This window comes from Dromiciops gliroides, chromosome 1 (assembly GCF_019393635.1).
Source record: "Dromiciops gliroides isolate mDroGli1 chromosome 1, mDroGli1.pri, whole genome shotgun sequence".
NCBI lineage: Eukaryota > Metazoa > Chordata > Mammalia > Microbiotheria > Microbiotheriidae > Dromiciops > Dromiciops gliroides.
The window spans coordinates 52088907-52159973 of NC_057861.1; the positions used below are offsets into that span (position 1 = coordinate 52088907).

Consider the following 71067-nt stretch of genomic DNA (forward strand, 5'->3'; position numbering starts at 1 on the left):
CACTTACTAGCTGTGTGACCCTGGGCAAGTCACTTAACCCCAATTGCCTCACTAAAAAAAACCCAAAAAACCAAAAACAAACATTAAGTGGATATCTCTGGACCTGTTTTCTCATATATAATAATAATTTGCAATTACATGTAGTTTCATTTGAGCTTCACAATAACCAGGTGAAGTGAGGAATACCAGGTATAACTGCCCTCATTTATGGATGAGGAAACTGAGGTTCAGAGAGGTTAAGTGAGCTGCTCAAAGTCACACAACTAGTAAATGTCAGAGGCATTCTAACCCCAGGCCTTCTAACTTCAGGTCCAACTCCCTATGCTTATCCATCACATTCTGCTACATCCGTGGAGGATGGGATCCATAACCCTGCCTGCTCCCTCTCACTCCCTGGTCCCCCATGAACTATTGTAAGGAAAACATTTTGTAAATTCTAAGGCAGCCGAATCATAAAAGCTGAGGGAATGATTATGGGCAAATTGGTGAGGGGGCAGAGAGCAGCAGAAGGCTATGCACAGCAAGGGGCTGAAACTCTAAGGGGAAGGAACAAACACCACAGGCTGAAAAAAGCAATGGATACTGACACCTAGTGGCCAGATCTGGGAATTCAGTGTCCTCTTCAACTTTGGGGGATTAGGGAAAAGAACCATAAGATTTAGAGCTGTCCTAAAGAAGGAAACACCCCAAAGGGTGAAGTCACCTACCCAAGTCACTCAGGTAAGATGTATCTGATCAGGAATTTGAACCCGGGTTCTCTGATTCCAAATACCGGAGCTCCTACACCCACATGGATCTCATCCAATCCAATCCAATCTGACATATTCATTCTAAGTACCTACTTTAAAAAAAAAATAAAGCAAGGGATTATTCTAGGAGGCGAGGGTGCAAAGATTAAACTAACAAACAAATCCAGTCCTTAAGGATCTTACATTATACTGGGGTTAGGGGGTAGAGATATAAACTCTAAAAGGGGAAGTAGATAATAGGACAATGTTACCAAGATCAAGACAACACTAAATGGGTAATAGGTAGATAAAGTATTTTCAAAGCATTCACTATGTGAAGTGAACAGGGAAGAAAGTCTCTGCTCTCAAGGAACTTTCATTTCAATGGGGGAAGCCAACGCATAAAGGGAAACAGGAAAGAATGACAGAGGCCTTGATCCTCACCAATGTGAGCCCAGGTTGGTTCTAGGGTCACGTTCAGTTCTACAGGGGAGGACTTGGAGATGATGATCTGTATGAAGAGGAATGCCAGGGAGGTTCAGAAATTTACTGTAGCAAAGAAAGGGACCTCAGAAGACAACTAGTTCAATGGTCTCATTTTACAAATGAGTAAACTGAGGCCCAGGGAGATTAAGTGACTTGCCCGAGATTACACAGGGAGTGACAGGATTTGAACCCAGGCAGTCTGACTCCAGATCCAGTTCTCTTTCTGTATCATACTAGAATGCCTTCCCATGGGAGGTAAGCTGGGAATTCTCAGAGATAGCAATGGGGAGAGAGTGCATTTTAGGGGAACAACCTGTACAAAGGTATGGAGGTAGGAGATGTAATATTGAATTTAGGGAACTGCAAGTAGACCAGTTTGGCTGGAATACAAGTGAAAGGCACAAATGCAGGAAAGGTAGCCTGAACATTCCCCAATAAACAAGTTGTCAAAAGATGTGAATAGGCAGTTTCCAAAAGAAGAAATGCAAGCTATTCACAACCATGTAACTAATAATAAAGGATGTGCAAATTAAATCAACCCTGAGGTTTTATTTCAGGCCTATTAGTTTGGTGAAGATGACAAAGGGTAAAAATAGTAAAGAATGAAGGAGCTATGGGAATATAGGCACACTAATACATTGTTGGTGGAGTTGTGAATTGCTACAACTGTTCTGGAAAACTATCTGGAATTATCCTCAAAAAGTTACTAAACTTTTGACCCAGTACTACCGACACTTAGCATACAACTCAAGGAGGTCAGGGACAGGGGGAAGGACTCATAGATACAAAAATATTCATAGCAACGCTTTTCGTATTAGTAAAGAGTTGGAAGGAAAGTGGGTGTCTATAATGGAATACTATTGTGCTATAAGAAATGATGAGCAAGCAGATTTCAGAAAAACCTGGAAAGACTTAAGTGGACTGATGCTGAGTAAAGTGAGCAGAATCAGGAGAACATTGTACATAGTAACAGCAACATTGTGTGATGATCAACTGTGATAGACTTAGCTCTTCTCAGCAATACAATGATCTAAGACAATCCCAAAGGACTCATGATGGAAAATGCTCTCCATATGCAGAAAAAAGAACTGTGGAGTCTGAATGCAGATTGAACCATAGTATTTCTACTTTGGGTTTTTTTTTCTTTTTTTGAGGTTTTTCCTTTTTGTTGTGATTCTTTTTTCACAATATGACTAATGAATGCAGAAATTTGTTTAATGTGATTGTACATATATATCCTCTATCAGATTGCTTTCTGTCTTCGGGAGGGGGGAAGGGAAGAGAGGGAGGGAGAAAAATTTGGAACTCAAAATCCTATAAGAACAAATGTTGAAAACTAAAAGGGGGGGCAGCTAGGTGGTGTAGTGGATAAAGCACTGCCCTTGGATTCAGGAGGACCTGAGTTCAAATACAGCCTCAGACACTTGATACTTACTAGCTGTGTGACCCTGGGCAAGTCACTTAACCCTCATTGCCCTGCAAAAAAAAAAAAAGAAAGTGGGTGTCTATTGGGGAATGGCTGATGAATGGCTTATAAATCTAATGGGATTATCAATGCACTGTAAGAAATGGGAAGACTTGTACAAATGGATAGAGAGAACAACTTATACAACCCCACAATTTTAAGGAAAACAGCAGTTGAAGGATTCAGAAGTCTGATCTTGACTGAGAGGTGATGCAACGAATGAGACATACATTTTCAGACGTGGCTAATGTGTTATTTTGTTTTATTTTATTATATTTATTGTTGCAAGGGAAAGATCCATGGTGGGGTGGTTTAGGATTATTGGACAGTGAGAGTAATATCAAAAAAGGAAAAGAACATCAATAAAACATATATATTTTTGAAAAATAAAATGGCAAAGCACTTTAAGTGTCAGGCAGAAGAGTTTGTATTTTAACCTAGGGGTAATAGGGAACCATGAAAGTTTTTTGATCAGGAGAGAGACTTGAATTTTAGGAATATTAATCTACTGGCTGTGTGGAGGATGGGTTGGAAAAGGGGAAAAATTGAGGCAGGGAGACTAATTAGGTGGGTTTTGTAATACTTTGGGTGGGAGATGATGAAGACCTCAACTAAGGTGGTAAATAGCTATGTGAGAAATATTGTGCACCAGCCCTGGAGTCAGGAGGACCTAAGTTCAAATCTGGCCTCAGACACAACCCAATTGCCTAAAAAAAAGAAAGAAAAAAGGAAAGAAATATTGAGGAAGTAGAACTGGCAAAACCTGACATCGGTTTGGGTATGGGAAGGAGAAGGAAGAGTCAATAATGACTGTTTTCCAGCTTGGGTGACTGGCAGGATGGTTGGTGCCTTCAGCAGAAATAGGGAAGTGTGAAGAATGGGTGGGCTTGGGACAGAAGATAATAAAGATATTCAGTTCTGTTTTTGACATGCTGAATTGGAGATGCCTATTCAATACCCAGAAGGAAATGTCCAATAGTCAATTGCTGATGGAACTCAGGAGAGAGATTCAGGGTTGGATATAGAGATGCAGCAGTCATCCACATAGAAACAATAATCGAATCCAGGAGGGGGTTGATGAGATCACCTAGAAAGCAGGTAGACAGGAGAAAAGGTCCCAGGTCAGAGCCTTGAGGGACCCCCCACACCTAGAGGAAGGGATCCGGATGATGATACAGAAAAAGAAGACTGGGATGGAGTGGTCCGGCAGACAGAAGAGAACCAAAAGATTATGTCTCAAGACCCCAGTAAGGGCGGAGGGTTGTTAATAGCATCAAATTCTGCAGGGAAGTAAAAGGAGAGAGAGAGAAATGAGAAACAGGTCATCAGATTCATCAGTTTTATAACCACGGAGAGAACAGTTTTGGTTGAGTGAAAAGATGGGAAGACAGACCACAAAAGGCTGAAGAGAAGATGAGGAAGTGGAAACAGCAAGCATTTATGCCTTTTTCTAGGAGTCTGGCTGTGAAAGGGAGAACAATAGCTTGAGAGAGTGGCTAGAATCAGGGGATTTTTTGTTTGTTTTGGGGGGTTTTGTGAGGCAATTAGGGTTAAGTGACTTGCCCAGGGTCACACAGCTAGTAAGTGTCAAGTGTCTGAGGCCGGATTTGAACTCAGGTCCTCATGACTCCAGGGCTGGTGCTCTATCCACTGCACCACCTAGCTGCCCCGAATCAGGGGGGTTTTAAAGATTAGGGAGATGTGGACGTGTTTATAGGTAGCAGGGAATGAGATGGTGATAGAGGGAGATTAAAGATGAAAGGGAGGGGCAGCTAGGTGGCGCAGTGGATAAAGCACCCGCCCTGGAGTCAGGAGTACCTGAGTTCAAATCCGGCCTCAGACACTTAACACTTACTAGCTGTGTGACCCTGGGCAAGTCACTTAACCCCAATTGCCTTACCGAAAAAAAACCAAAAACCAAAACAAACAAAAAAAACAAAGATGAAAAGGACAGAGGGGATAATTGAAGGGGAAAGTGTCTGGAAGAAAATGGATGGGATGGGATGGGATGGGATGGGATGGGATGGGATGGGATGGGATGGGATGGGATGGGGGATACAAACAGAAGTTGGTCTCAGTGAGGGAAAGAGCCACTTCATCAAAGCAGAGAAGAAGAAAATAAGGGATGGTGTGAAAGGGCTTTTAGATATAGAATAAGGAAGAAAAGAGAATGACTTTGATCTTCCCAGGGAAGTATGGGATAATCGTCTCTCCTGAGAGGGTGGGGGAAAGAAAGCATTGTAGGAGGCTTGAGGAAAGAAGAGAAAATTTGGAATGATTGCCGTGGGGAGTGGAGATAGGAATCAATTAGGGAGGGAGTGATGTGTGCAAAATGGAGGGCTCTGTTGAGATTAGATAAAATAATTCGTGGTTCAGTAATACAGCTTTCTTTTCAGTCACATTGAATAGTACTGGTGGAAAAGAGAAAGTGGATGGTAGGGCAACTAGGTGGTGAAGTGGATAAAGCAACAGCCCTGGATTCAGGAGGACCTGAGTTCAAATCTGGACTCAGACTTTTCACACTTACTAGCTGTGTGACCCTTGGCAAGTCACTTAACCCTCATTGCCCTGAAAAAAAAAAGTGAATGGTAAGGCTATGGGGTCTGGCAAGGCATGAGCAGGGAAGGGACAAAGAAGTTGGGGATTCAAGGCAGTGTATAGCTGAAGTGGTTAATTATAGAGTTCTTAACTTGGGGGTCTATAAACTTTTTTTAGGGAGGGGGCAGGGCAATGAGGGTTAAGTGACTTGCCCAGGATCACACAGCTAGTATGTATCAAGTGTCTGAGGTCAGATTTGAACTCGGGTCTTCCTGAATCTCAGGCTGGTGCTTTATTGCTTTATCCACTGTGCTACCTATCTGTCCCCTGGTCTATGAACTTTTTTTAAAAGTGAGGCAATTGGGGTTAAGTGACTTGCCCAGGGTCACACAGCTAGTAAGTGTTAAGTCTGAGGCCAGATTTGAACTCAGGTACTCCTGATTCCAGGGCCGGTGCTCTATCCACTGTGCCACCTAGCTGCCCCTGGCCTATGAACTTTAAAAAAAAATTTTTGATAACTGCATTTCGATATTTTCCTTTGCAATCCTATGTATTTTTTCATTATTCTGAGAAGGGGTTCACCAGACTGACTACTAAAGGACTCTAGGACACAAAAAAGACTAAGAACTATTGGTTTAGGGTCAAGTTACAGAAGGGAGGAAAATGAACCCAGAGCAATGGTGAGGGTCTGGGAAAATACTGAAGAGTGGAGGGGCTGTAGGGTACAGTGAAGATGAAGAAGGGGTTTAGGATTGAGGCACAGGAAAGGATGGAAAGATAAATTATGGTCAAGTCAAGGAATTTGAATTCTTGACCATGGAAGCAGTACACCCATGGATGGTGGAGAGATTAAGGATGTGACTTCGTGTGACTGGAGTGGAGTTGAGGTTTGGATCCAGGGAGTGGTGGAGCTAGATAAACTAGAAAACGAGGGTGCTTGAGGGGCCATCACCTCTGTATATTTAAGCCTCTAAGTAAGAGGGCAGGGATGAGGATAAAGAGGAAGACTGAGTCAGGAGGGAGAACGGAGAGAAAAGTATCTATTGGTCAGCAGGCAACTGACACCAGAGTAACCTTTCTGGATGGACAACCTCAATGGAGGGAAGCTTGCTGAGTGATGAAATCTAAAGGAGAGTTAGGAAGCAGTAGTGAATGACTGCTTCTCCTTTTGGTCCAGTGTGTCAGGGAGCATGAGATAAAGTGTATTTAACTGTGGAGAGGGATGCAATGTCTTCTGCTGGTGGGGAAGCCAGGCTTCTGGGGGCACAAAGAAAAGAAAGGAGGAAGAAAAGACATGTAAGGGAAGTTTGTTGTTCATAGTGGTCCCTGAGAGTGGAAGTTGCTCACTTGAACTTTGAGGTCTTTACCGTGCCCAAGCCTCTTGGGCTCTGCCCATGGGACCCATTCAGCTTCACCAAGGAACTTGACCTACATTTCATGAACCTCAGACTAAATCTATATTCCAACCTCCCCTTCTCCATGTCCCATCTCCCAGGAGTCCTTTCTCCATCCCACTCCTCATTGGAGGTGAGGTAGATCATAGGCTCACAGAGTAAGAGCTGGGAGGGACCTTGGAACCAGAATCCACCCATCCCCTGATACAAGAATGTTTTTCACTTTTCAGGGCAGCTAGGTGGCAATGATCTCCCAGTAGGTAGCATGGTGCATGGAGAGCCTGGCCTGGAGTAGGGAAGTCTCATCTTCCTTGAGTTCAAATTTAGCCTCAGATACTTACTAGCTGTGTGACCCTGGGAAAGTCATGTCTATTTGCCTCAGTTTCTTCGTCAGTAAAATGAGCTGGAAAAGAAAATGGCAAACCACTCCAGTATCTTTGCCAAGAAAACCCCAAATAGGGTCACAAAGAGTTAGACATGACTGAACAACAACCAGCCTTCTGGTTTTACAGATGAGGAAACTGAGGGTTGGGGAGATTTAAGTGATTAGCTGAGGCTCACACAGCTAGTAAGAGTCTGAGGTCAGATTTGAATTCAGGTCTTCCCAATTCCATGTCCAACACTCATCTGCTGTGCTACCTACTGGGAGATGAGATTGATGGGTTCCCCTAGTTTCTCTTTTAAGTTCAAGGTCTTGGCATTTCTCCTTGATTTCTGTTTCTGATTTAGTTTCCACCATGACAGGCAGGTGACCCAAGTTAAATGATTTGTCATGTGACTTTGGGCAATAACTTTATCTGGTCCTCATTTCTCTTATCGGTAACATGAAGGGCCTGTCCAGTGGACAAAGTCACTCATTATAGGGTCCATGAAGAAGAGCATTGTGGGATAAATTTGGAGGGGGAGGCTAGGCTCAGGCTGAGGAAAGCTTCTGATGCCAAGTTGGGGAAGTTGTTCTGTGGACAATGGGGAGCCATAGAAAGTGGGGGGAGGGAATCAATCAGGATTGGGCTTTGGGATGGTGACTCTGGAGCAGGAATTCTTTACTTCAGGTCCATGAATTTGGGATTTAAAAAAAAAATATATATATATATATTTGATAACTATTTAAATTTAACCGGTATTTAAGGTTTTGCATTTAAAAACATTATTCTTAGAAGGGATCCATAGGCTTCAGCTGAGTCCAAGACAAAAAGAAGGTTAAGAAGCCCTTTTCTAGAGAGGGATAGAGGGAGACACTGGAGATGTCTGTGAGGAAGTTGGTGCAAAAGTCTAGGTTGCTTCTTGCTCCTTGGAAGGCTCTGGCCCTGACATACCCCTTTGCCCCGGTAGAGTGTGCTGCAAAGCCTCTGAAGAGTAAGTACACCCTCTACTGGAAAAGGATGGTTAGGAGAGCACAGCTCTCTCTCTTCAACAGCTCAGCCCTCGGTCCTGCCATGCATGCTCTCTCCTGATAGTTCATGGGAGGAAACTGCTCCCCAGTACACTGACCGTCCCCAGGCTTCCTGGGACTTGGACTTTCTGCCTAGGTGCCATCTGGTATTAAGGAACAACATCTCTTCACTGAATCTCAATGTCCCTGTCTGCTCCTTATCTCAAACTGAGCCCATTGGATCCCTGGAATCCCTCTCCTCTCTCCTCCTTTTCCCTGGGTGAATGCCTGTTGTGGGTAGTAAATTTGCCCCCTGTAAAATCAGTGTCCTGGAGGAGGTTCTAGTGGTGCCACCCTTGTTCCAGCTCTGCTCACAATTTCTCCTGCATCCTTGCCCTCTTCTCTAGTCCTACTTCCACCATCCTAATACAGGGCTTCTTAAAGTGCAGCCTGGGATCATCTTTAGGACCCTGAGACCCTTTTAGAGGGTTCACAAGGTCTAAACTATGTTCGTAATAACATTGAGATATCTTCATTTCTGATACAGTAAATCTCAATTGCTATAACTCACATAAACAAAAATTCTTTGAGGGGGGCCCCTCAATAATGTTTAAGAATGTAAAGAGGGTACGTGGTAGCAAGGAATTGGAAGTTGAGGGGGTGCCCATCAATTGGGGAATGGCTGGACAAGTTGTGGTATATGAATACAATGGAATACTATTGTGCTGTAAGAAATGATGAGCAGGAAGAGTTCAGAGAAACCTGGAGGGTCTTACGTGAGCTGATGATGAGTGAGATGAGCAGAACCAGAAGAACATTGTACACAGTATCATCAACATTGAGTGTTGACCTACTGTGATGGACTAGATTCTTCTCACCAATGCAATGGTACAGAAGAGTTCCAGGGAACTCATGATAGAAGAGGATCTCCAAATCCAAGAAAAAAAAGAAAGAAAGAACTGTGGAATATAGATGCTGATTGAACCATATTATTTCTTTTGTTTTGGGTGCTGTTTTTTTTTTCTATTTTGAGGTTTTGCATCACTGCTCTGATTCTTTCTCTTGTAACAGGATTAATGCAGAAATAGGATTAATGTCATTATGTGTATATATGTGTGTGTGTATATATATATCTATATGTATATGTATAGAGATATATAGATATAACCTATATCAGATTACCTGCTGTCTAGGGGAGGGGGGAGGGAGGGGAGGGAGGGAGAAAAATCTGAAATTGTAAAGCATGTATAAACAAAAGTTGAGAACTATCTTTACATGTAACGGAAAAAATAAAATATCTCATAATAAAAAAAAATTTAAAAATTAAATTTAATTTAAAAAAAAAAGAATGTAAAGAGGGGGGCAGCTAGATGGCGCAGTGGATAGAGCACTGGCCTTGGAATCAGGAGGACCTGAGTTCAAATGTGGCCTCAGACACTTAACACTTACTAGCTGTGTGACCCTGGGCAAGTCACTTAGCCCCAATTGCCTCACTTAAAAAAAAAAAGAATGTAAAGAGGGAAAAAAAGAAAGAAAAAAATTTTTAATTAAAAATAAAAATAAAAAAGAACCAGGGGGCAGCTAGGTGGTGCAGTGGATGAAGCATGGCCTGGGATTCAGGAAGACCTGAGTTCAAATCCAGCCTCAGACACTTGACACTTACTAGCTGTGTGACCCTGGGCAAGTCACTTAACCCTCATTGCCCCACCCAAAATGAAATTAAAATTTAAAAATAAATTAAAAATTAAAAAAGAATGTAAAGTGGTCTTGAGAACAAAAAAAGTTGAGAACCATTGTCCTAATTCAAGCAAACCCTCATTAACACCCAGCTAGACTGTTCTGACATTTTCCTATTTTCTTGCCTCAATGCTCCCTCCCCCTCCCAATCCATCCTTCATGTTGTTGCCAAAATAATCTTCCTTCTGCGTAGATCTGGCCATGCTGCTACTGCTCCGGTCAAACAAATCTTCTGAGACTCTATTGCTTCGTGAGTAAAAAGTTTCAATTACTCTGTCTGGCATCCCAGGCTCTCTCCAATCAGTTGTCACTCTCTGCTTCCAGTCTTACCTCACATCACCTTCATTTTTTTTAACTCCCCAAGTGAGTGAAGCTGGATCTCTCAAATATGCCCTGCTCTTTGTGCCTCTATGTCTTTGCATATGCTGTTAAACTGCTGAATTCTTCCTATGTGTCCTTTAACATCTAGTTCAAATGCCACCTCCTCCTGGAAGCCTTCTCTGATTCTTCTCTCTTGGTAATGACTTTGTTCCTCATACAAGTACCTCTCCACTCCACTTCTCATGAAGGTTCATAGATTAGATAATTATCCATGTTATTGTCTTAACCCCTTACCAGCCTGTGAGTTTCCAGAGGCACAGGAACCCATCTTGTTTAAATGTGGAGCTTCCCTAAACTTATCTCCCAGCACTGGACCCTGCACATGGGTGGCATTTAAAGGTTTCTTGAATTGACTTGGACTTGGGGGTGAGGGTCATCCATCACTCATGGGAACAGGTCTGGGGCCTGACCTGATGTTCTGAGGGGACTGGGATAAGTGAGGATGTAGGATAAGGTGTGGGCTGCAGGGCTTGAGAAACCTAGAACATCAGAACACTTAGAAACCATCCAGTCCTTCCCCACCTACCCCACCCCAGTTTATAGAGGAGGAAATTGGGGGCCTAAAAAGTAGCTTCACCAAGGTCTTGGTTAATGGGTAGCAGAGTCAGGATTCTACCCCAGAGAGAGGAGGTTTGGGGTTTAATGGGCCCTCCACAGAGAGTAGCTCCCAGAAGTCCCTGTCCCCTGGGGGCTCTTTATTCTTTGATGCCTGAACTGGTCACCTCCAAGAGATCTGGTCTCCCAGAGGAGATTGGGGCCTGGGAGCAGGGGACTGGGAAAGTCTCTATTCCCAAGCATTTTTTTTTATTGGTTACAAGAGAGGAGCTCCATCAGCCCCAGGAAGAAATAGGGGATGGGGCACCTGCAAGTGGAAGACCAACAGAGGCCCAGTCCAAAGTGAGTATAGAGGGGACAGTTAGGGACTGCCCCTGGCAGCCCTTGAATTATGGAGGGAGGGGCAAAAGGGATGGTGCCCTGGGAAAAACTCCAATTCGGAATCCCCGTTTCCAACCAGCCCTACCCTGAACTTGGGGAGGGGGGGGAATCAATGAAATGCCAGAGGGATCCCCCAACCGGCCTTCACCGCCTGCCCTTCCCCTTCTTCCCCTCTCTCTTCTCTGTGCCTAGGACTGTGCTGGAGTGGACCGTGGCACCAGCCAAGCCCTTTCGCGTGAAGGGGAGGGGAGGGGTCCCTGAAGCAAGTTTTCTCCATCTCGCCCCTTCGGGTAGAGACAGACGCACAGAGAGGCAGGAGTGCGGAGGGTGGAGGGGCACATGGAGAGGTGGCCGGTGGGTCGCCCTAGGGCGGAGGGGCCGGCCCTTCCCCTATCTGGGCCAACTGTCAGCCACGTGGAGCCGTCGGAGGGGCTGGCCTGGCCGGGCCAGCCCCCCTGCGGGGTACTGGTAACTCTTGGTGAAGTCGTCCCGGGACGGCGGGCGTTCCGCTAGGGGCGCAGCCCCCGGGGACACGCGCTCGGACTTGATGCTGAGCGCTGTGGCTGGCGGAGAACCTCCCAGGGCCACTGGAGCCTGCTCACCCGGACCGGGGGCGGAGCCGGGGCGGACACTGCGAAGCAAGGAGAGGAAAAAGTGGGTGCGCCCTGGCCCCGGCCTGGGGGACACCTGAGCTCCTCCCAGCCCCCGGGGGTTCTCCGGAGACGAGAGCCGGGAGGCACCCTAGACTTCCCCCCCGGTCCAGCTGGCCCAGGGTCACGCAGGCAATACTCGCCAACGTCTGAAGGCCATGCTGCCCCTCCCTCCCTCTCCCAGCCCGGGGAGCTGGGCAGGGCTGAGGGCACCAGCCCCGACGTTTGGGAAGTGGCCTATTTTCATCCCCACGCAGGGCGTGGGGCAGAGGGCACCCCCCGATAGGGGTCAGCAGGCGCCCCGCAATGTGAAGTCTGTGGGTTAGGTTAGAGACAGGTGAGGCTAGGGTTACGGGAAAAAACCCTAGAGGGACAGGTAAGGCCGGGGCTGAGGATGAGGTGAGGGAGGAGTAGGAAAATGAGGTGGGTGATGGTGACAGTCATGGGGGGCTGGGATACTCACCTAAGGGGTGACTGGGAGCTGGGGGATTTGTCCCCCCTTGGGGGCTGCCAGGGAACCAGGGCCGTGGGCTGGAGGAGGCCCGGGTGAGGGGAGGGGTCTCCATGACCATACTCTGTAGGGAGTGGGGATAAAGTCAGCTGGAACTGTGTGTTCTAGGGGGAGACTCTGGACTGATGGAAGGAAGACAGGAGGAGGAAAGTAAGCCTGCGGCCAACTGGATTCCAATCCAAGCTCTAATCTTGTCACCGGGAGTCCAAGGTCATGCACAGATTCATCCCCCCTTCCCCTTGGAATCACTTAAACGCTTCCCTCCTCCTCACCCCCACCCCAGCCAGCCTTGGACTAAGCCCTCGGTGAAACCCTTTTCTGGACAAAGTTCGGTAAATAAACGGATTGATTGGGAAGTTAGGGCGATTCTGTGACCCAATCCCCAGGGCTGGAGTACAGATCAGAGAGTGTGCGTGCGTGCTTGTTTAGGGAGGGTCTTACCTGCCTGGCTAGAGGAAAGGAAGGGAAAAGCCCCTAGCCCGTGACTGGAGAGGCCACTGTTGCCATGGGCCGAGATGGGGCTGGGGCTCGGGAGGCTTCCGTAGAGAGTTCTCTGTGGGAAGGGTGGTGCTACTGTTACATACCCATGCTTCTCCCACCATGCCTACCCTCCCACCCACTCTTGCCATAGCTCCCATTCCCCACTCACGACACCCCCGGCTCTAAACACTCACCGTGGCATTCAGGCCCACCCTGGGCCCCGTCAGGTTACTAGGTAGGTCTGGCCTCCGTCCATCAGCGGCCAGATATAGAGGGGGAGGGGTCTTGTTGGCCAGTGTCCGAGGAAGGTTGCCTGGGGAGAAGAGTGGGTGCCCTAGACCTACTGAGAGGAAAGAGGAGCAGAGGGGGGAATATACAAGAGCGAGCTATATCTACCCTCTCATTCTCACACCCTGAGAATCCTGGGAACCCTAGGCCTGTCCCCACAGCCACCCCATCACCTAATCTTCTGCCCACTTCCTGCCCTGCTACTCTGCCCTCGCTAGGGGGGACCCACCCACCCATGACTCTCACCTGGGGGCAGCGGCCCTGGGGAACGGCCTGATGGGGGACCAGCCTTGGATGCAGCAGGACGGAAAGGGGATGGCCGGCCCTGGCCAGGGCTAGCCTCACCCAGTCCACATGGCTCAGGTCCAGACCCTGGGGGAGGCACCGCCCCATATGCCAGGTCAGGGCTAGGCAGAGCAGGAGTTGCTGACTGTAGGGTAAAGAGGAGGCAGGAATCACTGGTCAAGTTTAAGATTTGGTATAAAACCAAGATTTTCTTGAGTGACCTGGGAGTGCCTCTTGATTTTATTTCAGTCAGGTCGACAGTAACTATACAAATACAAGAATAAATGATGGGAGATGAGAGATAAAAACAAAAAGATTTGGTATAAGAAGTATTAGTCCTATTTTACAGATAAGGAAGTTGAGGCTCTAAGATACGAAATGACTTGGCCAAAGTCACACATCTAGTAAGGGAGTAAAGCTGATATTTGAACACAATTTTTCAGGTTCCAAGCCAGTGTTCTTTCCCTCCTTGGGCAGATGTGGGAATGAGAGAGAAGAGGAGGGTTTAGAGCTGTGGGGGGAGACACTCACATAAAACCTGGGTCGCACCAGGGCTAGATCAGCCCCATCACCCCCAAGACGCCGCAGCTTCTCCCCAGGTTCCACTAGCCCCTCATCCAGCTCCAGCTCCTGACTCTCTAGGCCAAGCCCCTTCCTCTTCAGTGTCTGGGGAGAGAAGATGTGATGTGACATGCTCCCACTGGTAGGGGAGATCCTGCCCCCATCCCAATCTAGAGTTCTCCTGGACTCAAGGTTTAATCAGATCCCATCTCTCCCTCTAGACATCGTCTCTCATTGGGAGAATGGGTTTGGGAGCCTCGGGACTGAGGGGGGAGACACAGCTCCTGCCTAGAAGGAATTCCCCAATCTGAGGAGGAGCCCAGTCTGATGGGGAGATAGGGCAAGAAAGATAGGACCTGTCTTGGGGGTAGGAGGTATAGAGAGTAAGTAGCCCCAGTGAGTTAAAAATCATAGAACCGGAGGGGGCCTTTAAACACAAAGACACAGAATGCCAGAGCTGGAAGGGACTTGAGAACAGAGAATGTGGAATGGCAGAACTGAGAGACATTTCGGACCTAAAGGGTCACTGTTAGCAGGGACTTTAGAATGGAGAATGTCAAAGCCAAATGAGATCTTAGAACATGGACTGTTAGAACTGAAAGGGAGCTTAGAATCCAGACTGTCACAGTTGGGGCTGAAGGAGACCCTATAACCCAGAATGTTAGTGCTGGGAATGACCTTAGAACAAAGAATGTCAGAGCTGAGAGAAATTTTAGAACACAACATCAGAACTGGGGAGAACCTTAGAACACAATGTCAGAGCTTAGAAGGATCTTAGAGCACGGACCATTGGGGCTTGAAGGACCATTAGAGACCTTCTTTTCCTGCCTCCCAGGTCCTATGGGGCAGGCACTGAGTCACCTCGAGGATGTCCGTGTTGGTCCGGCTCTCGTGGGGCTCACTGTACTCGGTATACTTGAGCAGTACACGGTCCATGTCCGTGCTGGCATACTGAAACAGGCGGTTGGCACTGTTGAAGATGATGAGGGCAATCTCACAGTCGCAGAGAACGCTCAGCTCATAGGCCTTCTTCATCAGCCCAAACTTCCGCTTGGTAAATGTCACCTGGGTCCCAGACACATAGATGAAAGAGGGAAGGGAGGTGGCAGGTGCCAGCCCCCACCCAGGCTCACCCCTGGATGGTTTGTTCCTCCTGCTCAATGGGGTCCCTGGTTTGGATGTCTGGGCTCCTCCTAAGAACCTCTGAGATCAGAGGGATGGGGGCCTAGTTATCTGGAAGTCTCAAGTTCCTCTTACTTTTTTGGGGGGGGCAGAGCAATGAGGGTTAAGTGACTTGCCCAGAGTCACACAGCTAGTGTGTGTCAAGCATCTGAGGCCAGATTTGAACTCAGGTCCTTCTGAATCCAGGGCTGGTGCTTTATCTACTGCGCCACCTCCTGCCCCCCCTCCCCCACTTTCTATAAGTGGTTTTACAGTACCATGGTTGAGCGGAAGGACTTGTCATAGAGGTTTTCTCTAGGGCCTTTAGGGGATCTTGGTGGGAAGAAAATTGCATCTACCTCCTACTCCCCCCAGCTCTTTAACATCTCCTTCTGTGCTCCAGAGCCCCCAAGACCACGTCCCAGGTTTTGGTCCTGGCCCTGCCACTAACTTACTCTGAAATTACGGGCAAATGGCTTGGGTTCCCTGGGTCTAAAAGCACCTAAGTGCTGTCTTTAGGTCTCCATGAGACACAGATTTCTTTGAAAGGCAGGACAAGCCCTGTCATTGCCCAGAGCATGACAGGGAGGCAGGCTGGCTCAGGTGTTAAGATCCAGGGCTCTAGTAACTTGCAGCTCGGTCTTAGGAAAATCACTTCTCTTTTCTGCTGAGCATCCCTCCCCTGTCTCCCTTCCAGGGATGCTGTACGTACAACAAGCAAACCCTCCCTGGAATGAGAAGGCTGAGAACTCCAGCCTCAGAGGAGACCAGAGGTGGCTTCCTTCCCTCCCTCCACCTCCTTACCTGACGGTTCCGTTGATCTAGAATTCTAGAGATCTGGATTTTTTTCCTTCCCATGGTGTGGACTGGGCACAGGCTGCAGGGGGGGAAAGAGACGACTGAGTGAGCTGAAGGCCTTTTAAACCATTCACTACCATATGATGTGTCTGTCTCCTGAACAAAACTGAAAGTTCTCCTCCTCTTTTTCTCTATTAAAAATGATATGAGGGGCAGTTAGATGGCGCAGTGGATAAGGCACCGGCCCTGGATTCAGGAGTACCTGAGTTCAAATCCAACCTCTGACACTTAACACTTACTAGCTGTGTGACCCTGGGCAAGTCACTTAACCCCAAGTGCCCCACCAAAAACAAACAAACAAAAAATGATATAACTTCTCATATTTAGGTTATGTGTCCATTTGGAATCTATTGGGTGGTATATAATATGAGGTGTTGGCCAAAACCTATTTCCAGGAGCAAAACTGATCTACCCAGGGTCCACCGCTGCCCAAATTCCTCCGCAGGTCCTTGTTATCTACTTAGCAAGGCCATCCAAAAAACTGCTCACACACACACAGAGACACACACACACACACCTCCCCTAAAAAAAAAAAAAAAAAAAAAGGAAGAAAGAATGTTACCCAAGAGGGCTCTTGGAACATGAAACATAAAATGTCAGAGGTAGGAAGAATTTCTAAGCTCACAGAGTCCAACCCTTTTATTTATTTCTTTTTCTTTTTCTTTCTTTCATTTTTTTTTTTGCAGAGCAATGGGGGTTAAGTGACTTGCTCAGGGTCATATAGCTAGTAAGTGTCAAGTGTCTGAGGCCATATTTGAACTCAGGTCCTCCTGAATCCAGGGCTGGTGCTTTACCCACTGCGCCATGTAGCTGCCCCCCCCAACCCTTTTATTTTAACGTTGAAGTCAGCCTATTATTGTGATAAAGGCTTGCAGGTTTTGGCAGACTGCCAGTTCAATGTGAGTCCAATGTGCACCATATCCATGAGGACAGAGGTGAGATTCCTGCTGTCCTCTACCCTGGCCAGACCTCATATGGATTATTGTGTCCAGCTCTGGGGCCTGCATTTTGGCAAGACCATTGACCACCTGGAGCATATTGGGGAAGGGGACAATGAGAAAGATGAAAGGACCTTGTTATAGGGTGATCGATCAAAGGAACTGAGGATGCTTAGCAAGAAGAGGAAACTAGGAAGGATGGGGATGATGATTGTTTTTATTTTTGTTTTTTTTAATTTTTGCAGGGCAATGAGGGTTAAGTGACTTGCTCAGGGTCACACAGCTAGTTAAGTGTCAAGTGTCTGAGGCTGGATTTGAACTCAGGTACTCCTGAATCCAAGGTCAGTGCTTTATCCACTGCACCACCTAGCTGCCCTGATGATTGTTTTTACATATTTGAAAGGCTGTTATTTGAGGGTTAGCCTTGGCCCTAGAGGACTAAACTTATAAAAACAGACAGAAGTTATATTCTATTCCCAGACAGCTAGATGGTGCAGTGTAAATAGCCCTGGGCCTGGAGTCAGGAAGACCCAAGTTCAAATTTGACCTCAGACACTAGCTGTGTGACCCTAGGCAAGTCACTTAACCCTCAGTTTGCCTCAGTTTCCTCATCTGGAAAAATGAGTTAGAGAAGGCAATAGCAAACCATTCCAGTAATCTTTGCCAAGAAAACCCCAAATGGGGTCACAAAGAGTAGGACACGACTGAACAAATATTCTGCTCAATTGTTCGATGTCAGATAAAATGGCTCTAAAATTAGGACCGCCCAAATGGGAATGGACTGCTTCTGCAGATAAACCCCACCACCACCACCACCAAGGGAAGTCTCTAAGCAAAGGCTGAATGTCTATTTGTTGGGGATTTTGAGGCATCGTCTAGATTCACTTTTCTCAGTCTGGAAGTGACTTACCCAAGATTACGTAGCCAATAAAATAGGGAAACATTCTTTAGGATGTTTGGGTTGGAGGGCTGTTATATTTTTTACTTCCCCCCTCCCCACAACTCCCACCCATGGAAGCTAAATCTATGGGCAGCCTCCGGAAACAGAACCAGGACCAGCCACCACAGGCTCTAAATGGAGTCATTTGGTAGCGTGAGAGAAGCAGTGGGGGTGGGAGGAAAGAGCATCTCCTCACCAAGCCTTAGCTAGTTTGGGAACCAGTTGACTAGGGTACGTCTGGGTATTTTGAGAAAGAAGGGCTGCCTCAGAAACTGATAGGATTTGTAGACCCTTCTGCAAAGCAGAAGGTTGGGGGTCTTGAAGAGTGGGGAAGGGCTCCTGGGGGACATAGGCCTAGGGGGCTCCTTACTCCCTAGCATGTCCCATCTACCCATTATAGAGTCACAGGATCTAAGAGTTGGGAAGAACCGTTGGGGTCATCTAGTCCACCCCCCTTCATTTTAGAGATGAGCAAACAAGCTCATAGATCTTTCTTTAGGTCACAGGGGTGTCCCAGAGTTGGAAGGGTCATCCCTCCTCTTACATTTCTGAGATTGGATGAAAAGCTTTCATGAAGCTTCTTGTGAAATGACCTGAGTCAGGGTGGTGAACTGCCCATCAATGGAAGTCTCTAAGTAGGGCATGGGCTTACAATATGAACAAGGAGGTAAGTAGCAGAGCTATGATTTGAACCCGGATCTCCCGTTCCCAAGCCCACTATGCTTCGAACTATGTCTGGGGAGCCTGGAGGTGGGAGGGACAAGGCTCAAGTCCAGTCTCAGTTCTGGGGCTAGTGCTAAATTTAACATCAGGGCTAATTTTAATTCTGGACGGAAACCGCAGAGTTCCCACGGCCCCGGGGCCTCGTCCCTCCACCCCCGCCTGGCCCCTAGGGGCGCCTGGTGACATGGGGAGCTGTGCCCCTTGCCTTCCCAAGGGAAAGTGCCAGTCTTGCTTCCCAGCTGGGCCCCTTCCTCTGTGAGGGCCCATCACCCCCAGTCATGGAGAGGGGATCTCGGGAAGGGAGGGTGGGGCTGCAATCAGAGAATGGTCGTTGGACATCCTTGTTTTCAAAGAGGATCGATGTCATCCCGGGGTGATATCTTGACTTGTGAGGGAATTGAAGTGAGGCAGAGCTACACAAAGTCATCAGCCCCACTCTTTCTTCCAAAGTCGTTGACGTCCAGTGACAGGAGAAAAGTCAAGAGGACCGGTGAGGGCTCAGGATACAGTGGATGACCTTGGCAGTCTTTGATGTCTGAGGTGCTCAGGGAGGACCAGCACCTCTGGTGTGAGGACTTGCTGAGCCCTTTTCAGGGCTGCTCAACCAATCTCAGAAATGGAAGGGGGGGGGTCGTAGGGCAACTTGTTCAACCTGAACCTACGATCCCTTCCAAGAAATCTGCCACAAGTGGTTATTCAGCCTCTGGTTGACCACCTCCCTACATCCCCAGATAGACCATTCCCCTTCAGGGCAGCTGTAATTGTTGAGGGTCGGAGTGGTACAATGGTTAGGATATTGGAGTTGGAGAATTCCCCAACTGGTATTCAAGAATACTGGCTCTACTATTAACTCCCTGTGTGCCCTTGGGTAAGTGGCTTTCCCTCTTTTAGACCTCAGTTTCCTCATGTGTGAAATGAGGGGGTAGCCTAGTTGACCTGGGTGGTCCCTTCCAGCTTTAGATCTATGATGTTTTCCTTGAGTTGAAATCTCCTTCTGTAATTCCCTCCCATGGCCCTTGTCCTTTGTCCTGATCTCTGGGTCCAAGCAGAATATAAAGGCTACATTGGTACACTGATGTCCTTGTCCTAGCCCCGCCCCAGTCTTAACTTCTCCAGGCTCCACATCCTGAGCTCCTTCCGATGACTAGGGAATAGCCTAGCCTTCAGTCTCCTCACCAGCCTCCAGTTCCAAAAGATCCTGGGCCATCTCACCTGTTCCTTCCTCCTCGTTTTTACAGATAGATGAGGAAGTCGTGGCACATACACAAGAGGTGAAATGACTCACACTAGGGTAGCAAGGCTTTGGGTCCTGGTCTTCTGAAGTCGGGCTTCTTTCTTTCTTTCTTTCTTTTTTTAGTGAGGCAATTGGGGTTAAGTGACTTGCCCAGGGTCACACAGCTAGGAAGTATTAAGTGTCTGAGGCCAAATTTGAACTCAGGTACTCCTGACTCCAGGGCCAGTGCTCTATCCACTGTGCCACCTAGCTGCCCCAGTCAGGCTTCTTTCTAAACCACCAAGGTTGGGGGGTGGGCAATGGGCCCTTCTCTTCCCCAGTCTTTCCACTCCAGTGGCACCAAACTCCTTCACCCTAAAGCCCTGGCTGCTGGTGAGGAAAAAGATTAGTGTCAAAGAGCTCACCATGGGAGGCCCGAGGATGGGGCCCATCCTTGGAATCTCTCCCTTCCATTGGAATTCAGAAGCTAAGTCTCTGCCTAAGGCCCAGGCCAAAGATGGTGAGACAGAGAGGGTCCTGGGTTGGACCTATTGCCACTGACACCACCCCAGGCCCCCAATAATGCAGCACCCCTCCTACACCCCAGCCTTAAGACCCCTAAGGAAGCTTCAGGTCTTGAAACTCAGAGTTATTCTTTAGTCTTCTACCATTTCAATCAATTAATAAGAATACAGGTGGCACAGCAGATAGAATACTGGTCCTGGAGCCAGGGAGACCTAAGTTCCAGTGTGGCTTCAGACAGTGATTAGCTGTATGACTTTGGCCAAGTCACTTAGCTTCTGTCTGCCTCAGTTTCCTCATCTATAAAATGGGGATAGTAATAACACTTCCCAGAATACTTGGCAAGATCAAATAAGACAATATTTAAGTGCTTTGCAAGTCTTAAAGTTCTATATAAATGCTCATTATTATTAGGAAGGAAGGAAGGAAGAAAGGAAGGAAACAAGCATTTATTAAATGCCAACTACATACTAGGTAAGAGGCAACATTGACTAATAATGATAGAGAACTGGTCTCAAAGCCAAACCATTTAAATTCTGACACTGATACATATCAGCGATGTGACCCTGGGCAAGTTATTCTCAGTACTTAGGACTCCCAGAGAAGGGGCTCACCTATATTGGGAGATCTTCTCACCCTGGGAGTCCCCATAACTGGTAAAATCACAATCTAATCCTAATTCCCCTGTTCCTATGTGCAAAGCATGGAAAATACAGAGGCAAAAATGGAAATATGCCTGATCTCGAGGGCAGCATCCGTCTGTTCGTCTGTCTATCTATCTGTGTCTGTGTCTGTGTCTATACACACATAATATGTATGTATAAAAATATATAATATATGTATATACAATATATACACAAACAATATACATATTTATTGCCGCCTCTGGCTAGATTATAGGCTATGATTATACTTAGTATATGTATATACACACATATACATACAAAATAAATACAAGAAAAATTGAGGAGGGGGTGGGGAAGCATTACAGTCAAGGAAATCAGGAAAAGCTTCATGCAGAAGTAGATGTCTGAGGGACAGCTAGGTGGCACAGTGGACAGAGCACTGGCCCTGGAGTCAGAAGTACCTGAGTTCAAATGTGGCCTCAGACACTTAACACTTACTAGCTGTGTGACCCTGGGCAAGTCACTTAACCCCAATTGCCTCACTTTAAAAAAAAAAAGAAGAAGAAGTAGATGTTTGGGCTGAGCCTTGAAAGAAACTCAAGATTTTAAGGGCTGGAGGTAAGGAAAGTGAGCATCTTCCTTCTAAGGGACAGCTAATGCAACGGCACAGAGAAGAAAGAAGTTGAACACGAGTGAGTGAGAGTGTGTGTGTGTGTGTGTGTGTGTGTGTGTGTGTGTGTGTGTGTGTGTGTGTGTGTAAGTTTGGTTGGACCACAGTATGACTGAAGGGAAATAATGTGTAAATAAGTCTGGAAAGGTAGCATGGAGCCAGGTTGTACTTTATATTTGATTCCAGAAGAAATGGGGAGTCATTAGAGATTGTTGAGTAGGGGAGTGACATAGTAGGAAGTGTGCTTAAGGAAAATCACCTGGTCAGAAGGGTGAATGGTGTGGGAAGAAGCTTGAAGCAGGGAGCCAACTAGAAAGCCATTGCAAAAGTCCAGGAAAGAGACGATGATGAGGGCCTGTATGTTTGTGGCTGCATGAGTGGAGAGAAGGGGACATATCCAAGAAGTATTTTTGGAGGTAGAGACTGGATATATGGGGGGGAATGAGGTGAACAGTTACAAACCTGAGTAACTGGGAGGATATCAGGGCCTTAGACAGAAGTAGAGAAGTTTGGAGGAAGGGTGGGTTTGGGGAGGAAAGACCATGAACTGTGCTTGGAACCAGTGGAATTTGAGATGCCCGTGGGTCATCTGATTCTAAATGTCCAATAGGCAATCAGTGATGTGGTTACCCACAAGAGAGACTGGAGCTAGATGGATAGATCAGAGTCAGCAATATCATGATAATAATTAAACCTGTGGGACCCGATGAGGTCACTGCGTGAGAGTTTAGAGAGAAGAGTGCCCAGGACAGAGTGTGAGGACATGAAATGGATGATGGCTAGCCTAGGAAATGAAGATGTGATCAGGTAGGAAGGAGGGCCAAGGAGGACCAACTCTGTCACCTGCAAAGGAGAAAGTATCTAGGAGAGAGGGGTCCACACCGCCAAATGTTTCAGTTATTAAGGACAAAGATGGAGAAAGGCCGTCGGATGTTCCACTTGAGAGATCACTGGTAACTTTGCAGAGAACAGTTTCCATTGAGTGATGGTGTTGGAAGCCAGATTGCAGGGAAGAGGGGTGAGAGGAAGAGGAAGCGGAGGCAATGAGTGTGGAGAGCTTTTCCTGGGAGTTTGGCTATGAAGGAGAATAGAGTTGGAGGCCATAGCTAGAAGGGATGGTAGGGTCTAGTTAAGGTTTCTTCAGGATGGGGGAGACTTGGGCACGCCTGCAGCCCTTGCTGGAAGGCTGTCAGTGAGGCTAAGCCCACCACCTTGGAGGGCGGCCCATTCTGCTTTGTCATGGCTCTACTTATGAGGAAAGATCTGCTTGCCCTGACCCTAAATGGGTCTCTCTTCAATTTCTGCTCCTCATACTGGGGAGGGGGAGGGGGAGAACTGCAGAGAGGCTCCTTCCTCTTCCACATGTCAGGTCTTCAAATAGGTGGAGGGAGCCACAGATGAACTGATTGCTTGGTGTCCCAGAAGGGACTCAAAACCATGTCTCCTGATGTTCAGTTTGGGGTCCTTCCCATCGCAACATATTGCACAAGAGCCACTGAATTTGTTGAATGAATGCTTGTTGCTTCCTGCATTCACCTCAGCCGAGCCATCCCTCTGACCAGAAATAATTCCACATGCAAATCAATAGGGTTAACCCTTTGAGGCTCCAGGTGTGACTGTGGGGGAATGCGGACCGCAGCCTGGTGCAGAAGGCCTGTGTTTCTTTATAGATACATATGCAAATCTCAGAGCTGGCCTCATGCAAACCCTAAGGTGACCCAGGTTTGGCAGGCGAGTGCTCACAGACGGGGCAACTTGGCCGGACATGTGCCAGAGGAGACAGGGAGAGCTTGGGGGGGAGGGGAGCATGAACGCCCGGAAACTGAGACTCAGCAGGTGCCCAGGCCCCTCAAAGCTAAGGCTACCCCTTTTCCTCCCTCTCCCCGACACAGACCACAGACATCTGCTCTGACCTTTGGTAGGTCTAAGGGCACAGTTTTGGAGTCATTGACCTCAAAGGTCAGGGCCAGCCTGTCCTGGGGGAAGGAGGCAGCCTTTCCTCTGAAGGGTTTGGGGAAAGGTCAAGTCTAAATGAAAAATAGAGAGAAGCTGATGGGCCTGGGTTCTATCTCCCATCTAGCCCAAAGCAACTGCCTCAGGTTTGCACCATTGGGAGCCAAATCATTCCTGGACCAAAGGAAAGCCTGGATTTCTCTCTATGTTCCTATGAAAAAGACTGTCCCCTCCACGCCCCAGCCAATCTTCTATCCCCCTTAGGAGTCCTCTTTCCCCTCATCCCATCCTCATCTGCCGCAAGGTACTAATCCTCTTACAGAGGAAAGAATGCTAAATTTTGAGTCAGAGGAACTGGATTCAAATCCTGGCTCCTACTCAGTGAGACCTTGGGCAGGTAATTTAATTTCCCCAGGCCACAGTCTCCTCCAGTATCAAATAAGTCAAATAATGGGGTTGAATTAGCCAAATCCAGTGTCTCCCTCCAACTGACCCTGCCCTGGCTCTCTCAGAGATTAGTGGCAAAGGGATCTAGTGTACAGAGTAGATTCTGAAAGAACCAGATTCAAGTCTTACCCCACTCTATAGACAAATCATTCCGCCTGTCCGGGCTTCCCTTTCTTCATCTGTATAATCTGGGCTGCTAACGTTCTTCCAACATGGAATTATCCTGTTATCTTTTTTTTTTCACTGAAACCTGGCTCTCTCTAGAAGCTTCCTATTGCCTTCCTCTGTCATACTGGGCTTCCTGACTGTCTTGGAGCCCTCAATCCATCCAATGAGGCAATTATAATACCCTTGTCATTCTCCTCACTGAGACCCATCACTGTGGGATGGGCTGGCTTGGAGCCTCAGGTGTCCAGTTTGCTGCTAAGATGGAGCTGGGCCTACCAGCACCTCCTTGTCAATCTGTCTGCTTTTAGGGTCCCAGAGCATCATAGGGTTAGAACTGGAAGAGACCTCGGAAGTCATCTAGTTCATCCTCTTAGTTTTTTACCTTAGGTCCAGAGAAGGGAAGGGACTTGTCCAAAGTCCCACAGGCAGAGACAGGATTAGAACCTTGGTCCTCTTCAAATCAGGTATTTTTTCCCCACCATACAAGGTCACAACCCGTTTATGGGTCATTTCCTTCCCAACAGAGAAATCAAACTTCCTCTTTGTTGCCTAATTGGTACAGAGAGCAGGCCCTTGCCCTAGGGAAGGCTTGGCTGTTCCAAGCAGCTGAACCAGGAGTAGGAATGAAGGAGGGTTGGGGAAGGACCTCAGGGAGAGGGAATCAAGGGGAGGATGTGATGAGTTATTACTGATCACAGGCTGTGGGATTCTCCCTTCTTCTTATTTTTGTAACCCTCCAAGGGTCTGGTGAAGTAGAAAACAAACTGGACAGAGAGAGTCCAGGTTTAAATCTGGGTCTTGCTTTCTCCTGTGTGCCCTTAGAAAAGTCATTTCCTCAAGTCTGGGCCTTGGTTTCCCCAGGAGGTGTGAAATGGAGGGGCTGTTATATAGAACGGATCATCAAATCAGAGCAGTTTAGAGCCCAAAGGAACCTTGAAAGCTTCAAAATCATCTCATGGTCCCTAGCAGGTGAGGACCCCTAGGGGGAAACTGAGCCTGCAGCTGGGGGTGACTCATCCAGGGAGCCACACATCCTCAAACCATATCGCTACAGGGCTGGTACTTAAAGAGGGGTTCCTGGGGCATGGTGGTTCCCAACTGGGAGAAGGAGGCACCCTCCAGGCCACCTAAGGGTGGACACCCAGCTAGAGGCAGAGAGTGGTTTTTACCAAGATCGTTTCTGCTCACCAATGGAGAGCAGCCAGGGAAAGAGCCCTGGGTCTGGAATCGGGAGACCCAGCCTCCAATCCCAGCTGTTGCTTCCTAGCTGTGTGACCTAAGGCTATTCTTGCCCTTTCTGAGCCAGCATCTCAAGTTTGCTCACTTGTAAAAGGAGGGGGTTAGATGAGATCTCCAGGGAACCATCCAACTCGAGATCCTCCCATCCTATCTGTGATCAGCATCACATGATTTGCGATAGCAACCAACTGTACCATTCCTTCTCTCCACACCCCAAACTCCTTTTTCTCCATCTCTCCATTCTGGGAGCCTTCTCTGGAAGACAGGGCCAGAAAGAAGCAACCACTGGGGGGTGGGGGGGAGTCTTGAACAGCTGGGGTCCCTCCCCCCCTTCAGGGAGCCCAGGAATGGCAGGGGAGGGGGGTCCCGCCCGGTGGCCCTTCCTGTCTCCTCTAATGAGCAGCTCAGGGATCGGCTGATGAAACTGGGGCGTGGGTTGCATGAGGCAGCCCTGCAACCCTGATTCGCTGGTGTAGCAGTGGGGGAGGGGCTGCTTCCCCCCATACCCTCAGCCAGGGCCCCCGGGGGCCAGTCCTGAGCTTGCCCTCCCCCTACCAACCTCCCCTAGAAGCCTCAGTCAACCTGTCTCTCACTTCTGCTTTTATTTTCCCCTTCTACTCCTTCTCCATCACTATCATTCTGCCTAGAGTTCACACTGTCTCCTGTTGTCTCCTCCCCCATCCTCCTGCCCCCACTGAGTACCAGGAAGGGGGAGGGGGTGGCATTCAGTCCATAGTCAACCTCAAGCTCTAAGAGCTGCTCAGAGACTGCATCTCCTCCAACCCATTAATTTTTGCAAATGAGGAAATTAAGGCCTAGGAAAGTGAAATAACCTGTGCAACAACACCCAGGTAGTAAGTGATGGAGGCAGGATTTGAACCCAGGTCCTTTGACTTCAAATCTAGCACTTTTCCCACTGTACCGCAAGCCTTCCCTTGCCTTACCTCACCACAGTGTCTGCCATCCCAAGAAGGGCACTCTAGGTCTCCTATGGAACCTTAGATAGGGAAGCCCACTGCCCCCAACTTAGGTCACCAAATGTCAGAGCTGGGAAGACCCTTATAACATAGAACATCAGAGCTGAGAGGGACCTTAGATATGGAATATGAGAGATCATAATGCACACAATGTTAACACTGGGAGGGCCGTTAGAATTTAGATTATCATTCATCACATCTGTCCTCTCTAGTCCCAAGCCCAGACCCTCATTGTCGCCTTCCCTGTCTCTGGTGGTGGTCTCCCAACAAAACTTCTTTCCACTACTCTCTTTTCCCCCTGATCTCACCCAATCAGGCATGCTGCAAGGTCCGCTATTCTTTTTTTTTTTTACAGGGCAATGAGGGTTAAGTGACTTGCCCAGGGTCACACGGCTAGTAAGTGTCAAGTATCTGAGGTCAGATTTGAACTCAGATCCTCCTGAATCCAGGGTCGGTGCTTTATCCACTGCACCACCTAGCTGTTCCAAGGTCCACTGTTCTTAAGAATAGATGTAGGCATGTCCAGCCTCGGCTGAAGACCCTTCAATACCTTCCTGTGTCTTCCTGAGCAAAGTTCAAATGCTTCTGCTTGGTATTTGAGGTTCTTTCAAATGGACATTGTCTTACTCCTAAACACACTGTGCTCTACCATCTCCTTTGCTTTGCTAGGTTTTTCCCAGTGCTTAGAATACCCTCTCAAAAAAAAAAAAAAGAATACCCTCTCTCCCATTCTCAGACAGCTGACCTCCTAACCATCTTTTTAAAACCCAAATGAAATGCTGCTTCCTGTAGGAAGGCTTCACTGATGTCCTGTAATAGGTACCCAACTCCCCCTTTGAATCTCACACAGCACACTTGTCTTGCCCCCTCTCCAATGCATTTATCATATAATGTTGTATATTCCTGGCACCTACATTTGTCTCATCAACTGAGTACACCCAAGCATTTAGTGTAGTGCTTGATGCATAGTAGGTGCTTAGTAAACATTTATTGATTGCTTGAACTTTTCGTCTTCCCTCATGATCCAGTGCATGATGCCCAGTATACAGTAGGTACTTAATAAATACTAGGATCATACACTCATGGTTGGAATGGATCTTTTTTTTTTTTTTGGCGGGGCAATGGGGGTTAAGTGACTTGCCCTGGGTCACACAGCTAGTAAGTGTTAAGTGTCTGAGGTCAGATTTGAACTCAGGTCCTCCTGAATCCAGGGCCAGTGCTTTATCCACTTCGCCACCTAGCTGCCCCTTGTAATGGATCTTAATGACTCTCTCACTTAACCTCCACATTTTGCAGCTGAGAAGACTGAGGCCCAGGGAAGCTCCATCACCTTACTAAGTTCGCACAGCTAGTAACTAATAGAGCTGGAGTTTCAATCCAGATCTCCTAAGTCCAACTCAAATGCTCTTTCCCATTATACCATGTGAACCTCTTCTACAAGAGGTTCAGACACCGAATGGTGGGAGCTAAAAGGAAGGAAGGATCATAGCCAACTGGAGGAAACAGGGAAGGCTTTGGGGGGGGGTCTCCAAGGATGGGGTAGCATGGGAAAGGAGAAGGACATTCTAAGCTGGATCACATGAACAAGGGAAAGAAGTAGGAAATCTAGTTCCTTGGAGTCACCTACTTTGAGTGACCTTGACGGGGAAATCAGAGGAGAAAAGACTAGAAACAGAGGTCGGGGCCAGAGCAGGGAGGGTACCGAATGCCAGCCTTAGAAATAATTAAGACTTTCCATCGAGGACAACATGGAGACATTGATGGTATTTGACTCAGAAAAATGAGGTTCTTAGGAAAATGAGTCTAAAGCTTTTCTCTGACAAGTCCTCCCCTTCTCTACTTTCATCTCTGTCCCCTTACTCCCCCATTCTTTTCCACCCACACTCCCCTGGTCTCACAGTGTCATGTACTTCCCCTAGCCCTTACCCCTACTTCCTGTCCTAAACTGGCCAGCGGAATGGATCTTGGGCTGGGGGAATTCCTAAAGCCCAACCATGGTTATACCTCTGTATTCCCTCCCAGCCCCCAACCCCCACCCCCCCACCATGGTTCATTCATTCATTCACTCACTAATTCATTCCATAAACATCCATTAAGCCCCGGTCATGCACAAGTTCCTATGGCCCTTGATGAGAATACACAGTGATACTCTAAGACACAAACTTCCACCCTCATGGAGTTCACGAACTGATGGGACAGGGATGAGATGTGACACAAATGAAGATGATGTGAAGGAGAGCCAGAGGAGTATGAAGGAGATTTGGGCAATGAGAAATTTGAAGAGAAAGGGATCACTTTCATGGCAGAGAAGAGCAGGGCTCTTCCAACAGGGAAAGCTTCTGGAAGAAAGTAGTACCTGGGATTTAACGGGTAGAGATTGGAAGGGGATCCCTTCTATGAGTGGGGGTGGGGTGAGCCAAGGCAAAGAGCAGAGTTAAAACAAGGAACCCCAAAGAGCAGAGCCAGCTTCACTGTAGAGTATATGAAGGGGATGGCATGAGATGGAGTCCTCTTTATCATGTAGGTTAGGACTACATTGTGGAAGGCTTTGAATTCCAGGCTAAAGAGTTTGTACTTTGGTTGGCAAAGGGGAGCCCTTGAAAATCCTGAAAAGCAGGGGAATGGGTGATGCAAGCTGGACATTAGAAAGATCATGGCTGAGATTTAGAGCTAGAAGGGACCTCAGAGGTCATCTTGTACAATTTCATTCATTTTTCAGATGAGAAACTGAGGCTGAGAGAGATTCATCCCTTCAGGGACTTTTCTAGAGTCCTATAGCTGGGGGCAGCTAGGTGGCACAGTGGATAGAGCACCGGCCCTGGATTCAGGAGGACCTGAGTTCAAATCCAGCCTCAGACACTTGACACTTAACTAGCTGTGTGACCCTGGGCAAGTCACTTAACCCCCATTGCCCCACAAAAAAAATTATTAATTAAAAAAAATAGAGTCCTGGGGCAGCTAGGTGGCACAGTGGATAGAGCACCGGCCCTGGAGTCAGGAGTACCTGAGTTCAAATCCAGCCTTAGACACTTAACACTTACTAGCTGTGTGACCCTGGGCAAGTCACTTAACCCCAATTGCCTCACTAAAAAAAAAAAAAGAAAAAAAATAGAGTCCTATAGCTAATATGTATTTAAGGTGGAATTTGAACCCAATCCCTCCTGCCTCCAAGTTGGGAATTCTATCCACTAAACTCCGGTTCCTCTTGGTGATACCCTCAGAGGGCCTGGGCAGGACAGATCAGTGGAGAGAGTGGATTTGTCCTTCGTAGGACCCTTATTCCCCATTGCTTTGTAGGATCTGAAGGCATTCTTGAGCTCCCTGCAGGCAGGGCCTCAGGCCCGCTCATCTCCATCTCCTCCTTAGAGAAGTCACATGGTGGCCATGGGCCATTTCAGTTATTAATGGAAACCAAAGAAAGGTGCCAGGTAGGGAAGGGGAATCAGGCCCCAGAAACTGAATGAATGAACATAGAATGAACAAAGGCCTTCCTTGTCACCTCCCAACTGCTGCTGAGCTGCAGGGGGCCGGACGGAGTCATTCAGCCACTCAGGTTCTAAGGGTTCATTGATTCTGACTTACCAGCACCCCAGCAGGGATGGGGAAACTGCTGCTCCCTCCCTCTCAGTGAGAGTCTGATGGGGGCTCAAGCTTAGGCAGAAAAGGAGCACTGGGAGAAGGAAAGCAGGTGGGAGGGGGCAAGGACCCCCCCAGATGGGTGTTCAGTTCCTTTCAAAATGTCCCTACTATGCTCCTGCACGCACGCAGACAAGCACACATCCGGCATTTTACCTAGAATTATAGAATCTCAGAGCTGGCAGGGATTGTAGAGATCAACTAGTCCAACTCCTTCATTTTACAGATAAGGAAACTGAGGCCCAGGCAGAACATGTGGCAAGATCATAGAATCATAGATTTAGAGCTAAAAAGTGACCTAGAGGGGCAGCTAGGTGGCGCAGTGGATAGAGCACCGGCCCTGGAGTCAGGAGGACCTGAGTTCAAGTCTGGCCTCAGACACTTAACACTTACTAGCTGTGTGACCCTGGGCAAGTCACTTAACCCCAATTGCCTCACTTAAAAAAAAAATGACCTGGAGAGCCACTGAATCCAAACCCTGATTTTACAGATGTGGAAACTGAAGCCCAGAAGGGCTAAGTGACTTGCATAGGGTCACTAAGTGTCCGAGGCAGAATTTGAAGCTTTGTCTTTCTGACTCCGAGTCCACTGCCCTATCCCAGATGTCGAGTTGCCCTGGGAGGATGTCTGGATATGAAGGGTTGAATGAAACATGGACTGATCTGGGACTGGGTAGAAGTAATGGGCTAGATGAGCTTTCACCAGTTGAGATGGTTCAGCACCAGGGCAGGGGCATCAAAGCTGAGGGAATTAACTTGGCTCAGGCTGGTGTTGGGTGATTGGGCATAGGAGGCATGATTCCTGGAGGATACAGTTCTAGATGGGGAGAATGAGGATGGCAAAGGGGCAGTTGGCAAGATGGTCCAGGTGGGATGGGAATGGTGGTTGGAATGTAGGACGAGCAAAGGGTAGTAGTATGAAACTAGGCTATTCTTTTTTTGGCGGGGCAGTGGGGGTTAAGCGACTTGCCCAGGATCACACAGCTAGTAAGTGTTAAGTGTCTGAGGCTGGATTTGCACTCAGGTACTCCTGAATCCAGGGCTGGTTCTGTATCTACTGCCCTACCTAGCTGCCCCCTGGAGAGGTCATTCTTGAGTCAGACCAGGGCTGACCTTGCATGCCAGGCTAAGGAGATTGTATCCTGTGCTAGAGGCAGTGGCTTTGTGGGCATCAGTCGGGAGGCAATCACAATAGTCCAGAAGAAAGGGGATGAAAGCCCAACTAGGAGAGTACTCACATGAGCTAATAGTAGGGAGTGGATGCGAGAGATGTTGTCAAGGCAAAGTCCGCAGGACTGATCCAGTGAGGCAAATGAAGGAAAGGGAAAAGTAAAAAATATCCCCGTGATGTTTGAGTCCAGAGCAATGGGAGGACGGAGGTGTCCTTAACAGAAATAGGGAAGTTGTGGGAAAGGATCGGTTTAGCAGAGAGCAAAGAGAGGAAGATGCTAAGTTCAGTTTTCTATGTGGAATCTGAGGTGCTGATGGAAAGGATCTCACAGGACCAGAGATTCAGAGCTGGAAAAACTCATCTGATCCAACCCCCTCATTTTACAGAAGCGAAAACTGAGGCCCACAGAAGTGAAATGACTTACCCAGGGTCAGTGACACAAACATTAAGCATCAGACTTTAGCAGGCAGCATGGGCTAGATCCCATGTCCCATGATCTAAAGTCCCTCCTGGCTCTGACATTTCATGTTCTAGGTCTGTACCAACTCTGATGTTTGATGTCCTAAGGTCTATCCCTGCTCTGACATTCTGTGATGCTGCAGTAAGGGTTTTTTACCCTTTCTGGGTCATAGACCCTTTGGGCACTCAGTTTATGATGCTCTTCTCAGAATAATGTTATTAAATCCATAAAGTAAAAGATATAGGATTATAAAGGAAATTCATTATATTGAAATATAGTCCTCAAAATATTATTTTAAAAAACAAACCAAGTTCACAGATTCCTGAAATCTATCTATGGACCCCAGGTTAGGAACCCTTGTCCAATAGTATCTCCAGAGAGTCTCTCAATCCTTGGGCCCCAGTCCCACTTGGCTTGGAAGGTTGTGCTCACTCTCGCTCTCTCTCTCTCGCTCTCTCTCTCTCTCTCTGTCTCTCTCTGTCTTTCCCTCAGTGTGGAGTTGCCATCTTTGACCATGCTCATCCTCCTCCTCACTTCCTCCCCTCCTTTCTGAAGAAGGCCCCTGCTACCAGAAGCCCCTCCTTCCATCCTCACATCTATCCCTTACCCTAAGGGCAAAGTCACATTCACAATGATTTGCACATGTGTGTGCAGCCTCATGCCCGGTGGCTGGCACAAAGAGTAGTATATGTATACACTTGGATCAGTTTCCCCTCCCCAATATACACACTAACCTCCCCACAAATGCACACACACACTCCTGGGCACATCCAAGAATGACCAATGGTTCCCTCTCTCTTGTCTGGGAATACTTTTATGATTCCCTTGTATAGTGAGAAAAATCATAAAAGTATTTGTATGAGAAGGAGGGTGCAATGGGGCATGCATGAGGTACCCAGAGCACATTGTGTGTGTGTGTGTGTGTGTGTGTGTGTGTGTGTGTGTGTGTGTGTGTGTGTGTGTGTTTGGAAGGGAGATATTTTACTTATGGGAACCCCCTGGAGGATCTGGCATTTTTGTATAGACTGACCTTAGACAGACCCTGGTTTAATTCCTACCTTTGACATGTATTAGTGGTATAACCAAAGCAAGTCACTCGACTGACTCAGTACCCTCAAGCAATTCCCCAAAACTCTGAGTTACCAAGGAGGTGCTAATTTACACCCATGGAGTGAGCTTCCACACTGGGAGTTCCACACACACCAATAAAACCATAGGTGAAAAGAAAAAGGAACCTGCAGATGACTGACCTATCCACCAGGCAGCTCTCTGGACCTGATGTCCCTGGACTTGGCTTTGGGCAGCTGAGTCAGTTGGAGAAGACAGTTTGGGTCAAGTATCATCTTCCCATCTCTTTGTTCTGGAGATAGCTCCTTGCAGGTGGCAGGAGAGGAGACCCAGTGGGGCCTGAGAAATTAATCCCTAGGCTGTCTCCTCCACCTTGCTACCCTAAGAAATGAACAGACCTGTTGGGGCTCCGGGTGGAGCCTCAGGGCTGATTAGCCGCCGACCGCTCCCCAGCAGAAGGGCAAGCTGCCCCGTGTCTTCCCCTCAGCAGAGATTGCCTTCCAAACTCGGGGTTATAAAGGAACCCCAAAAGTCATCAGATCCATCCTCCTGTTGCTGCTTTCTCTCCCCAGCTTGGGGAGTGAGGTATTCACTCAAAAAAGCACCCACTATGCGCCAGCCCCCTTTCGAGGTGCTGGTGTTACAAAGACACAAATGAAGCTGTCCCTGACCTCATGAAGCTTATATCCTATTGGAGTAGTCCAAAGAACCCTTCACTGGCACTCAAGAGTCCTGGCTTCTAATCCAGACACTGACACTGACCTGGAGGAAGTCCCTTCCTCTTTCTGGGCCTCAGTTTCCTTTTCTATAAAGTTGCCTTTGTAGAGTCAACTTGACTCAGTAAAGAGATGAACCCTAAGGTCTCAGTGAGCTCTGACGTTCTATAATCTTCTAAACCCTGCTCTTTTCCCAGCTACACTAGGCTCCTCACCATCCTTGTGGAAAGAATACTCGATTTTGGAGTCAGAGCAAGCACCAGGGCTCACACCTTGGCTCTGCCACCAGGTGTGACTTTGGGCAAGTCTCTTTCCTTCCTTGGGCCTCAGTTTCCTCATCTGTAAAATGAAGTGGTCTGATGAGATAAATCCCTTCTGGCTTGGAATCAATCATCTATTATCACTGGCAACACATGGTATGGCTCCTCTCCTCCCTACATCTCTACCCAGCTTTCAGCACCCAGCTTAAGCCTCCCTCCTTCCTGTAAGCCCCTTGTAATCATTCTAGCCCCCAGTGGTCTCTCCTGCCTCCATGTCCTCATCTATAAAATGAGGGGTCCTTCTGGCTCTAAATTTCCCGGTCTGTGGTCCTCTGGCCTCCTGGAATGCTCCCAGTTCCCACCACGTGCATGTAATCCCTGCATGTGATATTCTCTAACTGATCTATACATGTGGCTCTTGTCTCCTGTGCAGCTGAGCAGGGGGCTCTGAGGACAGGGACTGGGTCTTGTCCTTGAAGACTGGATTCTCTGCCTTTCTGAGCCTCAGTACCCCACCAGAGCCCACATTTCCTTGGCCCTTTAGGGTAGTTTATCACTTGGCTTCCTCTCGAGAGCCCTGGGACACCTTTAGTCATGGATCATTATGACCATTTCACAGATGAAGACACTGAGGTTCACAGAAGTAAAATGATTTACCATCAGTCACTGGCTGGTAAGTGTATGAACTGGATCTGGAACTAAGGTATACTGGCTCCACCACCAGACTCTTTCTTCTGTATTACTTTACGACTGCGACTATTACTACTACTTCTTTATGTAGAATGGGTTTGGCTGGAAGTAGAGCCTCCCTTGACAAGGCTATAGGCAGTTTCCCAGGGAAGAGACAATAACTACAAGCTCGGCCTTCTCAGGCTTGGCCTGGTGGCCTTCTGGAAAAGGGTCATTCCATCCATTGCAGCATGCCTCCCAGGCACATCATAGCCCCTTCTACTGACAGAGAATCCCACCTTCCTAAATCTGTTCTTACCTCAGCACAACACCGCAATCTGAACAAGCAGAAGAACCTTAGGATGCCAGAACTGGCGGGGGGGTGGGGGGGTGGCTTAGAACACAGGATGTCCAAGGACCTCAAAGACCAACAGCATCTAAAACTTAAAGGACGTTAAACCTGGGAGGCATTGTCTTTTCCTCTACACCTGTCCCTGTTCCAAACTTCCCTGTTCCCTCTGAGAGCAACACCATCCTCCTAGTTGGCCAGGTTTTAAACCCTAGTTATCCTGGCTTCTTCCCCCTTCCGTGCCCCTGCCCCCTAACATAATGACTAATTGTCCCGTCTTAGCCCTTCTGGTCCTGCCTGGCTGCTCCTTTAGGTGAAGTCCTCCTCAACTCTCACCTGGGCTATTGCATTCTCCTCCTAACTGGTCTCCACTAAGCCTCTCTAACCCATTTTCTGCACAGCTGCCGAGGCCCGCTTCTGACAATGTTTCTCCCCTGCTCAAGAACCTTTAATGGCTACCTATCGTTTCTAGGTTGAAATGCAAACTCTTCAGCCTGACATTTAAAGTTCTCTATGCTCTATCTAGGCTATACTCTGTCTTATTTCACTCTCTTAGATGCACTCCATGTTCAGACCAGGCTGGACTACTAGCTGTTTCCTGAACTGGACATTGCACCGAGCAAATGCCCTCCTCTGGGCAATTGTACAAGCCAGTCCCCATGCCTAGCACGCCCTCCCTCCTCAGCTCAACCTCTCAGAACCCTCTTCCTTCAAGGCTCAGTTCAGTTGCCACCTCCTCCATGAAGCTTTCTGATGTTCTTTCTCCCTCTTCAAGTCACCTTGTGTATTTATTTATCTGTGTGCATACTGCCCCCCCCCCCACCAGCAGAATGTAAGATACCTGAGGGCAGGGACAGTTTCATGTTTGTATTCCTAGGTCTTAGCAAAACACTACAAATACAGTAAGCGCTCAATAAATGGTGGATGAACCTAATCTAATGCCTTCATTTTATAGATGGAGGCCAATGGGGGAAGTGACTCTGCCCACAGTCACAGCAGAGTCTTCACTAGAACCCAAGCCTTCTGACTCTTCTTATTACCCAACAGCACTTGTCAACATCCAAGGAATGTTCGATTTTTCCTGAGAAGAGAGATTCAAACTTGGCTCCAGTTTTCAGCGAAGAACCCTGGGCCAGGAGGCTGAGACCCCACTTCCCTCTGGATCAGCCAAGACCCCAATCCCCGTCCTCATTTCATGCCCTGGCTTGGCCTCCCCTACTGGTGGACCCAGGAGATAGGTCCCACCTACTCCCTAGATGATTGAGGGGTAGAGGCCTTGGGAATAGGAGAGGCCCTGACTGACATAGTCACTGTCTTTACGGTCTCTGAAGGGCCTTTATGAGACAAAGAGATTGGAAGTGTTCTGCTTGACCCCAGCTGACAGAACTAAGAGCAATGATCAGTTATAGAGGAATAGAGTCTGGGTCAATAGGAGCAAAAGCTTCTTAACAACTAGAGGTGTCTAAAAGTGGAATGGAGGGGGGGGCACCCAGTAAGGTAGAGGCTGGATGACCTCGAGTTCAGATGAGGGGGGCGGCGGGGCAGGGGGTCATGCACAAACATTGGTTAGAGGAGATGGCTCTTCTAGGGTTCTACACCCTCCCCAGGCAATCTCCTGCCCCACAGCTAGCTTCTACTCCCCCCGCCCCCCACACACACACACCATGAGACTAGCACTGGTGGCAGGAGAGCACAGCTGTGATCTGAGTTCCTCAGTATCTGCCCACAACCTGGCAAACGATCCTGTGCTTCTTGGTTAGTGGGTAAGAAAAACCCCTAGTGAACTTTGGAGGGCGCCCCCTCCTCCCCAGGCCCCTTGGACCCTGTATTTGGCCTAGGTCATCAGAGGCCTCAGTCACTGTGGACCCAACCTGGAGGATCCTCAGCCTCCCTCCCTAACCACCCATCCTGGACCAAATTATGGCTTGGCTGCTTCCTGGACCCTCCTCATCTTCTTCTGGACTCCTTTCCTCTTCGGATAGGGCTCCTGACCCTGAGTCAACAGAAGTGATTAACCCTTTCATCAGTCACCCCCTTCCCCTGGCTGGCGAAAGCCTCTTCCTAGTGCCATCTGGACTGGGGGTGGGGTGTGGTGGGGTGGTATGTTTCATGTGGTGTCATATCTGGACTCATCCAGCTGCTTGCGGGTGTGGGTTTTTCCAATTTAAAGCACCTCAGAGCACACTTATCCCGGGAGCCCGCGGACCTCTAGGGACCCTGGTCAGGACACCCTCGGTCCTTGTTCTAGCCCCCGCCGCCCCGCCGAACCCGCCAGTGCGCACATGCTCTCGGAAGCTCGCTCAGACATACGCAGACACTGGTGCGCGCACATACACACACACACACGCACACACGCACGCACGCACACACAAACACACCTGTTCAGCGTTGCCCTCTCCGGAAACTCCCCGGCTTCAGGCTCAGGGAACGGGGCTTCCCGGGGTCGCGGGCCTGGTCCGGGGCCAGGGCTCAGAGGCAAAGTCAGGGCTCTAAGAGCGCAGTGAAGTCTTGGGGCGATCCAGATTCCGGGAGCCGCGCCGGCCACCGCCAGGTGCATTCATAGCAGGCTGCTATCATTTGCATGGCCACACCCCCTCCAGGCGGAGATTGGGTCGGACCTCCAGGATTGATTTGCATAAGAGCTACTCCTCCGGCCTGCGGTTGGTCAGCGCCGGGGTGGTTCAGACGGAGCTCGGCCTTCCCACCGCCCACTCACTCGAAAGGGGCGGTGTTTGCGAAGTTGCTGCCCCGGGCCCTGGCCTCGGTCCCTGGGTGGACGCGGGCAGGACCCCAGGGCCCAGGGAACGGCTGGCGGCCAGAGCCCTGGCCTGGAAAACTCCTCTCTGTGACTCTCAGGGCCGCAGAATTAGGGCGAACTTGAGGCTGGGAAAGGGGAAGCAAGGCGGGGGGCGACAGGGGGCGGGTGCTGGGCTAGGAGTTAAGGGGGAGGCGGTTTAGGAAAAGAGGCCCCCCAAATGCGAAGAAAGTATGGGCTTGGGACTGCGGGACTGTGTCTAACCCGTTAGACTCTAAAGGAAGAAGGAGATAAAAGCAGGCAGGGTCTGGCACCAGGAGGGGGGCTGGGTCCAACCTCTACTGAGGATGTCTTAGCTGGAAAGAAAGGCCCTGGCCTCGCAGTGAAAGGACGTGGCTCCAAAGTCAAAACCATCTACTTCCTAGCTGTGTGACCTTAGGCAAGTCACTTCTCTACCTCTGGGCTTCAGTTTCCCCATATGTAAAACAGACGCGAAGGTGCGGAACCAAGTCCCATTCGATTGTAAATTTTATGAATGTTAGACCTAGAAGGGACCTTTGAATGGCTAGAAATGGAGGCAACTTAGAGACCACCCTTTGTCTGTCTTAAGGATGAAGAAATCGAGGCCCACAGAGGAGACGGCTTCTATCATAGTGACCCCATTTGGAAACCTCTCCCCACGTTCATTCACTCAGTTGTCTCCCTCTCTCCTCCACTCTAAGGCCACTGCCCAGAGGCAGGTCTCTCGAGTCTTGTGTGGACTATGGTGCCAGTCATTCTGTCTCCAGTCCCTCCTCCATCCCTTCTGCAAGAATTGCTGGGGCTCAGATCTAATCACTTCCCTACCCTACTCAGATACCTTTGAAGAGTTCCCAACCTCCTGCAGAATAGAGGTCAACCAGCCTGACATTTGAGGTTCTCCCTCTCTAACTCATCTGGGAAACATCCCTGGTTATACAACAACCCCAGATATTTCCTCAGTCCAATCACCCTGGATGTTCATCGGAACCAGATTTTAGTTGTTGAAGGGGCGGGAACTCCTCTTTTCCAAATATGTTCCCTACCCTCCTCCTCTCATCGGTTTATTCCTCCTTTCCCTTCCAAAGCGTGTAAAGAGAGCTCATAGTGGGATTTCCAATCACCATTCCTCCAGCAACCCCTTGGCTTTAGTGACTGCCTAGGACTCCACCCCCCTCACTACTACACCCTCCCCCACCTTACTGTAACTCACCTCTATTTTAAACACTAGCTCTACTGCTAATTCTAACCTGAAGGTTAATCTTAAACACACCTCTGACTTTATTCCTAAAGGCAGCCCTAAAACAACCCACATAGTTAAAACTAACCCTTGACTCTAAATTTAATCTTTAATTTTTACTATAACTCACCCCAAGGCTAGGTAACCCTACAACTAACTTGAACTCCTGATCCGTTGAGCTAAACTGGACCCTTATCCTCATTTTAACCCCTGATCTTCACTTTCTTTTTCCGCCCTAAGCACTAACCATTGGGTTAACCCTAAAGCCTACCATCGCTCTGTCCTTATCCCTAAAGCTAAATCTGGCCCTTCACTCAACACTGACTCAAATCCTGTTAACTCTACTAATAATGTTGAATCTTGATCCAAAAGATGATTCTAACCCTAACCCTAACCCCTAACCCTTCCTTTATGTTTAAATAAAATCCTAAAATGAATGCTAAAAAAGTGACACAGGGGTGATACCAAGTCCTAATGTTAATCCCTAGCTAAATCTCACAATGGTCCTATCCTAGCCATCTGGCTAGAAGAATTAGCCGTAGCCTAGTTCACTTTGAGGTCGAACTCGATGTTTAAATATCAAATTAAAATTAGCCTTAACTCTACCCCCAATCCTGACCTTAATTGTAACTGAAACCTTAAAGAAGACTTTAACTACAAATGCAATTGAAGACTAAGCCTGAATGTCCTCATCTTGCCTTTGATTTTGTGACCTTAGGCAAGTCACTTCTCCTTTAGGGAGCTTGATTTTTCCATCTGAAAATGAGAGGGTGGAATAAATTATTTCTAAGGTCTCCTCCATGTCTAACATTCTGTGCTCTTTGCTTTAAGGGACCTTCTAGATCTTCTCACATTCTGTGTTAAGGGCTCAGAGTGACCTTAAAATATAGACTATCAAGGCTAGAATGAGACGTTTGAAACCTTCTAGTGCTGAATTTTACAGATTGGGAAACTGAGGTCCAGAAAGGTTAAATTACTTAACATTACTTAGCCAATTACTTTGTGACCTTAGCCAATGTCACAAAATTAGTTTATGATAGTCAACACTCCAATCCAGTTCTCTTGTTAGTCTAATTTTTCCCCCTACATTGCCTTCCATCCAATCCCAATCCCAATCCCAATCCCAAACCCAATCTCAGATAAAACTCCCAAATTAGGTCAAATCCAATACCTCATTCTCTCCTCAACCTAGATTCAAAATTTATTAGCTGTGTGACCCTTGGCAAATCACTTAAATTCTCTGAGGCTATTTCCTCATCAGCAAAATGCATCTCAGGGGTTCTTTAAGCATCAACTTCAAATGGAGATAATTTTGCCTCTTCTTTGCCTCTTTCCTTTTTCTTGTCCGATCAGTTTTTTGCTATTTCTAGAACTTCACCAAGTTCTTAGCCTGTGTCTGATCTCTGTACTCCCATCCCAGAATCCTGGGTCTTCAGGGTGGGAGGTAGATCAGCAGTCGACCTCCCCCCTCCATGCAGAAATCCCCTTCATGGTTTCCCCGCTGAGGGGTCCTCTAGCCTTTGATTCAACCTCTTCCAGTAATGGAGAGGCAGCTGGTCCAGCCGAGGCTGGTGGCCCCCTGCCTGGGAGGCTGGAGAGGGGATTCCTGCAGTGGCAGGATGACCTCTGAGATTCACCTCTGGCTCAGAAAACCTCAGATTCTGAGGGCGGGAGAGAAGGAGGGAGCTGGGCTAAGCTGGCTAGAGCTGGAGTTGGGGCTGGGGAACGGGTGGGGACCCCAGGGAGCCCTGGTGTTTACCTCCCACAGCACAGGGCTCTGATGCAACCCGCAGGCTCTGGTTACATGAGGGCGGCAGATGGAGAGGCCCAGGGACCAGCTGGGGGACTTGATTGTGAAGGGCTAGGTAGGGAAATAGCCCTGGTCCAGGTTCTCCACACTTTCCTTGCCCCCACCCCTAGGCCCTATTACCCCATTTTCTGCCCTCATTGGGAGGGGGTGCTCTCCACTTCCATTTCTTTCCCCTTGACCAGTCTTCCTCCTTCCCAGTTCTGTTTCCTTGTTCTCTCCCCATTTTTCTCTTTAGTCCCCTCACTTTTCACTCATTTCAGGACTTCTCCCCCCTTGCTAGCTGATTGACCCTAGGCAAGTCACTTTCATCAAATTCACTCATCTGCAGAATGAAGGGGTTGGCCTCTGTGATCTGAGGTCCCTTTCCTTCCAGTGTTAAATCTTCATCCTGATTCTCCCATCCTTTGTTTCAATGACTTCCCATATTCCCCTCTACTAGTTCCCCAGGGAATAGCTGCAAATTGGAATTTTCTTTTTTACCTGAGGCAAGAACAGTTAAAGAGGGAGATGTGGGAGACAGTCTAGCCATAGGTGGCATCTTGCCAGGAGAGGGGCTTCTAGGAGAGGGATGGACTGTTACATCTAAGAGAGTGGGAGGGCGGGGAGAGATGGCCTGGGAGAAAGTTGGTTCAAGGATGGAACCCTCAGGTACAGAGTGGGTCAGACTACCGAAAGCCCTTTTGGCCTAGAAATAAATACGAAGGGACAGCTGGATGGCGTAGTGGATAAAGCACTGGCCCTGGACTCAGGAGGACCTGAGTTCAAATGTGGCCTCAGACACTTGACACTTAACTAGCTGTGTGACCCTGGGCAAGTCACTTAACCCTCATTGCCCACCCAAAAACCAAAATAAGAACAAAAAGAAATAAATACAAGGAGGAAGCATATCCCCCCATCCCAATCCCCAGGCAGCACCCTGGGACTAAATTCTTTTTGTCCCTTGCTAGTTATGACTCTGTCCAGTCTTCTTTGCCCTCACCCCACCCCATTCTTTTCATTTTAGCCCTTTTCCCTCTTTTCCTTTCCCTTCAAACCTCCTCCCATTTATCTTGCATTCACTTCTCCCTATTTCCCTTCCCCCATCCTTTTAGCCAAGCTACCCTTCTACCTTTCTCTTCCTAATCCCTCTTTTTCTACTGTCCCTGCCTCTGTTCTTCCCTCATAACCTCCTCCCCAATCCTCTCTCTTCTCTTGAATTACCCCCCCCCGGAAAAGGAGGGGGGAGGGAAATGGAAGTGGGAATACAGGATCTCTCTTCTAGACCCCAGAGAGCCCAGGCTGGAACCTTTTTCCCCACCAGGCACAGTGGGATATGACCCTTTGGCCCACAGCCAAAGAGTTGCTTTGGATTGTCTCCATATTTCCTGGGGCAGCCCTCTTCCATGACTTTTCTTCCTTATGAACATCAAGATGGAAAACTCCCAAGCTCTCAGACGATAAGAATCCAATACCAATGAAATAAACCTGGGAGGAATGTCCCCAAATGACAACATTGGCTATTGGGGATCCAATATCCTGTTTGTCTTAGAGACAGAGAGGAATTTGAGGACCCCAGGATATTCTCTTTGGGTAAGAGGGTTGGGAAGGACCAAAAGACACCCTGTGACCTCCCTGACTCAGGATTACTGAGAGGTGGCACAGCAGGAAGCAAAGAGCACTGGACTTGGGGTCAAGAGAAACCTGGGTTCAAATCCAACCTGTAACATTTACTAGAAATGTAACCATAGATGAATCCATTTATCTCCCTGAGATACCATTTCCTCATCTGTTAGATGGGGCTAATCATACCTGTTCCTACCTTGCCTCACAGAGCTAGCAAAATGATTAAATGATGCATAAATCTTAAACCTAATATAAATAAAGGCCATCTCTTTTTAAATTGTTGTTATTAGAGACAAATGGGAAGAGCCCTGAACTGAAGGGCAATCAATTAGTTGATCAAAAAGCATTAATAAACACCTACTATGTGGCAAACAGTGCAAAATCCTGGAGGCACAAAGACAAAATAGAAAGGAAACATTTCCTTCTTTGGGGGTGCTTACATTCTAACTTGGGGAGATAGGTATATATGGGTGTGCCGGAAATCTTAGTCCAATTCCAAGTTATTAAAATTGATATAAAGCTGTATATTTAATAGGTTATATATTTCATGTATTTAATCAACAAAATAAATATAAGAAAAAAATTTGGAGACAGTGGAGTAGCACTAGCAGCTGGGGAGCTCAGGAAGGTGGCACTTGCATTGAACCTTGAAGAATACTAAGGATTTGCAGAGGCAGAGGTGAAAAGGGAGAGCATTCCAGGTATGGGGGCCAGACAACCCAACCCGTGTAAAGACAAAGGGGAACATGGAATGATAAGAGGCCAAATGGACTAGAGATCTTGCTGTAACTCTGTGTGTGACTCTGGACAAGTCATTTCCCTTCTTTAGGCTTCTATTTTCTCATCTATAAAGTAAGAATAATAATATACCAGCTCTTCAGAAAGTGTTTTGCCTCACTATACACGTTTGTTTGTTTTTTCTTTTTTCTTTTCTTTTCTTTTTTTGTTTTTGGCAGGGCAATGATGGTTATGTGACTTGCCCAGGGTCACACAGCTAGTAAGTGTCAAGTGTCTGAGGCCAGATTTGAACTCAGGTCCTCCTGAATCCAGGGCCGGTGTTCCATCTACTGCACCACCTAGCTGCCCTCACCATACACATTTGTAACAAGTATCTTGTTTTTCTTTCTTTTTCAGTAGGTGTGGGGGTTGGAAGGGGAGATGGGAAAGAAAGAAGGCAGATCTCCATTTGAATAGAAAATTGAAATATATTAAACATATTTATATGCATAATATATTCACATAGATAAATATATATGTGATAAATTCTCATTCAAAAAAAAGAAAGTTCTGTTTTGGTTTTTGGGGTTGTTGTTTTATTAATGCGTACCAGGTCAGTCAGCATTTATTAAGCTTACTATATGCCAAGTATATATTACATATTAAACACTATATTACTTACTAGAATCACCATATGGCAGGCACTAGACTAAGCACTGGGAATACAAAGAAAGGCAAAACCAGACCCGGTTCTCAAGAAGCTCTCAGGATGATGGGGGAGGAAACATGCAAGCAAAAATAAATAGACAAGATAAATAGACAGGATTCGTTGGAGATAATTTCCCTGAATATTTCTTTTTTTTGCGGGACACTGAGGGTTAAGTGACTTACCCAGGGTCACACAGCTAGTGTCAAGTGTGTGAGACTGGATTTGAACTCAGATCCTCCTGAATCCAGGGCCAATGCTTTATCCACTGCGCCACCTAGCTGCCCCGTTGGAGATAATCTCAAAAGAAACTCACTAGCAGTGAAGGTTTTGTTGGTGGTGATAGTGGCAGGCTTTTTGTTTTCTTTGAGTTGGGGTTGGATCAGGAAAGGCTTTTTACAGAAAATGAGATTTGAGATGAGTCTTGAAGAAAGTGAGGATGGTCAGAAAAATTTAAAATAAATGTTAAAATTGTCTTTACATGTAACGGGGGAAAAAGAAAATTATTATTTTTTAAAATTAGAAATAAAAATTTTAATTTAATTTAATTTTTTTTGTGAGGCAATTGGGGTTAAGTGACTTACCCAGGGTCACACAGCTAGTAAGTGTTAAGTGTCTGAGGTCAGATTTGAACTCAGGTACTCCTGACTCCAGGGCTGGTGCTCTATCCACTGCGCCACCTAGCTGCCTGAAATAAAAATTTTAAAGGATTTAAAAACAAAGCCAAGATGGAAAAGGTGAGGAAGGAGAATTACATTCCAGGGATGGAGAACAGAAAATGAGAATATGGAGATAGATGGACCGTTTTGTCCTAGGAACAGCAAGTCGGGGGCACTGAATGGTAGACTATTGAGAGGGAAGACAGGTGTAAGAAAACTGGAAAGGTAGAAAGGGATGAGGTTATGAAGGGTAAGCCAAATAGGATTTTTCATTTGATCCTGGAGATAACAGGGAGCCACTGGAGTTTATTCATTGGTGGTGGTGGTGGGGTGATCTGGGCTTTAGGAAGACCACTTGGACACCTGAGTGGATGATGCGTTGGAGTTGGGAGAGTTTTGTGGCAGGAAGACCAACAAAAGACAACTGCAGTTGTCCAGGTGTGAGGATCTGAGAGCCTGTATCAGGGTGGTATGAGTGTCATTAGAGAGGAAAGGGGTCTATATAAGAACTGTTAAGAAGGCAGAAATGCTAGGACTTAATGATAGGACATGAGTGTAAGAGAAGAGTCAAAGAAGCTGGCAAAGAAGGGGACAGTTTGGGGGGAAACCAAGAATGCTGAGTTCTGTTTTAGACATGTCCAGTAGTGAGCTGGTCCGAAGACTTGTTGTTGTCATCGTTGAGTCATGCCTGACTCTATGTGACCCTGTGGTAAATAGATATGAGAATCATCTTCAGAGAGGATGACTGAATATTTGGGAGCTGATGGGATCACCAAAATAAAGAGGAAACAGGAAATAACTTTAGGGAATACCCAAAGTACCAGGTGCCCTGCTAAATTCTAAAGATACAAAGATTAAAAACTGAAACAGTCTGTTTTCAAGGAGCATACATTCTAATATTTAATAGTTATTTATTTAAAGTTTTGAGTTCCAAATTCTACCCCGCTCTCATTCCCTCCCTCCCTCCCTCCCCTTCTCTCTCCCCAAGGTTGCAAGCAATCAGTATAGGTTAAATTTGTTTATTTATTTATTTAAAGAGGAGCATACATTGGTGTGTGTGTGTGTGTGTGTGTGTGTGTGTGTGTGAAATACAAGATGGGCATGGATTAGCAAGTGCACAATATATAAAGGATAATATAAAGAATGGAAGGGGAAAGAGAGAAGGGAGAGATGGGGGAAGAAAAGAAAGAGACAGGAGGAAGGAGGAGAAGAGGGAGAGGAGAAAGAGAGGGGGAGAGAGAAAAAGAAAGAAGAAAGAGAAAGGGAAAGAAGGAGGGAGAAAGGAAAGGGAGACAGAAAGAAAGAGAGAGGAAAGAGGGAGGGGAGAGAGAGGAGAAGAAAGAGGGAAGGAGAGAGGAAGTGAGAGATAGAGGAAAGAGAAAAAGAAAGAGAGAAGAGAGAAAGGGAAGGAAGGAGGGGGAAAAGGGAAGAGAAGACAAAAAGAGGGAGAGAAGAGGGAGAGAGAAAGAGAAAGGAGAGAGGAAAGGAGGGAAAGAGAGGAAGTGAGAGATAGAGAGAAAGCTGAAAGAAAGAAAAGAAGGAAGGAAGGGAGAAAAAGGAAAGAAAGAAAGGAAGGAAGGAAGAGACAGAGAGAGAAAGGAAGGAAGGAAGGAAGGAAGGAAGGAAGGAAGGAAGGAAGGAAGGAAGGAAGGAAGGAAGGAAGGAAGGAAGGAAGGAAGGAAGGAAGAAAGGAAGGAAGGAAGGAAGAAAGAAGAAAGAAGAAAGAAAGAAGAAAGAAAGAAAGAAAGAAAGAAAGAAAGAAAGAAAGAAAGAAAGAAAGAAAGAAAGAAAGAAAGAAAGAAAGAAAGAAAGAAAGAAAGAAAGAAAGAGATAACACACCTGAGGGGTCTAGACAGGTCTCATGTACAGGGAAACATCCAAGTTATGCTTAATGAAGTCACGAAACTGTTTAGAGTTGGGACAGACCTTGGAAATTCATCTTGTCGTTGGTCCTTTGAAAGAAAGGCCTGGGTTATTGTGCCATTTAAAGATGGGGTCTCCCCAAGTTGCTAGAACTTTTCCTCCTAAGGTTTCTTTCCATTTACTCTGTATCTTGTATGTGCCTATTTCTTTACATGCTGCCCCTCCCATTAGAATGTACACAGAAAGCTCTTAGACAATTCGTGCTGCTGGATTGACTGAACAAGGGATGATTCAACCTGAAGAGGAGGCACATGACACCAGGCTCCGACTGCCTAAAGGGCTCTCCATGGATTTTCTGCTTGGCCCCAGAGGGGAGGATTAAGAGGAATGGATGAGAGGCAGAGGTAACTACCTAAGGAAATTAAATTTGCTCAATTCCAAGCTATCCGAAAGTAGAAGGGGCTTCCTAGGAAGTTGTTTCGGACTTCTCTGGATGCCGTGGAGAGGATTCTAGCTTGAACTGGACTTTGTGCCCTCTGAGGACCCTTCCAACCCTGACACTTGGGGAGTCTGCATGAGTCACATTCCAGAAAGACATTTTTTAGAGCTAACTCCCAGCAGGGACCTTCTTGGGTTATTCTGTCGGAGGAGACACAAATGGATGGAACACAGTTTCTGCCTTTATTGAATTCCTTACGTCCTGGCAGAGAGGTGACAATCATCCTAAGATTAGTTGGATGAATTGCAGGGTATTATAAGAAGCCCAAGAGAGGAATTAACCCAGGGCTGTGGGGATGCAGAGAGAGAGAGGCTCTCCAGCTGGGGGATAGGAAAGGGGATGGATCAGGAAACCAGAGCCCCAGTGTAATGACCGACAAAGAATCAAAGGGCATCAACCAACAATTTTCAAAAAGGAAAAGATAAATTGTTAATAGTAATTTTTTAAAAAAAGACAACTTCACCAACAATAATAAAAAAGATACAAATGAAAACTACTTTGAGGTGCCATCTCTCATCTGTTAAATTGGCAAAAATAATTAAAAACCATGAAACTTAATGTGGTAGAGGTAATGAAGAAACAGGTATACTTTTAATTGCTGGCAGATTTGCAAAATCATAGAATCTTTTTGAAGAGCAATTAGGAGGTATGTAGTAAAAGTTACCATAATAATTATAGCTTATGACAATAATTCTATTGTGAGGATTTTTTAAAGTGCCACCTTTTCGGGGGCAGCTAGGTGTCGCAGTGGATAAAGCACTGGCCCTGGATTCAGGAGGACCTGAGTTCGAATGTAGCCTCAGACACTTGACACTAGCTGTGTGACCCTGGGCAAGTCACTTAACCCTCATTCTCCTGCCCCGCCCCCAAATGCTACCTGTTCAAAGATTTTCATAGCAGCATAGGTAATTGCAAAAAAACTGGAAGCTACCTAAATGATGTAAATGAAGTAAATGATGGTATATTAATGCAATGGAATAAGAAAATAATGAATAATGCAAGAAGACCAGTAAGTAAAGTACCTTTATGAAATCATTCAAAATGAAGAAACAGAAGCATAGTAATAATAATACTAATAGCCAGCATTTCTGTAGCATTTTAGGGTTTGCAAAGCAGTTTACTAATATTATGTCATCTGATCCTCACAAAAACCCTGGGAAATAGGTGCTGTTATTAGGTAAGGTTATCCCTATTTTACATATGAGGAAACTGAGGCAGACAAAGGTGAAATGACTTGGCCAGGAACATACAGCTAATAAGTGTCTGAAGCTGGATTTGAACTCAAGATCTTGCCTCTAGGTTGAGTGTGCCACCCACATCTAAATGAAATCAAATTATAGGAAAAGTTAAGGAGAATGAATAGAGAAAGAATTCTGATGGAGTCTTAAAGAAGATGACAGAAAAATATTTTGTGTGTTGAAATTATTTAATTTAGATGTAAAATTATTACCAAGCAGTTTTAGTTGGTCATATAGATGTTCATTTTATTTATTAATTTATTTAGTGAGGCAATTGGGGTTAAGTGACTTGCCCAGGGTCACACAGCTAGTAAGTGTTAAAATGTCTGAGGCCGGACTTGAACTCAGGTACTCCTGACTCCAGGGCTGGTGCTCTAACCACTGCACTACCTAGCTGCCCCCATATAGATGTTCAGTGTTAAGTTTTACATGAAACATTGGCTAGTGCATGACTGCTCTATGTAAGTATTTAATAGCAGACATCTGAATAACACTTGAGAGAGAAGAAGGTGGTTCACTGGGCTCCAAGGTGGTCTTAGGTTGGGAAGACCCAGGTTCCAGTTCCACATTCGACATAACCTGTCTGTGTGACCCTGGCTAAGTTATTTAATAGCTTAGTGCTCCCAGATCTTCTTCCAAATATGTAACTATGATACCCTGAAGTTTGCAAAATGCTTTAGATGCAGTATCTTATTTGATCTCCACAACTACCCTGTGAGGTAGGGGCTATTATGGTCTCTGCTTTACAAATGTGGAAACTGAGGCAGAGAGGTCAAGTGATCTACCAAAGGCCACACAACTAGGAAGTGTCTGAATTTGAACCCAGATTTTTGTGATGACAAGTCCTGTCCTCTCTCTGTTAAGCCCCAACTGCTTTATACCCTGTGTTTGTCATCTGCCCAGGCAATTGTTAATGTCTTTGTGTAACTGTGCTAGGCTAAATGTGTGTGTATGTGTGTCTGCCTTTGTCTCTGTTGTGTCTATCTGATTGTGTCTGTGTCTTGTGTGTAGCTTGTCTATTCCCTGCGTGTCTATGCGACTGTGTCTCTGTGTTGTCCAAATCTGTGTGTTTATGAGCATGATTATGCTGTGTGTATGTGATTTTCTAGACTTTGTAAGTGCTGCATACCTATGTGTGGTTGTGTCTGTGACTGTATGTCATGTGACTAGATGTCTCTGTGTCTCTTCTGAGTGTCAGTGTCTTAGTGGGACTTAGTGTGATTGTGAGAGTGACTGCCATGTGACCACGTGTCTTTATGTTGTGGTTGTGTGACTATGTCTATGGGTTCTGGGGAGCTACCTCCTGGCCTCTTCCAGCCCCCCAGCCTCCCCACCCGCCCAGGCCTCCAGCCTTCCAGCTTCCCCGGCCATCTCCCCTCAGCCTCTGGTTCCCACTGGTGCTTTTTGGAGGCCTCCTGACTCCACTGCGTCCACTCCCTAGCCATGCTGCCCTCAGAAACCCAAGGGCAAGGTCAAGGGAACTGCCGAAGAAGCCTTTTGAAGGGCAAAGATGAGAAACCGGGGAGCGGGCACCACGCTGTGCGGAGTAGGGTGGGCAGCAGCGGGCGCAGAGGGTATCGGGAAAGAGGGGTGAGCTGCTCCCATTCCATGCTGCCGGAGAAAGATCGAGGACTCGGGGTGAGAAGGGGTAAGGACGAGGAGGTCTGAGCCTTAGAAGGAAGGAGCGCCGGTCCAGGCTCTGGGGGCTTGAGATCCCGTTCGCTCCCACGCGTGGAAGCGTGGAGTGGGGCAATGGGCACCGAAAGCTAGCTTCCAAAGCCGGCCCGGCCCGCTGGGATGTAGGGCAAATCCCTTAGCCACAGTCAGGTGTCTAAACCTCAGGGCCAGCGCACCTGGCTGCACCCCGCCATGCAAATTAGATGCAAACGAAGCAGCCCCTCCCCTTGGCTTCGCGAGCGGTTTCGGTAGGCGGGTTTTTTTTTTTTTTAACAAATCCTCCTTCGGGCTGGATGCCCAGAGCTCCCAAGATCTGCGGTGGAGCAGCGCCTCCCGGTGTCCGTGGCTGGGGACGAAGTTCAGCCAGGCAGCCTCCCCACCGCCCCCGTCTGGTCCGCTCCGGTGCCCCGCCCTCCCACACCCCCAGCCGACCTCCCTTTAACCGGAGCCAGGTCGCCATGGCAACCGTGGGAGGAAAAAGCGAGGGAAGGCTGCCGAAGGGTTCAGACAAAAGCAGGGGCACCAATTGGGAGCTGGGCGAGACAGCGAGTTGGAGCTGGGCTCCCCCCACACACACCACCACCCTCCGCCGTCCCTTCCCAACTCGGACACTCATTACCATTGGATCATATGATTTAGCTTGGGATGGGACCTTACAAATTTGTGAGAACAATCTGTCATTTTACACATGCGGAAACTGTGGGAGGAACGGTTGAGTGACTTGCCCAGGGTCACACAGCTAGTAAGTGTCTGACCTTCCTGACACTAAATTCATCATTCTCTTATCCAATAGCTACCTGGATGACCCGGGGCAAGTCTCTTGTCTCTCTCTGGGTCTCAATCTCCCCATTTGTAAAACAAGGGGATTAATCTGAATTCTAAGGCCCATCCCAATTCTAAAATCCTCTTCTCCCCCTCTCCTGAGGTCCAATTCTGGCCCAGAAAACACAGGAAAAAAGGGGTGGGGGGAGAGATAAGGAGAAGCAGATCCAGTGGAGAGGGAAAAGGAGGTGGGGAGTGCTGCCTGCCTGAGCATCCAAGACCAGACTGTCTTCATCTGGGATCAGGGCCAAGGCCCAGGCTGCCAAGGGAGGAAGGGAGAGACAGAGAGCTGACCCCAGCCAGAAGAGATGGGCAAGGTTTCTTTCAAAGATTCTAGGGCACTAGCTAGATTAGGAGAGCCTCAGCACCAGGTTAGCCTCAGGGTGATGAATTTTTCAGCCAGGGCAACCCTCCAGGACTGTCTACCAAGATGTAGGAAAACTCCGGTCTTAGTCTTATGAGGGAACATTCACACTGATGAAAAATCACAAGTCCCTGAATTTACTTTTGTTGACATTGTTATTTGCAATACAGCACATTGATTTTTTTCTAAATAGAAAAGGGGGAAAATGGTTCTTAGGTACTTAGAAATCTCTTTCCTCTTCCTCCTTCTCATCCTGCTGCTGCCACTGCAAATTGTACCTTCAAAAGTCCTTGGGTGGGGGTGGGGGAGGCAGCTAGGTGGAGCAGTGGATAGAGCACCAGCCCTGGAGTCAGGAGTACTTGAGTTCAAATCAGGCCTCAGACACTTAACACTTACTAGCTGTGTGACCCTGGGCAAGTCACTTAACCCCAATTGCCTCACACAAAAAAATTAATTAAAAAAAAAGTCCTTGGGGGAAAAGTGTGTGGAGATTTTCCAACTATTGGGCTTTATACATGACTTTCATTTCAGGCAAAATCCTAGACTATATTTCTAAAAGGATTATTATTGAATATTTAGAAAAGGAGGCATTGATCAGAGGCTTCATCAAGATCAAGTCAAGACAGACTAACCTTGTTTCTTCTTTTTGGACTGAATTAGTAGACCGAGAGATGGGACAATGCCGTAGATAGCATTTAACCTAGATTTTCGGAAAGTGTTTGGCAGAGTCTGTCTAGCTATTCTTGTGGAAAAGGGAGGATGATGTAAGCTAGGCACTTGTATGATGAGGTGGGTTTGGAGATGGTTGAATGGCCAGACACAGAATGGTTATTAATAGTTTGATGTCAGCTTGGAAAGAAGCTTCCCTCCAGTGGGGGGGCCCCAGGGATCTGTGTGTCTGGTCCTGTTTTAACATTTTTGAAGTAAATTATTTTTTTTTTGGAAAGGTGACAATGCCATGCTTATGAAACTTGCAGATGACATCAAGTTGGGAGGGATTGCTGACCCAATGAATGACAGGATTCTCAAAGATCTCAATATGTTAAGATCTTGGGTTGAATCTATTAAGAGGATTAAAAAAATAAACTTATTTATAGTTTGGGGTTCCATTTTTTGGGGGGTGAGGCAATTGGGTTAAGTGACTTGCCCAGGGTCACACATCTAGTAAGTGTCAAGTGTCTGAGGTTGGATTTGAACTCAGATCCTCCTGACTCCAGGGAAGTACTCTCTCCACTGTGCCACCTAGCTGCCCCCAGAGTAATCTTTTCTTTTCTTTTCTTTTTAAATAAAAGTATTTTATTATTTTCCAGTTACATGTAGAGATAGTTTTCAACATTTGTTTATATAAGATTTCCAATTCCAAAATTTTCTCTCTCCCTCCCCTCTCTCCCCCCGCCCTTAGACAGCAGGCAATCTGATATAGGTTATATATATAATAACATTAAACATATTTCTAGGGGCAGCTAGGTGGTGCAGTGGATAAAGCACGGGTCCTGGATTCAGGAGTACCTGAGTTCAAATCCAGCCTCAGACACTTGACACTTACTAGCTGTGTGACCCTGGGTGAGTCACTTCACCCTCATTGCCCAGCAAAAAACAACAAGAACAACATATTTCTACATTAGTCATGTTATAAGAGAAGAATCAGAGCAAAAAAGGAAAAACCTCAAAAAAGAAAAACAACAGCACCAAAAACAAAAGAAAAAAGTATGGTCCAATCAGCATCCATATTCCACAGTTCCTTTTTTTTTCTGGATTTGGAGAGCCTTTTCCATCTTGAGTCCTTTGGAACTTTCTTGTACCGTTGGATTGGTGAGAAGAATCTAGTCTATCACAGTTGATCAACACATAATGTTGATGATACTGTGTATAATGTTCTCCTGGTTCTGCTCATCTCACTCATCATCAGTTCATGCAAGTCCTTCTAGGTTTCTCTGAACTCCTCCTGCTCATCGTTTCTTACAGTACAATAGTATGCCATTACCACAACTTGTTCAGCCATTCCCCAATTGATAGGAAACTCTTCACTTTCCAATTCCTTGCCACCACAAAAAGAGCAGCTATAAATATTTTTGAACACGTGGGTCCTTTTCCCTTTTTTATGATCTCTTTGAGAAAAAAACCCAAAAGTGGTATTTCAGGGTCAAAGGGTATGCACAGCTTTGTAGCCCTTTGGGCATAATTCCAAATTGCTCTCCAGAATGGTTGGATCAGTTCACAGCTCCACCAACAATGCATTAGTGTTCCAATTTTTCCATAGCTTCTCCAACATTCATATTTTCCTTTTCTGTCATATTAGCCAATCTGATAGGTATCAGGTGGTACCTCAGAGTTGTTTTAATTTGCATCTCTCTAATCAATAGTGATTTAGAACATTTTTTCATATGGCAATAGATAGCTTTGATTTCTTCTTCAGAAAACTGTTCATATCCTTTGATCATTTCTCAATTGGGGAATGACTTGGATTCTTATAAATTTGATTTAGTTCCCCAGGGTAATATTTTCAAAGAAAACTGATAATATGTCATAGAACCTCCAGAGGAGAGCAACTCATGGAGCTATAACTGGGGTAGAGACAGTAAGACTTTTCCTCATTAAGGAAATTTTGTGGGGCAATCCTTAGGAGGCTCTGCTCTCCCCCTACCAGCTCTTTCCCTGCCCAGCCCTGCCACCTATTATGAGCTCCCTTTTCCCTCCAGGCAGCCATATCCTAACCTTTTCTGCCAAGCAGAAATTGGTGCTTTAGCAATTTTATTTCAAAACTGCCAGTATTGTGGGATTTGCTTTCTCACCCTGGGCTATGTACTAGGTGAACATCCTCTCCCCACTCCCATTTACCTTACCTCATGTAAGGCCCTTGTGAGCCAGATGATGAAAAATCTAGAGTCCATGTCACATGAGGATTGGCTGAAGGAATTGGGGATGTTTAACTTGGGGAAGAGAAGACTAAGGAAAACATGCACCGTACTTCTCAAGTGTATGAATGGCTATTACCTGAGAAGGAATCAGATTTGTTCTGCCAACAGCAGGAGATGGGAAGGAGTGCATTGAGGCTTCCTGTAAGGAAAACCTTCCAAGCAGAGCTCCCCACAAGAGCAGTGGACCACGTCTGAAGTTGATGGACAATCCATCTCTCACTGAAGGGCTGAATGGTTACTTGTCTGGGAAAATCCATAGCTCACATCACCATAGCCGCCTGACAATGTCATTTCCATCTCTGGTGGCATCTGCTCCCCTGTCCCCACCATCCTCCCTCCTCCTTATTCCCTATTCCTAACAGCATCTTCATCTCTCACAATATGAACATCACTACCGCCACCAACCTCAGCATCACTCCTTACCCCCATATTCACCTTGCCCCAACCTCAGCAGCATCCCAATTTCTATCCCACCAACCTCAGCAGCAGCATCACCACCCTCAATTACTCCCTTCTCCACCAATGCCTTCCGACCTCTCATTGGGTCTTAAGACGTTTACTGGGTAATCGCAATTTCACAAAGCAAATGAATGACCAAATTTATGTTAATCTCTGCCCTAGGATAGGAATGAACTGGCACTGTGATCTCATTAGCATTGGTAACTTCCCTTTGAGGAAAATCCCTCTACCAATGTGTCACTGACTTCCCTGCTATTTAGAGACCCGGTAGTAAGCTGTCTAGGGCACCGAGGTAAAGGGACTGGCCCAGGGTCACACAGGCAGGATGTGTCAGAAATGGGACCCAGGTCTTCTTGGCTCTGAGAATATGCCTTTATCTGCTACCTCGCTAATCTATTGCCAAATATAAAGTCATTTTTTTTAGTCCTTTATTGGATTTTGGCTTGGAAGCATGTTCATACCCAGCAACCCCATTACTGAGTTTATACTTCAAGGCCCTCAAAGACAGAAACAAAAGTCCAATATTTGCCAAAATATTCATAGCAGTATTCTTTGTAGTAACAGAATGAGTCGATCAGTCAACAAGCATTTATTAATTACATACTATATACTGGGGATTGAAAGAAAAGCAAGGAGCTGACATCCTAATGGGGGAGACAATATGCCCCAAATTACACATACAAGATGAAAATGGGAAAGTGAGCAGGAAGGATGCTTATTTTTTTTCCTTCCAAGCCCTTCCCTCTTCATAACTGACCTATTACTATCCAAGCTCCCAGGCACCCAGGCTCTCTCAATCTAGGTGTCATCCTCAACTCCTCCTTCTCTCTCATTCTCCTCCCCCTCCAACCAAATCCATATTCAATCAATTGTCAAGTCCTTATCATTTCTACCACCACAAGATCTCTGGGATACTCCCCTCGGACACTGGTCCAGACTCTCATCAACTCATGACTGTATTAATTCAATAACAGTTGGTTGGTCTTCCTGCCTAAGTGTCTCCTAGCTCGTCCCATCCTCCACTCAGCTAACAAAGTGATCTTTGTTCGTCTTTAATTTAATGGTTTATTTTCCCCAATTACCTATAAAAATAATTTTTAACATTTGTTTTTTAAAATCTTGAGTTCTGGGGCAGCTAGGTGGCGCAGTGGATAAAGCACTGGTCCTGGATTCAGGAGTACCTGAGTTCAAATCTGGCCTCAGACACTTGACACTTACTAGCTGTGTGACCCTGGACAAGTCACTTAAGCCCAATTGCCTCAAAAAAAAAATCTTGAGTTCCAAATTCTCTCCCTCCCTCCCCTCCCCCTCTCCTAGAGAAGTCAAGTAATTTGATATAGCTTACACATGTGCAGTCATACAAAACATATTTCTATGTTGGTAATGTTGTGAAAGAAAACACAAAGAAAGAACAATAAAGAAAGTAAAGAAAAAGTCTGCTTCGATCTGCATTCAGACTTTATTAGTTCTTTTTCTGGAGGTGTATAGCATTTCATAGGTCTTTCAGAATTGTCTTGATTTATTGTATTGCTGAGAATAGGTAAATCGTTCACAGTTGATCATCATACAATGTGTGTGTGTGTGTGTGTGTGCATGTGACCCTGGGCAAGTCCCTTAACCCCAATTGCCTCACCAAAAACAAACAAAAACCAGTGAGTAAAAGAATAGTGCTATGAATTTTTTGGCAAATATTGGACTTTTGTTTTTGTCTTTGAGGGCCTTGAAGTATAAATCCAGTAATGGGGTTGCTGGGTATGAACGTGCTTCCAAGCCAAAATACAGAACAATTGGATAACTTCATAGCTCCACCAACAATGCACCAGTAAAGCCTGACTTCCCACAGTTCCACCACATTGACTGTTCTCATTTTGGGGAATTGCTTGTTTTATGATTTTTAATCTTTTCCAGTTTGTATGATGTGAAGTGAAATATCATCTGGTTGATTTTTTTTTTTGGTGGGGGCAATGAGGGTTAAGTGACTTGTGCGGGTTCACACAGCTAGTAAGTGTCAAGTGTCTGAGGCTGGATTTGAACTCAGGTCCTCCTGAATCTAAAACCGGTGCTTTATCCACTGTGCCACCTAGCTGCCCCATACCATGTTGATTTTTTTTGGGGGGGGGCAGGGCAATGGGGGTTAAGCGGCTTGCCCAAGATCACACAGCTAGTAAGTGTCAAGTGTCTGAGGCCGGATTTGAACTCAGGTCCTCCTGAATCCAGGGCCAGTCCTTTGTCTACTGCGCCACCTAGCTGCCCCACCAAATCTAGTTGATTTTTAAAATATTCATTAATATATTTGTGTTTTATTTTTACCTCCTTCATTCTAGATAAAATCCCTTCCTGCCCTACTACCCATCAATCCATCTGTTTTAACAAAATAAAAAAGAAGAAAAAAACACATTGGGAAAACCAACACACACATCTTCCTGATTCTGATGGTTGTACGATGGTCCACAGCCAGTCTCCACTTTTTCAAGGAAAGCAGAGAGGTGTATTTCCCCATCTCTTCTCTGGGGCCAGCCTTGGACATAATTACACAGCTTTCAGTTTCTTTTTGTTGTTTTTCTCATTCACATTGTCACAGTCACTGTGTACATTGTTTCCCTGACTCAGCTTACTTCAATTTGTATCAGCTCAGATAGGTCTTCCAATACTTCTATGTAGCCATCATATCCATTATTTCTTTTAGCATAGTAATAGATTCGTGAGTCACAATTTTACTTACTAATGCTTCAGCTGATGGGCATCTAATCTGATTTTCAAAAGGAGTCTGAGCTCATCTTTCTCTAGAGTACTGGGCACTCAGGCATAAGAGAATGTTGTGGCTTCACAACTGCTATTTCCTTCTTCTGGAGAACGCTGAGGAATAAGATATGAATAAGGTATATCCAGTGGATATCTGGTAAAATACCAATGTGGCTGGTGGGGGAGAGGGGGAGGTTGTCTTGTTTTGTTTCTTACTTTTCCAGTCCCCCACCCCCTGCTTCCATACTTGACTGAAAAATCCTTGCGAACAGGAGCCCTTCTTTTTTTTTTTTCCTAGACATAGAAGAAACAGATACAGAGTGAAAGAGAGAGAGACAGAGGCAGGAATATTTACAGGCTGAGACACTGAGACAAAGGGAAAGGGACACTCCACAGCAAGTACTGATAGAGACAGTGAAGACACTGAGAGATATAGGGAGAGACACAAAGAGAGGAAAAGAAAGTGATACAGAGACTGAGGGTGAGACAGAAGAAAGGGCGGGGAGGAGGAGGAGGAGGAGGAGGAGGAGAGACACAAAGGTAGAGACAGAAATGGACTCTGAAAGAGCAGAGAGATAAACAGGGGAAGACTACCTTTCTCCGTCTCACTTTCCTCATCTGTAAATAGGGAGACTGCTACTCAGCAATTGTACTCAGCAATTGTACTCAGCTTGGCCAACAAGTCTCTTCGCATCTCTGGGCCTCAGTTTCGCCATTTATGAAATGAAGTGGTTGGATTAGAAGATAGATGGTCTCAAATATCCTTTCTCGATCTAAATCCCAGAATTTAGAAGACAGGGAGAGATAGAGGCTCTCACAGAAGCAGACCCTCAGAGAGACCAACTCAGACAGAGCCAAAGCTGACACAAAAGCGGGAGTGCACGAGGCAGGTGCGGCGGCTGCGGTGGCTGCCCACCGGCTCCGCGCCTCCCGGCCTTTGGTCCCCTCGGTCCCCACCCTGGTCCCCACCCTGGTCCCTCCCTCCCTCCCTTTACCGCCCCCTCCCCTTCAGGTGGCTCCAGCTCCGCCCCGCGGCCGCCCAGAGAGAGCGCTCCACTTGGGATCGGGAGGCGGGGGAGGATCGCAAAGTTTCGACCAAAGTTTCTTTGTCACTTTCTCTGCTCTGCCTCTCTGGTCGCCGCAGCCCTAGCGCTCTCCTCCATTCTCTCCAGACCCGGGTCCCACGGGCTTTTCCGCCGCACTCTCTCCTCTCCTTGACCCTGTCTCCCTCCTTTCCCAGCCCCGAATCCTGACCTTCCCACCCCCCCACCACCTAAACCCCCAGAAGCCCTCCCCAGCCCAGAGCCTGCCCTTGACGCCCCACTGTCCCTCGGCGCCCTCAACCCCAGAAGCCTCTCTCCGTCCCGGACCTCCCCTCCCGCAGCAGCTCCCGCCTCCCCTCCTGTCCTCCCCTAGCCCCGGCCCAGAGCCCTCTCCGTAGCGCAGTCCACCTTCCGCTCCACTTAGCCCTGGCTAGCACCCTAAGGCATCCCCACTCCTTAAACCCTCCCCCGGCCCAGAGCTTGCCCCAGCTACCCTACTTTTCCTCCGCTCCCCTCCTGGCTCAGACCTTTAAGCCACCCCCTACCTCGACCCCAACCTTAGCCCAGCATTCTCCCTCATCCTTGCGCCCTTAACTTTCCAGACCCAACGCCCCACTGCCCTCTCCCTTCCCCCTGCTCCAGGGGCGCTTGCTTTGTCACCCACCTTCACTTCCTTCTTCATCCCCTTTCCCAGTCCCCCCAATTCTGCTCCTCGGACCCGTGCCCCGCCCCGCTCCGGCCATGCCCTGGGCATCCAGCGGGCCCGCCCTATCCGTCTTGGTCCTCCTGGGAATCCTGGCGGCCGTCATGTCGCTCCTCTCGTCGCAGCTCCTCTTCCAACTCCAGGCGGGCCGCGCGGAGCTGTGGGGCCGGTCCCTAGGCATGGAGGGGGCGGCCGAGGGGGCCACCGGGGTCTTGCTGCCCTTGGCCTCGGCGCTGAGTGCGCTTTGCCTGGTGCTGAACCTCTGCGCTCTCTTCTTCTGCCTCCTGCTGTGTCATCTCAGCGCCGAGCTGGCACGGACCAGCCCAGACAGGTAGGGACCCAGGTGTCCTCAGCCGAGCTGGCTTGGAGGGTGCTGGCTGACTCCCAGCTTCCTGCGTCCCCAAGGCCAGAGCAGCCCCTCAGTACGTGGGATAGCAGAACAGGAATGAACCTTATAAGAACAGAGAATGTTATGGTATAACAGCCAATGTCAGAGCTGGGAGGGCCCTTAGAACCCAGGATGTCAGAGCTGGGAGGGCTCCTAGAACAGAGAATGGCAAAGCTGGGAGGACCCTTAGAACCCAGGATGTCAGAGCTGGGAGAGCCCTTAGAACCCAGGATGTCAGAGTTGTTGGGAGGGCTCCTAGAACAGAGAATGTCAGAACTGGGAGGGCCCTTAGAACTCAGGTCAGCTCGGAGGAACTTTTTGGGACCTTAGAAGTTATCTAATCCATCTTACAGAAAAGCAAAGTAAAGCCCAAGGGGGTTAAAGTGATTTGCCCAAAACCACATGAGTTGAGAGCAGGGCCGGGGTTTGGACCTCAGCCTTTGGACTCAATGGAAGATTGCCCAGCACCCTCACTGCCTCTCAAAGGCCAATCATCTTCCACAGCTTGAATGGCAGGATGTGCAGTTTCCTGGAAAGAGTGCTGACTCTGAAGTCCGAAAGCCTGGGTTCAGACCTCACCTCTGATTGGCTTGTCTCTGTGACTTGGGCTAAGTCACATAACTTCCCTAGACTTCAGTTTTCCCCTATGTAAAATGAGGGTTGGGCAAGGTCAGACTCTAAGGTCTCTTCCAGCTTTGGTCCTTAGGAGAAGAGAAGCACCCCAGCATAATAATGGCTCTCCCCAATATCTGACCCAAGCCAGTCTTCATCCAGATCTTTATTGACTGGAAAGCCCAGGCATGAGGGGTTGGATTTGGTGGGGGGGAGCAGTTTGAGGGGTTGGGGGTGGGGAGGAAACAAAAAAAAAGGTTGGGAATTTTTCATTTAAGGCAATAGATTCTCAAACTTTTCAGTCTCAGGACCCCATTGTACTCTTTTTCTTCTTTTCTTTTGTTTTTGTTTTTTGGTGGGGGCAATGAGGGTTAAGTGACTTGCCCAGGGTCACCCAGCTAGTAAGTGTTAAGTGTCTGGGGCCGGATTTGAACTCAGGTCCTCCTGAATCCAGGGCCAGTGTGTTATCCACTGCTCCACTTAGCTGCCCCTGCTTAATAACTCTTTTTTTTTTTTTTTTGGTGAGGCAATTGGGGTTAAGTGACTTACCCAGGGTCACACAACTAGTAAATGGCGAGTGTCTGAGGCCGGATTTGATCTCAGGTCCTCCTGACTCCAGGGCCTGTGCTCTATCCACTGTACCACCTAGCTGCCCCTGATCTTTTTTTTTTTTAATAATAACTTTTAAGAGTACAATGTGGGGGGCAGTTAGGTGGCACAGTGGATAAAGCACTGTCCCTGAATTCAGGAGGACCTGAGTTCAAATCCGGCCTCAGACACTCGCCATTTACTAGCTGTGTGACCCTGGGCAAGTCACTTAACCCTCATTGCCTTGTAAACAAACAAACAAAAAAATAAGAGTTATTAAGGATCTTCCCCAAAACTGTTGCTAATGTGGGTTATATCTATTGCTATTTATGATATAAAAATGCAAACTGATTTTTGAAATATTTATTAATTTCTTTAAAACAATAAACTCATAACACATCAACATAACATTTGATGATAAATCTATTTTCCAACACAAAACCTATTTTACATTATTTTACATATTTTCTCAAATATCTTTAATGCCTGGCTTAATAGGAGCCAGCTGGATTCTCCTATCTGCTTCCATATTCAATCTGTTGTGATATGTTGTTTTGGCTGAAGTTTATGAAGAAAACCTGGCCTCACACAGATATGGAGTTGGAAAAGAGAGGAATATTTTACTAGGCAAATAGTATCTTAATATTATTGATAATAGTTTTAATCTTGAGGATCCCTAAAAGCATCTTAGGGATTCCCGGGGTCCTTGGACCACACTTTGAGAGCTAATGATCTAGAACAACCCCCTGATGAGGAAATAAGTCCTTCCGAAGTTTAGTGACATGCTCAAGATGCTAGGATCTCAGATCTAGAACTGGAAGAGACCTCAGAGTCTATCTAGCCCAATTCCTTTCATTTTGTTTTGTTTTGTTTTTTTGTTTCGTGGGGCAATGAGGGTTAAGTGACTTGCCCAGGGTCACACAGCCAGTGTCAAGTGTCTGAGGCTGGATTTGAACTCAGGTCCTCCTGAATCCAAGGCCAGTGCTTTATCCACTGCACCACCTAGCTGCCCCCCAATCCCTTTCATTTTGTTTTAAATTATAAAGTATTTTATTATTTTCCAGTTACGTGTAAAGATAATTTTCATCATTTGTTTTTATAAGATTTCTAGTTTCAAGTTTTTCTCCCTCCCCCCCCCCTCCTTCCCCCTTCCCCAAGACAGCAAGCAATCTGGTATAGGTTATATATGTACAATCACATTAAACATATTTCTGCATTAGTCATGCTGTGTATGAAAGAAGAATCAGAGCAAAAAGGAAAAACCTCAAAAAAGAAAAACAACAGCACCAAAACCAAAAGAAATAGTATGGTTCAATCTGCGTCCATATTCCACAGTTCTTTTTTTTCTTTCTGTATTCGGAGAGCATTTTCCATCATGAGTCCTTTGGAACTATCTTGTACCATTGTATTGCTGAGAAGAATCAAGTCTATCACAGTTGATCAATACATAATGTTGATGATACTATGTACAATATTCTCCTGGTTCTGCTCATCTCACTCAGCATCAGTTCATGCAAGTCCTTCCAGGTTTCTCTGAAATCCACCTGCTCATCGTTTCTTACAGTACAATAGTATTCCATTACATTCATATACCACAACTTGTTCAGCCATTCCCCGATTGATGGGCAACCCCTCACTTTCCAATTCCTTCCCACCACAAAAAGAATAGCTATAAATATTTTTGTCTATGTGGGTCCTCTTCCCTTTTTATGATCTCTTTGGGAAAAAGACCTAATAGTGGTATTGCTGGGTCAAAGGGTATGCACGGCTTTATAATCCCTTTCATTTTTTTTTTTGACAGGGGCAATGGGGGTTAAGTGACTTGCCCAGGATCACACAACTAGTGTCAAGTGTCTGAGGCTGGATTTGAACTCAGGTCCTCCTGAATCCAGGGTCGGTGCTTTATCCACTACACCACCTAGCTGCCCTGCTCATCTGTAAAAATGAAAGGGATGGGGAAGCTAGGTGGTACAGTGGTTAAAGCACCGACCCTGGATTCAGGAGGACCTGAGTTCAAATCCAGCCTCAGACACTTGACCCTAGTTGTGTGATCCTGGGCAAGTCACTTAACCCTCATTTCTCCGAAAAACAACAACACAAAAACAACCCACAACACCTTCATTCCAAATATGATATAGGGGCACTGTGGCTAGGCAACACTTCATCTGAAAAAGATCTGAGGCTTTTAGTGGACCGTAAGGTCAGTGAGTCAACAGTGCCTTATTCAGACTGGTTTCTGGAATATTGTGTTCCATTCTTCATACCATATTTTAGGAAAGACATTGATAAGGTAGAAAAGATCTAGAGTAGGGTGACTGAGATGGCGAAGGGTCAGCTGAATATTCCATAAGATGACTGGCCAAAAGAACTAGGTTGTTTCATCTAGAGAAAAGACATAACAGTTCTCTTCAAGTTTTTGAAGACAGATTAGTCTTGTTCTGCTTTGTTCCAGAGGGCAAAAGACCAAAAAGTGGACATTAAAGAGAGGATTCCAGTTCACTATAAGGAAATACTTCCTAATAATTCCTCTTATCCAAAAAGGGAATGGGCACCCTCTTCTTAGAGGTCTTCAAATAAAGGTAGCTAAACACTTGTCAGGAGGGACTGTAGAGGGAAGATTCTTGTTCAGTTATGGGTCTACTAGGTGACCCTTGAAGGCCCTTCCAAGTCTGGGATTCTATGATTTTACAGATAGAGAAACTGAAGCACAGAGATGGGAAATGACTGGGAGAAGGTAAGAGACTGGGAAAAGTGACAGAGCCTGGACTCTGGCTAATCTGGCTTTAATTCTATTTTTTTTGTGGGACAATGAGGGTTAAGTGACTTGCCCAGGCTCACACAGTTAATAAGTATCAAGTGTCCGAGGCCGGATTTGAACTCAGGTCCTCCTGAATCCAGGGCTGGTGTTTTATTCACTGCACCACCTAGCTGCCCCTGGCTTTAATTCTAGTACTCTCCCCACCCCACTGTGCTGGTATCCCCAGAGGGTACAACATCCATGGATGGAAGTTGTAGAAAGGAAAATTTCATGGTTGTTGCTCCCTAACAACTGAATGTATTGCCCCTTAAGGTAGTGAGCTCCCATCACTGGGAGTATTCAAGCAGAAGCTGGATGATCATTTGAGTTGGGTCCTGTAAAGGGTATTCCTCTCCAGGTATAAATAGTGGATGAGATATCACCTGAGGTTCATCTCAGCTCTGAGATTCTGTTATGTCCTCATTCTGCCACTATGGTCTTGCATCAGTCAGTCAGTCAACGAGGAATTTATTAAGCACCTACTATGTGCTAAATGCTGGGAATTTTTCTTGTTGTTTGTCCTTCATTCTCATAGAGGACCATAACATGGGGGGAGGGGGTTGATGTTGGTCATGACTTGCAGTGAATTGGATTTAAGGGAAGGAGGGCTGTGCAAAGTCACCAGCCTCACTCTCTCCTCCAGAGCCATCTGGGTCCAGTGGCAAGATCTACATCAGGATGACTGGAGATGGCCCCAAATGTTTGAGGCAATTGGGGTTAAGTGACTTGTCCAGGGTCACACAGCTAGTGTCAAGTGTCTGGGGCAAGATTTGAACTCAGGTCCTCCTGACTCCTGGGCCAGTGCTCTATCCACTGTGCCTACTAGCTGCTGGTTTCTATAGTGTAGTGGTTATCACATTCGCCTCACACTCGAAAGGTCCTTGGTTCAATCCTGGACAGAAACACCATAGAAATACGGGGAATACAAAGAAAGGTGAAAACAGGGGTCTAATAGGAGTGACAAACACAAACACACATAAAATCTAAGCAGGAAAAATCAGAGGAAACCTCTGTGGGAAGACACTTTGTCAAGTCATTTCGACTTAATTCAATTCAACAAATACTAAATAAGGAGCTAGTGGACAGAGATCTGGTTTTGGAGTCAGGAAGCCCCCGATTCAAGTCTCAGCTCTAACACATACTTGCAGTGTTCTCTCAGGAACTTCGCTTAACTCTCAGGGCTCTGGGAAACCCCCTAAGACCACAAGTTGAAGAAAAAGCACTGACCTGCCTTGGGAGGAGGGAGTTTCCTCATCTAAAAGTTCCCTAAACTAATGAAATTGCATATGCGTGAGGCATTGGGTTCCTTGATTCTCTGGGCCTCAGTTTTCATTTCTGTAAAGTGAAATCACCTCTAAGAGCCCTTGAGCTTTGACATCCCACCTTTGTGTGTCCTAAGGGTCTGTAATACACACCACAGCTCACATCATCTTTCGATCTGTGATAGGCTTCTCTGTGGTTCTTCTGTCTTTCTCCTCCCTGCCTATGGAGATCAGCTCAGGAAGAAACGTGAAAAGAGGGAAAAGGGAATAGGGAGGGAAGAGAAGGAAGCAAAGAGGATTTTCTGGTCTAAAACCCCCAGGTTCAGGGGCAGCTAGATTGTGTAGTGGATAGAGCACCGGCCCTGGATTCGGGAGGACCTGAGTTCAAATTCAGCTTCAGACACATAACACTTACTGGCTGTGTGACCCTGGGCAAGTCACTTAACCCCAATTGCCTCACCTCCCCAAATTTTTTTTAAAAAACCTGAGTTCTAGGGGCAGCTAGGTGGCGCAGTGGATAGAGCACCAGCCCTGGATTCAGGAGGACCTGAGTTCAAATCCGGACTCAGACACTTAACACTTAACTAGCTGTGTGACCCTGGGCAAGTCACTTAGCCCCAATTGCCTCACCAAAAAAAAACAACAACAACAACAACAAAAAAAAACCTGGGTTCTAGGTGTTCCATCCTTGTGCCAAACCTTCCCCCTTCTACCCTGGAATCAATCCTATTCAATCAATCTGCCATCTTTCTCCCACCCTCATCTTTTAGTGGATACTATTACATTTGGTGCCCAGAAAGCATAGGCTCAAATCCCTAAACCTAGGGCAGGCTTTGGAGGAGAAAGTTTTGGGACTCAGAGATGGACAGAATGTCTGAGCAGGAAGAGATGACAGAAGGTGCCCCCTCTTTAACTTCCCTGAGAAGTCATAACACAGCCTCTGCTTGGGGGCTTCCAGGGATGACCAGGGCATGTTCCCTCACTCTCTCCCAATGAGGGCAGCCCATTCAGCTGTGGAATAGCTCTTATTGTGAGGGGGTTTTCATTCAATCTAAATTTGCCCCTGTTTGACTTCCCTCCATCATTCCTCTGCACCCTCCCAATCTGGGGCCAAGTAGAACGAATCATTGTCGTTGTTCTAAACACTCTACAGACTCTTGAAGGCAGAGATCTTACTTCCTCCTTTGGGAGCCCTCCCTGGATCTTACTGAGATCTTCAGCTTTCAGGCAGGCTGACTGGAAGGGAGGGAGGGAGACATCTGGGAAGGTAGACATACCAAGGCCTCTTATTTATATGGGTCACCTTGCCCATGGAGTTAATGGCCTGGTGAAATCATTAACCCCAGGCTGGGAGGCCAGTGAAGGCAAGGGCAGAAGTGCTGCTGCCAGCAGGGGCTCATGGGAGGTCTGTTTCAGAGGGGCCAGGCTTCGGCCTGCTTGGCTCAGTGTGAAGTAGGGAGCTGACACTCATTCCCAGGAGTTGGATGGGGCCACACTCTTGGAAACATAGACAGGATCCCCAAACTGGGGGTGCATCATAGCTTTAGAACTGCATGGGATTTTAAAGACCATTTTGTCCAACCTCCATCATTTTTTTATTTAAAATTATTTTTTCCACTTAATAAAATCCATTTTCTCACACATACCCCCAAAGTGAAAAGAAAAAAAAAAGTTCTTGTAACACAAATATGTACAGGTAAGCAAAACAAGCCCCAAATTGGCCACATTCAAAAAAATCTCCATCTCATTCTGCACCCTGAGTCTGTCACTTCTCTGTTAGGAGGTGAGCTGCATGTTTCATCATCTGTCCTCTGCAACCATGGGTGGTCATTGCTTTGCTCAGAGCCCCCTTTTTTTTTTTTGCAGGGCAATGAGGGTTAAGTGACTTTCCCAAGGTCACACAGCTAGTAATTGTCAAGTATCTGAGGCTGGATTTTAACTCAGGTCCTCTTGAATCCAGGGCTGGTGCTTTATCCGCTGTGCCACCTAGCTGCCCCTAGAGCCCCTTATTTTATGTATGAGGAAACTAGAAACAACATTGTGCAGTAGGTGTGATGGTTATCCCCATTTTATAGGTAAGGAAACTGAGGCCAAGGAGAGGTTAAGTGACTGATCCAGGGTCACACAGGTACTTAGTATCAAAGGTGGGGGGATTTGAACCCAAGACTTCCTGGCACCAAATCTTAATAATCTGCTACACCATGAGGGTTTTAGAGACTTGTCAGATGGATTGATTCCAGGATGGGGCAAGTATAACCTTCTTATAATAATCATAAAGAGAGTCAGGGTGGTATAGTGGATTGGCAGTGGGCTTCAGAATAAGGAAGACATATTCAATTCTTGCCTCAGAAATACTGGCTCTGTGACTCTAGGGAAGATACTTTCACTCTCACAGTCCTCAGACAACTCTCTAGTCCCATAGAAGTGGCAGAGCAGGTTCTATAGACATTGGGGGCATTTCCTTATTGGGAGTTACCTGTAACAGGTATGACTCCCGCCCCCCTCCCAAAAAAAATACTAATTACTAATAGAAATTTAAAGTACACAAAGTTACCTGACATTCTGGGTTCTAAGGGCCCTCCCAGCTCTGACATTCTATGTTCTAAGATACATCTCAACACTGACATTCTGTGTTCTAAGGCCCCTCCCAGGTCTGATCTCCTGTGTTCTGTAAATTCTGACTTTTCACCTGGTGGGACCTGTCTGTCCGGTTAGTAACATGCAATCTCCCTGGACGAGACTCCTTTAATTTTGCAGCTGCAGCTGGCCACCCACTTCAAGAGAGGAATAGGCTATTGGTGGCCAAGTCAGGATGAGAATTCAGGGGGATCTGAGTCTGGCCTAACCCCATTCTGGTCAAAGCCAGTTCTGGGAGGCTCAGCTCCACCAGCAGTCCTGTGGGAAGGTCTTTAAAAGAAAGTCTAGGAAAATAAAATACCTCATACATTAAAAAAAAAAAAAAAGAAAGAAAGTCTAGGAAAGGGTTACTGGGGCTTGTAGTGCTCTGGACCCTGCTCTGCCCTCCTCAGGGAGTGTCCCCCTGCCTCTCCCCTCCCTTGCCTGACCTGCTAGGGGACAGAAGGTGGCTTTGTCTCCATCAGAAGGTGGCTTTGTCCCCATCTAGCCTGTCGGCCTGGATTACTCATTTGGGCCTTCCACGGCCTGAGTCTTTATCCCTGCTGACACAGTGAGATGCCTTCCTTCCTCTGCCCCTGGGCATGATGACACTTCTCCCTTCCTCTCCTGTTCCTACAATGGGCCTAGCACCAGGAAGACTCCTGCCACACACACCCCTCCAGCTGCTTCCAAGCTGTCCCTTTACTTCCATTGCTCAGTAAATTCTCTTAATCCCTGTCAACAACCCAATCAAAATGCTGGTAGCTGTCATCAGCTCACTCCCAGGGCAATGCCCTTCTATCCTCAATGAATTCTGCACTTGGACCTCCTCACCTCCTTCCCTCACACTAGGGGACTTCACCATACATATTGTGGCCTCGGGGCAGCTAGGTGATGCAGTAGATAAAGCACCAGCCCTGGATTCAGGAGGACCTGAGTTCAAATCCAGCCTCAGACACTTGACACAAACCAGCTGGGTGACCTTGGGCAAGTCACTTAACCCTCAATGCCCCGCCCCCCCAAAGGAAATATTGCCCCACCAAAAAACAAAACAAAACATATTGTGGCCTCCTCAAACACCCTGACCTCCTAGTTCCCCAACTTACTCGTTTCCCATAACCTCCCCACCGCTTCAGCTACCTTGATCTCCCCATCACACACAAAAGCACCCACTTCTAGCTTTTTGATCTCTGAAATGTCTTTCTTTAATCTATCACCAGGTATTGTGATTCCATCTCCCCCTCTGCCTTACAACCCTGGTGTTTATCCTCACCCAACTGGACTCTTACTTGCACAAAGCCATCCTTTTACATCTCCCTAATTGATTTCCCATCCTGTTACCGATGTGGCTCTTCTAAACCTTCTGTGGTTCCCTTTCACTCCACCTCCTCAGCTAAAGACCTTACCTCATATTTCATTGAAAATATTGAGGCGGGGGCAGCTAGGTGGTGTAGTGGATAAAGCACCAGCCCTGGATTCAGGAGGACCTGAGTTCAAATCCAGCCTCAGACACTTGACACTTACTAGCTGTATGACCCTGGGCAAGTCACTTAACCCTCAATGCCCCGCCCCGCCCAAGGAAATATTGAGGCCATTTGTCAAAAGCTCCCCTTCCACCCCTCCTTCCCCCATTATCTCCTCCTTTGTCCCGTATCTACGTGGAAAAAATGGCCCTTCTCCTTGCCAAAGCGACCCCCTCTACTTGCCTAGGTGATTCCAGTCCTGGAATCCTGCCTTTGGCAGATTGCCCCCTCCATCATCCCTGCTCTCACTTCTATCTCTTCCTCTCTGCTGGCTGCCTCCCTGTTTTCGTCATGTCTCCTTTTCTTCAAAAATCTCTCATTTTCTCTATTCATCTCCACTAACTCCCATGATATTCAATTATCATCTCAGTGTTGATGATTCTGAAATCTACTTACTCACCCCTAACCTCCGCTGATCTCCAATCTTCTGTCTCCAGCTGCCCCATCTCTTCTCTGACACTGCCATCATTCCCATTCAGGGCCTCATCATCTGGTGCCTAGAAAATTGAAATAGCCAATAGTTGGTCTGCCTGACTCAAGTCACTTTGAGCTCTGTGGAAGTGTCTTCTTCTCAGGTCTCAGTCACCCCCACTATACAGTAAACTGCAGTGGCTCCCTATCACCTCCGGAATGAAATAGAAAACTTTTTGTTTGGAGTTCAAATCCCTTCATAAACTGCCCCTCACACCACCCCTCCTCATGACCTTCTTCTCACACCTACACTCCCCCTCCCTTCCAAGTACTCTGAGATCTAGGGAGACTGACTTCCTTGTTGCTCCACAAAAGAGACCCTCCAACTCCCAAATCCAGGCATTTCCTCCCACTGCCCCGCCCCCCCCCCCCCCCCATGCCTGGAATGCTCTCTCTCCTTGGTTCTGCTTGCTGACCTCCAGGGCTTTCTATGAGTTCCAGTTAAAATCACATCTTCTGGGGGCAGCTAGGTGGCGCAGTGGATAAAGCACCGGCCCTGGATTCAGGAGTACCTGAGTTCAAATCCGGCCTCAGACACTTACTAGCTGTGTGACCCTGGGCAAGTCACTTAACCCTCATTGCCCTACTAAAATTAAAAAAAAAAAATTTTTTTTAAATCACATTTTCTACAGGAAGCTTTTGCCAACCCCCTTCAACAAAAGTGCTTTCCCTCTGTCAATTTCCCATTGATCCTGTTTCTACACTGTCATCTCCCCCTTTAGATTGTAAACTCCTTGAGGGCAGGGACTCTCTTTTGTCTCTTTTGGAATATTCCCAGCCCTTAACATAGTGCCTCAATGTTTATTGACTGACTGAAGCCTATCTCTGTTCCACTCTACAACTCACTGCATGACCTTGGGCAAGTCCTATCTCCTATAGGAGCTTTTGCTTCTTTTTCTTCCTTTTTTTGTGGACTGGACCTGTGATTTCACTGGTATATCCCCTTGAGGAAACTTCCTCCACCAACACTGATAACACCTGGTCTGTAATAGTTTTATAGAGTTGCCTGGGGTTACTGAGGGGCCAAGTGACTTGTCCAAAGTCACACAGCCTCTGTAAGTCAGGGTCAGGGGTTGAATCCTGGCCTTTCTGACTCTGAGGACAGATCTCTAGGCAACTAAGTAGTGCCCTGGGTATGAGTGCTGAACTTTATGTAAAGAACATGAGTTCGAATCCTGCCCCAGCGGCTTACTAGCTATATGACCTTGTGCAAGTCATTCATCTGCTTACGAGTCATTCAACTACTCTGAGTCTCAGTTTTCTCATCTGAACAATGGGTTGTTGTATCAAATGAAATGACAAGGACAGGGCTTTTCAAACCTTAAATCCCTATATAAATGTTGTTTAGTCATTTTCAGTCATTTCTGACCCTTTGTGACTTCATTTGGGCTTTTCTTGTCAAATATACTAGAGTGATTTCCCATTTCCTTTTCCAGCTCATTTTTCAGATGAGGAAACTGAGGCAAACAGGGTGAAGTGACTTGCCTAGGGTCACAGCTAGTAAGTGTCTGAGATCACATTTGAACTCAGGTCTTCCTGAGTCCAGGTCTGGTGCTCTATCTACTGTGTCGGGGTAGCTAGGTGGAGCAGTGGTTAAAGCGCTGGCCCTGGATTCAGGAGTACCTGAGTTCAAATCTAGCCTCAGACACTTGACATTTACTAGCTGTGTGACCCTTGGCAAGTCACTTAACCCCTATTGCCCCACAAAAAAAAAAGAATATCTACTGTGCTGCCTAGCTGCCACTATACAAATAGCTAACATTTATAAATAACCTACTATGTGCCAGGCAATGTGCTAAATGTTTTACAGATATTATTTCACTTTATCCTCACAACAACCCTGAGAGGTTGGTCCCATTATTGTCCCCATTTCACAGATAAGGAAACTGAGGTAAACAGGGTTAAGTGATTTGCCCAGGGTCACAAAACTAGTCAGCTTCTGAATCCAGGTTTGAACTCAGGTCTTTCTGATTCCAAAACTGGTGTTCATTCCATTGTTCCACCTAGCTGTCCATCATCATCATGTATGTCTAGTATGCTGTGGTTGCTTCTCCTGGGCCTCAGTTTCTTTGCCTATAAAATGGGACTATATGCTGTTAGAGGTCTCTTCTAGCTCATATCTTTGCTATTCTATGACTAGAGCTAGTGGCCAGAATGAGGGATATGATGAAGTAGGAGAAGTTGGTTCAAGTTGCAAAGAGGTAAATGGAGGCTTGAGGTATATAAGAAAAGACAATTATCATCTGCCAACTGGATGGGACCTCAGAGACCCTCTAGTTCAATCCCCTCATATCACGAAGGAGGAAACTGAGGCAAACAGGGTTAAGTGACTTGTCCAAGGTCACACAGTGAGTGAAATAGCAAACATTCGGGGCAGCTAGGTGGCACAGTGGATAAAGC

General features: G+C 46.9%; 2 protein-coding genes across 2 annotated transcripts in view; one reads left to right on the plus strand and one right to left on the minus strand.

Moving 5' to 3' along the window:
* Positions 1 to 10888: 10888 nt before the first annotated feature.
* MEF2B (myocyte enhancer factor 2B) lies at positions 10889 to 37130 on the minus strand. The gene is made up of 9 exons (XM_043977272.1): positions 36954 to 37130; positions 15778 to 15850; positions 14674 to 14877; positions 13783 to 13917; positions 13213 to 13396; positions 12873 to 13021; positions 12640 to 12751; positions 12151 to 12262; positions 10889 to 11668 (listed from the first exon to the last, which is right to left on the minus strand). The coding sequence occupies exons 2-9, from the start codon at positions 15829 to 15831 to the stop codon at positions 11428 to 11430; spliced, it is 1191 nt and encodes a 396-aa protein (XP_043833207.1). The 5' UTR covers positions 15832 to 15850; positions 36954 to 37130; the 3' UTR covers positions 10889 to 11427.
* A 20970-nt stretch (positions 37131 to 58100) lies between these two features.
* Positions 58101 to 71067, plus strand: part of TMEM221 (transmembrane protein 221) — a 19527-nt gene continuing 6560 nt past the window's right edge. The window contains exon 1 of the mRNA XM_043979297.1: positions 58101 to 58741. Coding sequence (XP_043835232.1) covers positions 58449 to 58741 — 293 coding nt within the window. The 5' untranslated portion in view covers positions 58101 to 58448. The remainder of the gene's footprint in view (positions 58742 to 71067) is intronic.

Bases quoted from the DNA above. Each gene is read 5' to 3' on its own strand.
- MEF2B (XM_043977272.1), bottom strand. From the start codon at position 15,831: ATGGGAAGGAAAAAAATCCAGATCTCTAGAATTCTAGATCAACGGAAC. The intron at 13,397-13,782 runs GTGAGTGTCTCC...TTTACCCTACAG, and splicing joins TGGTGCGACCCAGGTTTTAT to TCAGCAACTCCTGCTCTGCC. The intron at 12,263-12,639 runs GTAAGACCCTCC...CACTCCCTACAG, and splicing joins CCTTTCCTCTAGCCAGGCAG to AGTATGGTCATGGAGACCCC.